This window comes from Panthera tigris, chromosome D3, assembly GCF_018350195.1.
Source record: "Panthera tigris isolate Pti1 chromosome D3, P.tigris_Pti1_mat1.1, whole genome shotgun sequence".
Classification (NCBI taxonomy): domain Eukaryota; kingdom Metazoa; phylum Chordata; class Mammalia; order Carnivora; family Felidae; genus Panthera; species Panthera tigris.
Window position 1 is genome coordinate 27,545,482 of NC_056671.1, and position 72,089 is coordinate 27,617,570.

Below are 72,089 nucleotides of genomic sequence, written 5' to 3' on the forward strand. Positions count from 1 at the left end.
CTTCTTTTTCTGGTAAGTGGGACTCTTGTTAGCTGGGAACTTCCCTCTTGGCACTGAGCAGTGCCAACTTGAAGGATGAGATGATGCAGGCAAGATGAAGTGTTCTTTTCTTTTTGTGTAGTTATTCTCAATTTGTTTTTGTTTTTGTTTTTGTTTTGTTTTGCCCCACTGTGTCGCTGAAGTTTCTTAGGAGGACTCTTGGGCTCTTCCAGAGCCATTTTTTTTTGTTTTTTCATGGATAGCTGTCTGTTGATCGTTGTGATGGGATGGAGGTCTCCTACGTTGTTATTTTGGCGACATCACTCCCAAGTTTCCCAGATCTTAAATTCACTCCAAAATTTGTGAATGATTATGCTAGATAGGAAGGAAGGGAGAAGGTAAGAACCATGTTTTGTTGATCCTGAGTTAGCATAATTCACCATATTGACACTCATTACAAACTGTTACATTATTTAGTTATCATCACTGTCACCGTTACAAATTAATTTTGAAAATGAAAGCTGAAATGCTTTTTATTATTTCCTTTATGAAGCACTAGAAGGCCAAACCACAGTCTGGGGAATCATCAAGATGATTGTCAGTCAAGATGGATGATCAGCTCCTCTCATCACCAGACCATCTCAGAGGCAGCAGGGAAGGCTCCTATAGAGCATCTGTTTGACTCCTGTTGAGCCATTAAGAGTGCAGCACATCGAGGCTCATTGGAATGTCTGCTGGAGACCTCACTGAATTGGACACCCTGCTTGGCAAACACCACTGGAAGAAACAAGCCATAGGGGGCTCCTGGTCTGAAGCTTGGATCAGTGAAAGGCAACAGTGGCCACACTGAAATCTTCAGTGGGAATAGCAGGCCTCATTAAGTTACTTCTGATGATGTCCATCAAAAGATTCTTCCATCTTTGCACTATTGAGACAGCGTAAACAGCATAAGTGGTTGGATCTGCCCATTCTAGGAAGCCTGGAGACTTGGGAAGAATCCCAAGAATTTGGCAGAGGAGCTTGGGTTTGCAGTTTTGAATCTGGGGTAGCCAACATGCATGTTGTCATCAGGCAGTTGAAACAGCAATCTCACAATCTTAGGAGGCTGTATGAAACATTTTCATAGTCTGCAGCTTTAAGGAAATCCCTCCAGCTCCCAGTGGAAGACATGGCTCATCATCTGGGCCCAAATCACTGCAAAATCTGGCCTATACAGCATCCTGTAGAAGGAGCCACACAAGCTACCTGTACCGGAAAGCATTTGTAATAGCTTCCTCAGAACATCTAAGGCAACAGCTAGAATCGGCAGCCACAGAGGGAACAGTTAAAAGTTGGGGTCCCCCCCAACTAATATTCATATTCTGTGGAAATGGACTCCACCGTTTGAAAACCTATTGACATAAGTGACTATTTCATTTCACCTTTCACAATGTAATATATTGAAGAAGATAATATTACGAAGCCAAAAGTGAAGCTTGGACTTATGTCCATGTTGTGTTTAAAGCAGGCAACCCAAACCCTAAAGCCCTTAATGCAGTGGCTGGCACACAGTAGGTCCTAAATATATGGTTCTAAGATATGGGGGGGGGGTGGCTACCAAGCAACCATTTCACAACTCTGGGCTCCCCGGGGACTCTCACTGGAGATAGTGGGGCGGTGGGTTGTGATTGAGACTCCCCTTCCCCAGCAAAAAGCAGACATAAGTCTCAGGACAGGCCAGTAGGATGCTCCCTCCTTGGAACAGGAACCTCCAACAGCTGGAGCTCCTTCCACCTGAGTGGTGGCACCCTAACCACTCTGTCCTTGCCAGGCAACTATTCCCAAGGGTCTCTCTTTCTGGAGCTACCTTGCTTTCAACCCAGTCCTCCAGGCCCCCCTTGGACTCTGGGAGTGCCCATTATCGTTCCAGCTTAATTTTTTTTCCCCTAAGCTAGTCAAAATCATCTTCTCTGGCTTATGGCACTGACAAATGGAGAAAAGGGGACTCTAAATCCCCTCAGCAAGAGGGCATTCTCTGTGCTGTGACAGGAGGGCTGAAACCCAGGGGGCACTTGAGGGCAGGATGCAAGTCATTTAGGTGGACTCCAAGGCCTTAACAGGACCTTGGAAGACTGCCAACCCTTCTTGTTCATGCCACTCCAGCCCCACTGGCCTCCTAGCTATTTGTCATACCCAGTGGCACACTCCTACCTCAGGGCCTTTGCACTTGATGTTCACTTTGCCTGGAATTCTCTTCCTCCAGAAATCCCCCAATATACTCTTCTCTTCTTTGCTCAGATGGCATCTCCTCATGCGGCCTCCCTCAAGCACCCTACTTCAAAACTACAAACCCCACCTGTCTCCTTTGCCTACTTCATTTTTCTCCAGAAACTTCCAGCATACCACATCATCTGCTTATTTATTTTTCTGTCTACGTCCTATGCCCTGTGAGGGCAGGCTTTTGCCCATCTTGCTCACTTCCGTATCCTCAGTACAGTAACCTGGCATGTAGTAGGTGCTTGATAAACGTTTGTAAACCCATGTTGCAGTCTGGGTGGACGTGGTCAGGAACTTGGTGGAATAAGCGTTGGTCCCAAAGAGTGTTGGAGATCCTGGCTGACAAGTGCCCTATTGGGGTCCTGGAAGGATCCCACTCTGCCACTCTCCCAGTGACCTGTGTGTGGGGGAGGGAGTAACATAAGGCCAGGCCAATCTGGGTGGAGAGCCACTGTATCTTAGAAGACTCAATGATAATAATAATAATAATAAAAATGGCAGCTTTTATGGTTGCTGGTCTTTTTTCCTATGCCTCTGTTAAGTGCTTTACATTCACTATCTCTTTTTTTTTGTCTTTTTTTTTCAATATATGAAATTTATTGTCAAATTGGTTTCCATACAACACCCCGTGCTCATCCGAAAAGGTGCCCTCCTCAATACCCATCACCCACCCGCCCCTCACTCCCACCCCCCATCAACCCTCAGTTTGTTCTCAGTTTTTAACAGTCTCTTATGCTTTGGCTCTCTCCCACTCTAACCTTTTTTTTTTCCTTCCCCTCCCCCATGGGTTTCTGTTAAGTTTCTCAGGATCCACATAAGAGTGAAACCATATGGTATCTGTCTTTCTCTGTATGGCTTATTTCACTTAGCATCACACTCTCCAGTTCCATCCACGTTGCTACAAAAGGCCATATTTCATTCTTTCTCATTGCCACGTAGTATTCTATTGTGTATATAAACCACAATTTCTTTATCCATTCATCAGTTGATGGACATTTAGGCTCTTTCCATAATTTGGCTATTGTTGAGAGTGCTGCTATAAACATCGGGGTACAAGTGCCCCTATGCATCAGTACTCCTGTATCCCTTGGGTAAATTCTTAGCAGTGCTATTGCTGGGTCATAGGGTAGGTCTATTTTTAATTTTCTGAGGAACCTCCACACTGCTTTCCAGAGCGGCTGCACCAATTTGCATTCCCACCAACAGTGCAAGAGGGTTCCCATTTCTCCACATCCTCTCCAGCATCTATAGTCTCCTGATTTGTTCATTTTGGCCACTCTGACTGGCGTGAGGTGATATCTGAGTGTGGTTTTGATTTGTAGTTCCCTGATAAGGAGTGACGTTGAGCATCTTTTCATGTGCCTGTTGGCCATCCAGATGTCTTCTTTAGAGAAGTGTCTATTCATGTTTTCTGCCCATTTCTTCACTGGGTTATTTGTTTTTCGGGTGTGGAGTTTGGTGAGCTCTTTATAGATTTTGGATACTAGCCCTTTGTCCAATATGTCATTTGCAAATATCTTTTCCCATTCCGTTGGTTGCCTTTAAGTTTTTTTGGTTGTTTCCTTTGCTGTGCAGAAACTTTTTATCTTCATAAGGTCCCAGTAATTCATTTTTGCTTTCAATTCCCTTACCTTTGGGGATGTGTCGAGTAAGAGATTGCTACAGCTGAGGTCAGAGAGGTCTTTTCCTGCTTTCTCCTCTAGGGTTTGAATGGTTTCCTGTCTCACATTCAGGTCCTTTATCCATTTTGAGTTTATTTTTGTGAATAGTGTGAGAAAGTGGTCTAGTTTCAATCTTCTGCATGTTGCTGTCCAGTTCTCCCAGCACCATTTGTTAAAGAGACTGTCGTTTTTCCCTTGGACGTTCTTTCCTGCTTTGTCAAAGATTAGTTGGCCATACGTTTGTGGGTCTAGTTCTGGGGTTTCTATTTTATTCCATTGGTCTATGTGTCTGTTTTTGTGCCAATACCATGCTGTCTTGATGATGACAGCTTTGTAGTAGAGGCTAAAGTCTGGGATTGTGATGCCTTCTGCTTTGGTCTTCTTCTTCAAAATTACTTTGGCTATTCTGGGCCTTTTGTGGTTCCATAAGAATTTTAGGATTGCTTGTTCTAGTTTGGAGAAGAATGCTGGTGCAATTTTGATTGGGATTGCATTGAATGTGTAGATAGCTTTGGGTAGTATTGACATTTTCACAATATTTATTCCTCCAATCCATGAGCAGGAATGTCTTTCCATTTCTTTATATCTTCTTCAATTACCTTCATAAGGTTTCTATAGTTTTCAGCATACAGATCTTTTACATCTTTGGTTAGATTTACTCGTAGGTATTTTATGCTTCTTGGTGCAATTGTGAATGGGATCAGTTTCTTCATTTGTCTTTCTGTTGCTTCATTGTTAGTGTATAAGAATGCAACTGATTTCTGCACATTGATTTTGTATCCTGCAACTTTGCTGAATTCATGTATCAGTTCTAGCAGACTTTTGGTGGAGTCTATCGGATTTTCCATGTATAATATCATGTCATCTGCAAAAAGCGAGAGCTTGACTTCATCTTTGCCAATTTTGATGCCTTTGATTTCCTTTTGTTGTCTGCTGATGCTAGAAATTCCAACACTATGTTAAACAACAGAGGTGAGAGTGGGCATCCCTGTCGTGTTCCTGCTCTCAGAGAAAAAGATCTCAGTTTTTCCCCATTGAGGATGATGTTAGCTGTGGGCTTTTCATAAATGGCTTTTATGATGTGTAAGTATGTTCCTTCTATCCCGAATTTTTCAAGGGTTTTTATTAAGAAAGGACGCTGGATTTTGTCAAAGGCCTTTTCTGCATCGATTGACAGGATCATATGGTTCTTCTCTTTTTTTAATTTTTTTCTTCTCTTTTTTTTTATTAATGTGATGTATCACGTTGATTGATTTGCGAATGTTGAACCAGCCCTGCATCCCAGGAATGAATCCCACTTGATCATGGTGAATAATTCTTTTTATATGCTGTTGAATTCTATTTGCTAGTATCTTATTGAGAATTTTTGCATCCATATTCATCAGGGATATTGGCCTGTAGTTCTCTTTTTTTACTGGGTCTCTGTCTGGTTTACGAATCAAAGTAATACTGGCTTCATAGAATGAGTCTGGAAGTTTTCCTTCCCTTTCTATTTCTTGGAATAGCTTGAGAAAGATAGGTATTATCCCTCCTTTAAACGTCTGGCAGAACTCCCCTGGGAAGCCATCTGGTCCTGGACTCTTATTTGTTGGGAGATTTTTGATAACCGATTCAATTTCTTCGCTGGTTATGGGTCTGTTCAAGCTTTCTCTTTTCTCCTGATTGAGTTTTGGAAGAGTGTGGGTGTTTAGGAATTTGTCCATTTCTTCCAGGTTGTCCAATTTGTTGGCATATAATTTTTCATAGTATTGCCTGATAATTGTTTGTATCTCTGAGGGATTGGTTGTAATAATTCCATTTTCATTCATGATTTTATCTATTTGGGTCATCTCCCTTTTCTTTTTGAGAAGCCTGGCTAGAGGTTTGTCAATTTTGTGTATTTTTTCAAAAAACCAACTCTTGGTTTCGTTGATCTGCTCTACCGTTTTTTTAGATTCTATATTGTTTATTTCTGCTCTGGTCTTTACTATTTCTCTTCTTCTGCTGGGTTTAGGCTGCCTTTGCTGTTCTGATTCTATTTCCTTTAGGTGTGCTGTTAGATTTTGTATTTGGGATTTTTCTTGTTTCTTGAGATAGGCCTGGATTGCGATGTATTTTCCTCTCAGGACTGCCTTCGCAGCATCCCAAAGCGTCTGCATTGTTGTATTTTCATTTTCCTTTGTTTCCATATATTTTTTAATTTCTTCTCTAATTGCCTGGTTGACCCACTCATTCTTTAGTAAGGTGTTCTTTAACCTCCATGCTTTTTGAGGTTTTCCAGACTTTTTCCTGTAGTTGATTTCAAGCTTCATAGCATTGTGGTCTGAAAGTATGCATGGTATCATTTCAATTCTTGTAAACTTATGAAGGGCTGTTTTGTGACCCAGTATATGATCTATCATGGAGAATGTTCCATGTGCACTCGAGAAGAAAGTATATTCTGTTGCTTTGGGATGCAGAGTTCTAAATATATCTGTCAAGTCCATCTGATCCAATGTATCATTCAGGGCCCTTGTTTCTTTATTGACCGTGTGTCTAGAGGATCTATCCATTTCTGTAAGTGGAGTGTTAAAGTCCCCTGCAATTACCACATTCTTATCAATAAGGTTGCGTATGTTTATGAGTAATTGTTTTATATATTTGGGGGCTCCGGTATTCGGCGCATAGACATTTATAATTGTTAGCTCTTCCTGATGGATAGACCCTGTAATTATTATATAATGCCCTTCTTCATCTCTTGTTACAGCCTTTAATTTAAAGTCTAGTTTGTCTGATATAAGTATGGCTACTCCAGCTTTCTTTTGGCTTCCAGTAGCATGATAAATAGTTCTCCATCCCCTCACTCTCAATCTAAAGGTGTCCTCAGATCTAAAATGAGTCTCTTGTAGACAGAAAATAGATGGATTTTGTTTTTTTTATCCATTCTGATACCCTATGTCTTTTGGTTGGCGCATTGAATCCATTTACATTCAGTGTTATTATAGAAAGATACGGGTTTAGAGTCATTGTGATGTCTGTATGTTTTATGCTTGTAGCGATGTCTCTGGTACTTTGTCTCACAGGATCCCCCTTAGGATCTCTTGTAGGGCTGGTTTCGTGGTGACAAATTCCTTCAGTTTTTGTTTGTTTGGGAAGACCTTTATCTCTCCTTCTATTCTAAATGACAGACTTGCTGGATAAAGGATTCTCGGCTGCATATTTTTTCTGTTTAGCACACTGAAGATCTCGTGCCAATCCTTTCTGGCCTGCCAAGTTTCAGAAGAGAGATTAGTCACGAGACTTATAGGTCTCCCTTTATATGTTAGGGCACGTTTATCCCTCGCTGCTTTCAGAATTTTCTCTTTATCCTTGTATTTTGCCAGTTTCACTATGATATGTCGTGCAGAAGATCGATTCAAGTTACGTCTGAAGGGAGTTCTCTGTGCCTCCTGGATTTCAATGCCTTTTTCCTTCCCCAGTTCAGGGAAGTTCTCAGCTATTATTTCTTCAAGTACCCCTTCAGCACCTTTCCCTCTCTCTTCCTCCTCTGGGATACCAATTATGCGTATATTATTTCTTTTTAGTGTATCACTTAGTTCTCTAATTTTCCCCTCATACTCCTGGATTTTTTTGTCTCTCTTTTTCTCAGCTTCCTCTTTTTCCATAACTTTATCTTCTAGTTCACCTATTCTCTCCTCTGCCTCTTCAATCCGAGCCGTCGTCGTTTCCATTTTGTTTTGCATTTCGTTTAAAGCGTTTTTCAGCTCCTCGTGACTGTTCCTTAGTCCCTTGATCTCTGTAGCAAGAGATTCTCTGCTGTCCTCTATACTGTTTTCAAGCCCAGCGATTAATTTTATGACTATTATTCTAAATTCACTTTCTGTTATATTATTTAAATCGTTTTTGATCAGTTCATTAGCTGTTGTTATTTCCTGGAGATTCTTCTGAGGGGAATTCTTCCGTTTGGTCATTTTGGATAGTCCCTGGAGTGGTGAGGACCTGCAGGGCACTTCCCCTGTGCTGTGGTGTATAACTGGAGCTGGTGGGTGGAGCCACAGTCAGACCTGATGTCTGCCCCCAGCCCACTGCTGGGGCCACAGTCAGACTGGTGTGTGCCTTCTCTTCCCCTCTCCTAGGGGCGGGATTCACTGTGGGGTGGCGTGGCCTGTCTAGGCTACTTGCACACTGCCAGGCTTGTGGTGCCGGGGATCTGGTGTATTAGCTGGGGTGGGTAGGCAAGGTGCACGGGGGCAGGAGGGGAAGGCTTAGCTCGCTTCTCCTTAGGGGATCCACTTCAGGATGGGCCCTGTGGCAGTGGGAGGGAGTCAGATCTGCTGCCGGAGGTTTGGCTCCGCAGAAGCACAGAGTTGGGTGTTTGCATGGAGCGAGCAAGTTCCCTGGCAGGAACTGTTTCCCTTTGGGATTTTGGCTGGGGGTTGGGAGAGGGAGATGGCGCTGGCGAGTGCCTTTGTTCCCCAACAAACTGAGCTCTGTCGTCCGGGAGCTCAGCAGCTCTCCCTCCCTTTGTCCTCCAGCCTTCCCGCTTTCTCAGCAGAGCTGTTAACTTATGACCTCCCAGACGCTAAGTCGCGCTTGCTGTCGGAACACAGTCCGTCCGGCCCCTCCGCTTTTGCCAGCCAGACTCGGGGGCCCTGCTAGGCCGGCAGGCCGCCCCTCAGCCCCGGCTCCCTCCCGCCAGTCCATAGAGCGTGCACCGCCTCTCCGCCCTTCCTACCCTCTTCCATGGGCCTCTCATCTGCACTCGGCTCCAGAGACTCCATTCTGCTAATGCGCTGGAGGTTTTCTGGGTTATTTAGGCAGGTGTAGGTGGAATCTAAGTGATCAGCAGGACGCGCGGTGAGCCCAGTGTCCTCCTATGCCGCCATCTTCCAACCCTCACTATCTCTTTTATGTCTCGTATCATTCTGATGAGGTGGCCCTATTACATCCCTTTTATACATATACATATATTTTAATGTTTATTTATTTTAGAGACAGAGCACAAGCAGAGTCGGGGCAGAGACAGAGGGAGACAGAATCGGAAACAGGCTCCAGGCTCTGAGCAGTCAGCACAGAACCCGATGCAAGGCTCGAACCCATGAACCATGAGATCATGACCTGAGCCGAAGTCGGACACTCAACCGACTGAGCCACCCAGGCGCCCCTATTACATCCATTTTAAAGATGAGAACCCTGAGGCTTGCAGCGTGTAACAGGCCCCACCGCCTCAGGCCACTTCCCTGCAGCCTGGCAAGGAGCGTATCTGGGAATGAACGATACATTTCCGCCCTGCCCAATAGGGGGGGCGTGGGACCTGGGGCGCCAGGCGTGGGAGGCGGGGCTTCCCACGGAGGCAGGGCTGCTGGTAGTAGGGGCCCAGAGCATGTATAGGCCCTGAGAACCTTCCTGCCAGGGGCCAGGCTGCGCGGTGGCGACAGTGGCGGCGTGCGGTGGCTGCTGGCCGGAGGTGCTGGGCGGCTGTGCGCGGCGGGGCCTGACATCTCCGGGCGCTAGGCCCGGCCCCCACGGCTGCAGCTGCAGAGCTAGAGAGCCCATGCAGTCTGGGCTGAGAACACAGCGCATGCGGCCATGGCCTCTAGCACCTCGGCTAAGCCGGCGCAGCCGCGGGAGCGGCGGGAGGGCAGCCCCGGGCCCCCGCCCCCAGTGCTTGGCTGACCGGCTGCCCCCTCGTGTCTTCCCACAGAGGCAGACACTCGAAAGAGGCTGCTGCGCACCGTCCAGAAGGAGGTGGGTGCTGGAGGTGGGGGCGGGGTCACGATCCTGTGGGAGGGGGCTTTCAAGCACCCGGGGAAGGGTCTCCAAAGGAGAGGTGGCCGGTGGCGGCGGCGGGGACGGCCATTTCCAGTTTGGGGCTCACCTAGCTTGGTATTTACCTCCCGTGGAACTGGAGGCGGGTGAGTTTGGGGGTTGGAGTATAGGGGGACTCTGGATTTTTTTATGCTGTGTGAGGGGCGGGTGCAGCGGGAGGGCCCCCTGGGTGTGGGGCACCCCTGGATATGTCTGGGTAGGACCTCCTCTTGTGGAGGAGCCGGTGGTTGCATCTCAGGAAGGTGAGGCAAGCGCCTGGGGGTGCTGACTGGGTGTATTGGGTGGTGGAGGGCTGAATGGAGCTGCAGAAGGAAGACCAGACTTCGGAAGGGGGGAAAGGTTCACTGTGGAAAAATGCCCCTCGTCCCAGATCTCCCCTTTCCCGCAAATTCTCAGTGCTTGGAGCCACCCCCAGGAGCCAAGAGACTCCCCCCGCCCCCCATCCCTGAAAGCCCCTGGCAAGTGGGTGACTCCATTTGTGGGCTTGTCCCCTGCTGTTCTGGCAGGTGGGTTTCCCTTACCCCCTACCCTGCCCCCACATGCAGTAGAGTGAGGAGCAAGCAAGGTTCAACTGTCCCTCTGCCCCTTCCCTCTCCTTGGGGCCAACTGGGAACCCAGTCCAGCCTTTCTAGCCCTGGACTGCCCGCAGAGGGGAGAATCCATAGTGGTTGGTTCCCGGGGAGCGTTTAGATGCTTGGAATGTGTGTGTGCATGTGTGTAAAGCATGCACACGCCTATGTGGGCGAGGACATGTGGCTGTGAGTGCCTCTGAGCATGTCTGTGCATCGGTCTGGAGATATCCAAGTATATCTTCTTATTGCGTGTACATGGGTCTGTGTGTTTATGTGTTTTCGTGAGTATGAGGTGTATCTGTGTGATGCATGAGTCTCTGTGTACATTGGTGAGGCTGTGACCATGTATGTGTGATTGTATGTGTGTCTATCGCCTTCCTTATGTCACTTCACATCCTGGGACCCCGTCACTGCTGAGCTGCCTCACCCCTGTATCTTGAGTCCTCAGCCTGAGACCACAAATGCCCTCAGACCTTGGGGGCTGGCCTCATATCTGTGCCTGTGTATGTGTGTTGAGGGTGTCCACATGTGGTGTCAGCACTGAGCACCAAGAAGCCCCTCCCCGCCTGGTGGCAGACAGCCACCAAAGGACAGGCTTGAAGCCTGGACCTGTTGCTGCCCCTGCCTGCTCAGAAAGCTCGGGCATATGTCTACGTATAGGTCTCTAGGTGTGGCATGTCTCACGTTGTTGAAAGAATCAGCTCCAGGGCTGACTGTACATTCTAGCATTTCTTTTTTTTTTTGTTTTAACGTTTATTTAGTTTTGAGACAGAGAGGGACAGAGCACGAATGGGGGAGGGTCGGAGAGAGAGGCAGACATAGAATCTGAAGCAGGGTCCAGGCACTGAGACGTCAGCACAGAGCCCAACGCGAGGCTGGAACTCACAGACCGTGAGATCATGACCTGAGCTACAGTCGGACGCTTAACCGACTGAGCCACCCAGGCACCCCTCATTCTAGCATTTCTCAATAAGGTGGGATGTGTGGAATTCCTCAGAAAGGCCCAGATGTTTTCAGTTTAGCCCTCTTAGAGGCCCTGTGGGGACCTGAAGAAAGCTCTATGTAGATAGACCACCTTCCAACAAAACATACAGACCTACAGTATTCTGATGACTGTGTTAGGGGAGGGTGTCTCTAGCACCTCCCCCAAATGCCTTCAGGTTAAAAACCTGCAGACTCTTTGTTCATTGTTTAACCAACCTAGCTGTAATATGTGCTCTGCAGATGTTTGCAACTGGAATGGCTGTGTTTTCAAGGAAATGGTTGGCTGTTCAACTGGGAGTGGGGGGCCACAGGCAGAAGAATGTGTGAACAAGGCATCTGCCTCTGGGCAGGGCTCCAGCTGGGACCCTGGTCCCAGCTCTGCCAGCAGCTCCCTCGATACCCTGTACAAGTCCTTTCCCCTCTCGAGGACTCAGTTTCCACATGTGGAGAAGGAGAGTCCTTGGAGATCCCACCCATATCAGTCTAGTTTGGATTATTGGCTGCGGGGTGGGGGACTGGGGTGGTGGGGTGGGTATACTTTGCCCCTGGTGACCAGAGGTGTGGGCCTGCATCCTCTCTCCTGGGAGCAGCCGAGTTTGGGGCATCGAATGAGCTTTCTGCCAGACATGAGGCCAAGGCCATCGCCTGATCAGAGGGACCTGTGTGGCATCCCACTTGGTGCCTCAGGGGGGCAGGGACAGAACCTTGCAAATTTGGGCAAAAGGCCTCTAGCGCCCATTGACTCTGGATCTGCAGTCAGAAGGCACAGCTTACAGTAGTGAGTTGGTGGCTGATTCTGAATTCTGTATTTCGTGGGGCACATCGTTTCAGGAATCAGAACTTCCATTTCCTGGGGGCTACTCTGTGCCGTACCCTGTGTGTACAGGTAACTTTCTGAGGAGAGTGCGATGGTCCCACTTTACACACAGAGAACCCGAGCTTGGAGGGGAGGCGTGAGTTGCTCAAGAGCACACAGCCAACGGGTGTGGAGCCAGGGTCTTCACCCCCAGGTCTGTATGACATCAGAGCCAGGCTTTTACCTGTCATAACCCAAATGTGTCCATCCACATCTACACAGCACTGCAATGTCAGCACGTGTGGTGCCATGATTTCCATCACACGGATGTGAAAACTGGCCCAGAGAGAATAAATGATGTCCCAAGGGCACAGAACCAGTAAAGGACAAGTTCAGGTCTTCTGTCTGTGAGCCCTTTGTTCAGCACGGGTGACCCCTGAGGGCATGGCGACAAGCCCCTGTCCCACTAAAGCCGACTTCCTCTCTCCTTCCCTTTCTCTGCCCACCTCTTTGGGGAGCATCTCCCCCCAGTATCAGAGAGCCAGGCTCCAGTGGAGTGGCATAGGGAAGCTCTTTGCCTAGAAATCCAGGAGTCAAGTCAACTCTTCCTTCTCCCCATTTTCTGGGTTCAGAGGAGCCACATCCCTGCCTGTCACAGCCTTGCCCAGAGACACCTCCCACCCTTCTTTCTGGAACTGTTGGCTTGTCAGTGGTTTTTATTTTTTCTATTTAAAAAATATTTTTAATGTTTTTCTTTATTTTTGAAGGAGAAAGAGAGACAGAGCATGAGCGAGGGAGGAGCAGAGAGAGAGACCCAGAATTCGAAGCAGGCTCCAGGCACTAAGCTGTCAGCACAGAGCCCGATGTGGGGCTCAAACCCACAAACTGTGAGATGATGACCTGAGCCAAAGCCAGACACTAGTGCACTGTACAATCTGAAAAGTAGGAAGAAAGCTTTAACTTGGTAGACTGTTACCAAAGACCTTCTGTAGGTTAGTTTTGGAAGTTACAGGAAAGGCAAAGATCGAGCAGACAGCGTTTGGATCATGAAGGTGCTCGTAACAGAATAGAGCTGTCCCTGCGGTTTTTGAAACAGAAAAGTTTCTGTGGTTTTTAAAAATAATTTTCAAAGGAAGCATTTTTATTCACGCCCATTTGTTCACTTCACAAGTCACTCTTAAGTGCCTTTTAGCTACTAAGTGTTATCCTGTTGTTGTAGAATACAAACATTCAAAAACCAGTCTCTGTGCCCCAGGAGTTTGTTGTTATCCCTGTCATTTGTATTACTCCCTTTCGTGCTTACTAGGTGCCAGAGTCTCGTGGAGCTTATAATTATCATTGTTACTTTGTACTGGCATTTGTTCCAGTTACAGTAAGTTCATGGTGAAGAATCAGAGTTTTCAAAGACTGGGTAGAATCTACAGTAAGCATGCAGGGTGAGTGGTTCAGTTTGCCAGGTAGAGAGGCAGAATGACAATGTTTGGCAGGACCAACATTTGTATGTTTGACAATGTTTGTAAACTATCACGATTACGTGTTTGGCTGAATACACAGCAGTGCAGAGGCGAAGGTGTATGAGTGAACTTAGCAGGATTTATGAGCAGTTGGGTTTTGCTGGTAGAAAACGTGTGCTATGGGAATGGTTGGGAATGAGGTGAATACCTACGTAAGACAAGCTTATGGAAGTTTGTCAGTGCTATAGAGAGGAGTAGATCTTACCCGATAGGCCTTGGGAAGTTTCTTCGGTAGAATGCTTTTGGCGGCAAATAATAGGTGACTTCTAACAGTGACGAAAACAGTAGGAACCAGAAAAATTTTGATGGTTTGGTGATGTCATCAGGATCCCAGTCGTCTCTTGTTCAGTTTTGGAGTTGGTGGTGTTTTTATTTCTCCTTTCCGGGGTGGCTAATTAGCAACTGCTCCAGGTATCATATTCTCACATGGCAACATCCAGTGGGTGGGAAGGACTGCTTTTCTTTAGGTGTTTCTTTTCACTAGGAAGAGTCTTGCAGTAGACTTCCTCTAGCATTTTAAAGACTAGGTTACATCATATACTCACTCCTAAACTGGTCCCTGGGAAATCAGGTACTGTGATTAGCTTAGAATAATCCTTTCTCTTTTTGAAGCCAGGGTGAGGCCACCTTCTTTGTGTATGGAGACAGTAATGTCCAAATAAAGTTGTGATTCTCTAGCAAGAATGAAGAATATGGAATGGCTCTTAGGGAGGGAGGCAGCAGTATTTAATGCAGGGATTTTGGAGAATTTGAAGCAGAAGACTAAGAAGATTAGATTTGAGTTAGGACACTCTGGTTATGGCATAAAATACAGATCACCAAGCCTTTTTCCTAAAGAGCCAGTGAATATTTTAGGTGATGTGGTCTCTCAGCTCTGCCCTTGTAGTGTGAAAGCAGCCATAGCAATATGTAAGTGAAGACATGGGACTAGGCCCCAATAAAACATTACTTACAGAACCAGATGGCAGGTTGGATTTGGCCTGTGGCTGTAGTTTGCTGAACCCTCATATGGAGGATAGGTTATAGGAAACCACATAAAGAGACTGGGAGGCAAAGGAAGCTCTTGTTTTCTTAGCCTGGTATTAGTCCATTGTGAAACTTTCAGCTGTGTAGATTGAAAACGTCAGGGGGTTCAAATTATTCCATTAATTTTTTTTCTGGGCCTTGTGTCTTTCTCATTTGTTTTGCTGAAATTTTTTTCTATTCACTTAAGAAATAACATTAATATTTGGTGTTTTTTTTTCCCTGCGAAAATCATCAGTTAAGAACTTGTGTTTGACTAGGGCAGTGGCAGGGGAAAGATAAAGCAGAGACAGAAACAGTATAGTTAATACGAATTTGTGATTCCTGAATATAAAAAGTTAGGGGGTGAGAGAGAACTCTCAGAAGATTCAGAGGTTTCCAGGTTGTGTGCCGGCATTTAAATTGGACATGAAGAATGAGTAGGACTTTATCAGATGAACAGAGGAGAGCAGCAGGAATGAAGACACAGTAATTATGACTTTTTGATTATTTTGGCAGTAAGTGCCTTTAACAGGTGAACTATATTTTTAATTTTCTAAGAAATTAAGGAAAAGAAACAAACAAAAAAAAACCTGTAATCAGTAGTATGTTTTTATACTGGGTCTGATAGTTCTGTTTTTTCTAGAACAATCCCTGTTACTTCTTGATTCCTATTGGCCAGAAAAATGAACTAAGTCCTAGTGAGTTGGAGAAAATTAACAGATTTTTCATATTTGAGAGGAACTTTTATATGGTAGAACATAGTGGCAGTCACCAGGATTCTCTTTTTTTTTCTGGTAAAATAGGATTGTTGCTTGTTTCACACTTTCTGACATCATGATTTCATCTATTGCTTTCAAACCTTTCTTCAAATGGATATATAGGAATGTAGGAATTTTCCAGCCAAATACCAAGAAAAAGAGTTTCCAGGAAAGGTATTCTGTGACATAACCTTCTGACTGTAACCACGTGTAAGATATCAACACAAATAATAACAATTTCATATAACGTAGTTGTGTTAGAGGCACCCCAACGACACCCAGATTTGATTATTCACTAGAAGAGCTCACAGGACTCAGCATATAGTTGCACTCATGCCTGTGGTTTGGTATGGGGACAGGCTAGAAAGGCTAATCAGCACAGAGAAAAGGTGCATGGGGTGAAGTCCAGAGGAGACCAAGCGCAGGCTTCCAGGAATTCTTTCTCTATGGAGTTAGCAGGATGTGCTTAATTCCTCCAGCACGAAATTAGGACAGCGCAAGTGAAATGTTGTCTGCCAGTACGAGGCTTATGGATACTCCGTGCCCAAGGTTTTCATCAAATGCTAATCACATAGGCATCTTCTCCTTAGCATGTTCCAAAGTTCCAGGTTTCCAGAAGGAAATCAAGTGTACGGCCTTAAGCACATTGATTTTACCAGCACTTAGGCACAGTGAGCCACTCTTGACCAGGTAGGGAATGGTGGGAACCCTCCTTAAATCCACGATCCCAGGGAACAACCAAGGGCCAGTCATTCAAGTAGGATGTTCTGAGGGTAGCCATCTTTGGCCTGCTGGATGAAACCTGTTCTGCATAGGAATTATAGCCCTGACTTAATATTTGGTGGTGTCTTAAAATTTTATTTTACTAGCAAGTAATATGACGGTTATGATGGTACTGGTTTCAGTTTCATCATGCATATGAAGTAGGTATTTGTACAAAAAAGACTAGGGCAATATTAGGTCATTATAATCTTCTTTGATGGGATTAAGTTTTCCTTATGATTCTTAGATACAATCAACATAATGATTTTTGATTTAAAATTAGAATAAAATCTCTTAATTATATGGAAAACCCAGGTTTGATTCCTATAGTGCTGAGTCCCTGTTTAGAAGATATTTGATCCTATTCACCAATTGTTTTCTTTCCTAAGTATACAAATAACTGTTGTATTTTTGTATTTTGCTTTATGTTTTTCATATGCTTCCATATGGGAGACAGTACCCCTATTGTGTTACTTTGATCTCTATCTTAATTTTCAAGGTGACTGTATCATGCGTTAATATATGGCAAGAGTAACTTCAAGGGATACCGTGTTTTGTTGTTGTTGTTTTTTACATTTAATGAGCCTTATTGTTACAGCAGTGTTAAGTTCACAGGAAAATATAATAGAAAGTACAGAGAGTCTCCATATGCCATACCATGCTCCCGTACACACCTAGCCTCCCCTGTTGTCAACATCTTGCATGACAGTGGTCCATTTTTAGTAGTATATATTTTTCAGTTCCTTTAGTTTTGAGCGACAGAGCATGCACGTGTGTGAGCAGCAAAGGGGAAGAGAGAGAGGGGAGAAAGAATCCTGTGCTGTCAGCACAGAGCCTGATGCAGGACTTGATCCCATGAACTGTGAGATCATGACCTGAGCTCAGATCCAGACTTGGACGCTGAACCAACTGAGCCACCCAGGCACCCTGACAACAGTGGTGCATTTTATACGGACACTAACTCATCATTTTCAGGCAAAGTCTCTAATTTGCATTAGTGTTCAGCCTTGGTGTTATACATCCTATGAGTTTTAACAAATGTGTAATGATGTGAATCCACCTTTGTGGTATCGTGTCAAAGAGTTCACTGCCTTAAAAGTCCTCTGTGCTGTGCCCCTTTATCCCTACATTCACCCCAACGCTTACCTCCATAGTCTTGCTCTCTCCAGAGTGTCATATAGTTAGAATTATACAGTGGATATCTTTGAATGTTTAGAAAATTAAAAATCCCCGTAATTGAATGTAGGCATTCAAGATATTCTTTGCCCTTTATTTTGTTTTGTTGCTCATCAGTAGAGGATCTGATGATATATGCCTTCCATGAAAAAAAGCATAATTTCTCTAGATATGTGTCACCTAATGGGGAGGGTTGAGAAAAATGACATCATGAACCACTACATAGCACTCACATTGGGATCGTCCTCCTCTGTGATGTCTGGTGGGTCTAGATAGACTCTCTAGCAATGGAAGGAGACAGTCTCAAGAGGTTAGAACTTTATCAAACTGGAATGCCAAATCCTTCTTCCTTAACTTCCCATTGGAAATAAGGCCAGGGAGAGTCTATTTGACACGGTTTGGCCATGCTGCAAAGTACAACAGCTATAGAGCACACTTTGTGAGGGGGTGTTTCGTCCTAAAACTGAACAGTCTGTACTAAAGAACTGGGGAAGTTCTGTCGTGTTACAGCAAAAATAAACATACTCTCTTTTAACTCCTCTAGTAGTGGAAGTCCAGAAAAATCATGCTAGTTTCAGTTTCACATTGTCAGCTTAGGATAATCATTCTCCTAACGATACCATTTTCCTCCAGCGTCATAGAGTCGGTCAGTGATGGTCATTGTAAACATCAGTTCACCTGTAGGTGTCAAATTCCGATAAAACCTATTCTTGCTTTTGGTCAATATAGAGGAGAGGGTAAGATTTCTTAGTGTTTTAAGCCTACCAATGGCATAGTTACCATTCAGTGTAGTGTGGTTTCCAGGTGTGGTCCCAAAGGAATACTTTTTAACAAATCATTAGCCGTACACTTGTAATTTCCTATATATTTCGATTGTTGATTTAACATGTATTTTGCTTTCTTCTTTAGGAGCAGATAAGAATGCTGAAGAAGACTCTATAACCAGATAGGATTTTTATGGATTTGTAAAAATGACATTTGTTGGGGCACCTGGGTGGCTCAGTCGGTTAAGGGTGTGACACTTGATTTCAACTCAGGTTTGTGAGTTCAAGCCCAACGTCGGGTTATGCACTGACAGCCTCCTCGGGGTATCTTTCCCTCTTTCTGTGTGTACTCACTCTCAAAATATAAAGGAATGAAATGAAAGGAAACGGAAAATGAAAGGAAAGGGAATGAAATGAATGAACTGAAAATTATGTGTTTCCTCAGGGAACGCAGACAACAAAAGCATTTGTTGAGTGTTCTACCCTGGACGAGACACTATATCCTATGCAGAACATCTGTTTAGTTATACAGTCATTGCATAGCTTGCAAAGTAGCTATGTTATTATAGCCTACTTTTTATTACTTTGGCAGCTGTGTTTCAGGGAGGTTGATTACTCGACCCATGATTCCACAGTTAATGAGTAGCTGACCCGGGGGTTTGCCCATCAGCCTGTGTAGCTTCCACATCCATTCTCTGGTTCCTCAGCAGCACTGAGATGAAGACACAGATCCTAGGGCAGATCAACTCAGAATGTCAAAGGTAATGATGTCGGAACTCTAATTTAGGGTTTTCTTAAGAAACCAGGTTAGTCCAAGCATTTGCCCTTATATGTTTGAACACTAGTGCTAACAAAAGTAATTAGTGCAGTGGTAACTAGTTCCTTGTTTTTACCATCAGAGATTTTAGGGTGGATGTCAGCTATGGCCATGGTGTCACGGCTTTTACATAATAAGTTCTAGCCAGGCATCTCCTTAGATGTGGTGATATCCCTCTTCTTGAGACAAATCAGTTTTCTGTAAGGGAAGGATATCTAGTTGTAGACCATGTTTCGTTAATTAAATTCAGCCTTTATTTGGAGGATATTGCTCTTTGATTCTCTGTTGCCTAAGTTCCCAGTCTGGTTTCCCTTTGGGCCAGTACCCTTGACTTGTTCTAGGAAGCTTTTTCCCTTTTTGGAGATGTTTTTTCCCATGACTTTTCTGTACTGTGTTTTTGCCTTTTTACTTTCTTCTCTGGTTTTCTTGGTATTTCTTTTTTTACCATTAATTTTTCCACTTATGCCATCTAAGTACTCTCCATTTTTCCAGAGGCCAAATCAAAAGCACTTAGAATCTCAAGATTGAGGGAACCTCAGAGATTAATTCATCAAAATACCCTCTGGTACTTCAAACTATGTTTAACCTCCTTGCCCAATGGTTGTTTACATGGAGAATTTGAAACTCAAAAGAGATTGAAGTGACCTATTTGGATATGATAAGTGACAGAAATGTGATTTAAATTCGGGTTCTTCTCTTTCTTTCTTTCCTTCCTTCCTTCCTTCCTTCCTTCCTTTCTTTCCCTCCCTCCCTCCCTCCCTCCCTCCCTCCTATCTTTCTTTCTTTCTTTCTTTCTTTCTTTCTTTCTTTCTTTCTTTCCTTTCTTTGTATTTTGTCTTCACATTGCAGGCAAATGTTTTAATAGTAGAAAGCTGGGGAGCGGGTCTAATGAATACAATGAAGGAGGGTAAGAATCGAATTAGCAGAGGAGACCAGGTTTCAAGAAGAACAACACTGAGCTGGATAGGAATAAGAGTTTTAGAAAAGATGTCAGAATATGGGGGTTTATGCCAAGTGAGATAAAGGTGAATGACAGGAATGAAGGACCCAGGATTAGGGGAGTTGTTTAGAAAGGCATATTCAAATAGGGAGTTCAAGAGGGTCCTGACCAGGTTTCTGCTTTTGTGTCTGTTGGTTTCATTGAAGGTGTGAGCATACTTCAGATTTTCTGTTGAGAGAGATTGAAAATCATTTGAGCAGCTGGGAAGAGTCTGTTTACAGCAAAGAGAAATAGGATATCATCTACTTCCGCCCCCACTTAGGGAGGATGGCTTAGATCCTCTCAAGGAATTGGGGGTGGGGGGTGAAGATTCTGAACTACAGAGATGTATGGCCCAAGGCAAGCTGTCTCCTCACTCCACCTCTGTTCCTAAATCTGTGATGCCCTTCCCATGTACCTGTAGGGCTGGGCAGGGGGAGGACTGACTTGTCAAATCAGTAAGGGAGCTTCATCTGGATAGGTGATAACATGCCTAAGTTGAGGTGACTGTGTGGATGACTGAGACTCCCAATTAACTTGTTCTCCAGGAGCAGGACATGTCTCCTACCCTCGGTCATTTGAGCCCATCCTTGTTGTAGGAGTCTGTGCCTTCCTAGGCTAAAGAATTGAAAGGTTGGAGAATGGCACTGAACCGTGCCGAAGAGTGATGTAGGAGTGGGAGCTCATGGGGAAGAAAATATTCAGGCCGTGTATAGAGAAATAGAGGCACAACTACCAGGACCATTTTGATCGCAGTCTCTCTCCTTGGGTAGCTGAATGCCCCTGAAGGCTTGGAAGGTCTTGCTAGTTATTATGGACCTAAATAAAGCAAGACCAGTGTAGGAACAAAGTTGACCTTGGGAACTTTTAATCTTTTAATCTCTAGTTGGTACTTCCACTCATAACATAGAAACCTTCACTTTGGTATATTTACTTAAACGGAGGTCTACCGGACACATAATGTAATAGGTGATGCAACAACTCTGGATTTTCCACCATGCTCGCCTTAAGGGTAGCTTCCATCTGTTAATGTATAATGCTATTACGATATCACTGACTAGATTCCCTATGCTATACCTTTGAGCCTTGTGATTTATTCATTCTGTGACTGGAACCCTGAACTTCCCTCTCCGCTTCACCCATTTTGTCCATCCACCCAACTCCCCTCCCTTCGGGCAACAGTCAATTCTCTGCATTTATGGGTCTGTTTCTGCTTTTTCTCTGTTTGTTCATTTGTTCCCTTGTTTTGATTCTACATAGAAGTGAAATCACATAGGATTTGTGTTTCTCTGACTTATCTCACTTAGCCTCATACCGTCTAGGTATATCCATGATATTGCAGATGGCAAGTTCTCATTCTGGTTTATAGCTGCGTAATATTCCATCGTGTGTGTGTGTGTGCGCGCGCGTGTGTGTGTGTGTGTGTGTGTGTGTGGTGTGTTCATGTATTGGTGGACACTTGGGTTGCTTCCATATCTTGTCTATTGTCAATAATGCTATAATAAAGATAGGGTTGCATATATCTTTTCAAATTAGTATTTCCATTTCCCTTGGGTAAATAAATACCCAGTAGTGGAATTACTGGATCCTATGGTATTTGTATTTTTTTTATTTGTTGAGGCCCGTCTATACTGGCTTTCGCTGTGGCGATACCAATTTACATCCCATGAACAGTGCACAAGGGTTGTTTTTCTCCACACCCTGAGCAACCCTTGTTGTTTCCTGTGTGTTGAAACTGAGCCATTCTGACAGATGTGAGGTGAGAAGTCATTGTGGTAACTTTTATACATTTAATTTTCAACCATTTCAGAGAATTCCCTGCCTGTCACACTTGGTTACGGAAACTCAGACTGGGTCTTTCCTGGAGATTTCACAGGTTAGGAGAGGTGGAGGCAAAATAGCGAACTGAAAGCTGTTTTAAAACAGGGTCCAAATTTTGAAAGACTTGTACTCTGGAAACCGTAAAACACTGATCAAAGAAATGGAAGGTGACGGAAAGAGAAAGACTTCCGATGCTCATAGATGGGAAGAATATGTATTTTTAAAGTGTGTACACTGCCCAAAGGAATCTACCGATGTAATGCAATCCCTGTCAACATACCAATAGCATTTGTCACAGAGCTATACAAACAATCCTAACCGTTGTATAGAACCACAAAAGACCTTGAATGGCCAAAGCAATATTGCAAAAGAGGAAAACTGGAGGGATCACAATCTCAGATTTCAAGTTTTATTCCAAAGCTGTAGTAATCCCATCAGTATGGTGGGTACTGGCGTGAAAAATAGCCACATAGCTCAATGGAATAGAACCAAAAACCCAGAAAGAAATCCACAACTGTATGGGCAGTTAATCTTCCACAAACAGGAAAGACTATCCAGTGGGGAAAAGGCAGTCTCTTCACCAAATGGTGTTGGGAAAACTGGACAAGCCACATGCCAAAGAATGAACCTGGACCAATTTCTTTACCATAGACAGAAATAAACTCAAAATGATTTAAGACCTAAGTGTGAGACCTGAAACCATAAAAAAAAATCCATGAAGAGAGCACAGGCCGTCATTTCTCTGACTTTGGCTGTAGCAACATTTTACTAGTTATGTCTCCTGAGCCAAGGGAAATGAAGCAAGAATAAACTATGGGGACTACATCAAACTACAAAGCTTTTGCACAGTGAAGGAAACCGTCAAAACTAAAAGGCAACCTCTGGGATGGGAGAACACATTTGCAAATGTTTTGCAAATCCAGTAAAGGGTTAGTATCCACAATGTGTAAAATATGGATACAAGTCAGCATCCCTCCCCCTCCATAAAAGCCCAGTTTAAAAATGAGCAGAAGACATAACCAGACATTTTTCCACAAACAAAATATAGATGGTCAAGAGACACCTGAAAAGATCCTCCCCAAAACTACAACGAGATACCACATCACACCTGTCAGAATGGCTAAACTCCAAGACACAAGAAGCAAGTGTTTGCGAGGATGTGGAGACAGAGGAAACCTCTTGCACTGTTGGTGGAAATGGAAATGGGTGCGGACCCTGTGGAAAACAGTATGGAGGTTCCTCAAAAAATTACAAACAGAACTCTCCTATGATCCAGTAATTGCACTCCTGGATACTACCCAAAAGAATTACAAAAACACGAATTCCATGGGACACACACACCCCTGTGTTTATTGCAGCATTATTTCCAATAGCCAGCACAAGCGTCCATGGACAAATAGTGAACGAAGAAGTCCTATATGTATGTATGTATGTGTGTGTGTGTGTGTGTATGTATATCGATACACAAACACACACACACACACACACACACACACTGGAATATTACTCAACCATAAAACAATGAAATCTTGCCATTTGCAATGACCTGGATGGAGCCTTAGAGTAGTATGTTAAGGAAAGTCAGGGAAAGACAAATACCATATGATTTTACTCATGTAGCACTTAAGAAATAATGAATGAGCAAAGGGAGAAAAAAAAGGGAGAGACAAACCAAGAAACAGGCTCTTAACTGCAGAGAACAGATGGTTCCCAGAGAGGAGGTGAGTGGTGGGAGGGTTGAAAGAGGTGATGGGGATCAAAGAGTGCCCTTGTCGTGATGAGCACGGGGTGAACATGGAGTTGGTGAATCACTATATTGTACAACTTAAACTAATATAACACTGGATGTTGCTATTACTGGAATTAAAATAAAACTTAATGAAAAAACCAGAGGCCAATTTTTAATTATACCAAGAAACTTCGTTGAATAAACAGATAGCTGACCTTTCCCTTAATTTTTTCCTTAAAGCACTTTTTCGACTCAAAGGTAAGTCACCTAAAACAGAGTAAATTAAAACACAAAAACTTAAAAAAATTAAAAATAAAAATAAAAACTTTAACATGAAGCAAATTTTGCCCATGTAATCAAATTATATGAAATTAGTGTAACTAATTTCTACAAGATCTAACCGATGCTTACATTTCAATTAGTTCTATTTATGCAGGCAATTAAGTACCATCATATGGCCTCACCACAGCAGAAAAAGAAACTTTATGCCTTTTTCTTTCAAACACCGCTACGTAGCAAACAAAAAACCTGTTCAGTATATTCTTACAATTGTGTGTGTGTGTATTTATTTTTATGTCAGAAATAATTACCTTGGGTTATACCTTTGTATCTGTTGCCTCATTCTATTTCTTCTTCTAAGATTCAAATACACATATGCTGAATCTCCTTTTCTGCTTTCCACATCATTTTCTCTAATGTGTTTTAAGATTTGTATTCACTTTGATAAATGCCACCCACTTTTTCCATTTCTAGCTTCCCTGTCCTTTATTTTGTTTTCCAGTCTCTACTGTCCCTTGTGATCCTTCTAATTTCACCTTCATTGCAGCGATGGTTTTATTTTCTTACCTTATTTTTCTTTCTGCTCAATCAGCTTACATTGAATTTTCTCATGTGGCTACACTATCTCCTCCCTGACCTCTTCTATCACTGCTTTGTGCTCTCAGTGCTAAATACTTCCAAAAAGTGTTCTAAATTAACAAAATGGTTGGACATGATTTTCAACTCCCTTACAGAAGTATTTTTTCTGTTGAGTATGTTTTATCCGTCCTTGGTTTTTCTGCTACTTTCTTCCTTTTTGATTCTGGAAAGGTAGGAGTGGCCTTCAGCTGAAATCCTTTTGTTCATTCATCTTTAAAGGAGGTTGGGGGTTTTTTGGATAAGCTATTGGTAAGAGGTTCATGAAGAAGGCCATAGTGACTCCAGTTCCTGACCAGAAAAACTTTGTCTTGATTCAGGGTTTTCCATGAGAATCTTTTTTTTTTTTTTTTAATTCTCAACAGCCACTGGAGACAAGCAGCCCTGAGGTTTTCAGGATGCAAAGACATCTCTTCCCCACTGCTACAGAGACAGAAAAATGCCAAAAAAAACCCAAAAAACAAAAAAACACCTGTTTGGCTTCATCTCCCCAACTTCTTAGAATCAAACCAGGTACAGGGAAACTCCTGCCATCAGCTTTAAAAGCCCATGTTGCTTTTGCAAACAAGGGATTTTGGTTTTGCATCTCAGGGTGGGCCTCTCGGTTTCGTGAAGCATCTCTTGCTGGTTCCGAGCTCTATAGCTGTGGTATCCTCGCTCCACTTCCCACATGCAGCCTGCTTATTCTCGCTGCTTTTGGCAGACATTCCGCCTATTTTGTGGCCTAGGGTTTTTAGCTCTCTTCTAGTTTAGTGGAATACAGCGTATGTGTTTTAGTTTTTCCCTCTCTTTGTTGTTACTCTGGCCGACTGCCAGAAAGGAAAAAAAGAAAACGCCAACTTTATTGTACCATCCTCAGACTCAAAATCTAACAAATATGTTAAAAGGATATTTTATACAAGACAAAAACTTGAATGTCTCACCACGTTACTGAAAGATAAAAGTATGCTTTCCTTACTATTTTATTGGTAAGATACTAATTTTCCACAATGCACTAATTTTTACCAGGTCATTATAGCAAATGGGCTAATTGCTTTTATTTTAAAAACTCATGTGTATGTTAGTTATAACCTAAGGCAGAAAATAATCTGATACCTAAATGTAAAAGATACTTTTCAAGACCTAGGGCCCATCTGGGGAACAAATTATGTATATACTCATCAGTATGCCACAATCTCAGTATTTGTTTTTAAAACAGAAAAAGTCTTTTTAATAGGAAGGACAACTTCAGCTGAAATCCTTTTGTTCATTCATCTTTAAAGGAGGTTGGGGGTTTTTTGGATAAGCTATTGGTAAGAGGTTCATGAAGAAGGCCATAGTGACTCCAGTTCCTGACCAGAAAAACTTTGGTTTTGGTCTGATAATTTATCAGACTCCCCAGATTCCAATTGCGTTTGAAATGAGGACAGATGGCTTTATATTATATATGGATCATTCCCTTAGTAAAATTTTAACTCTAGGCAAATTTATTTTCCTGCCAGTTACTACCCTTCTCCTCACTATCCATTGTTAGGCATGTTCTGAGTGAAATGAAGTTTTACTACCAATTTTTTAAAGGAACAAGTAATATATAAAAGCCAAATTAAAATGGATTTTAAGTTACTAGTGTTTTAAATTTTTTTTTAATGTTTTTATTTTATTTTTGAGAGAGAGTGAGAGACAGAGCGTGAGCCAGGGAGGGGCACAGAGAGAGGGAGACACAGAATCTGAAGCAGGCTCCAGGCTCTGAGCTGTCAGCACAGAGCCTGACGCGGGGCTCGAACTCACGAACCATGAGGTCATGACCTGAGCCAAGGCTCGATGCTTAACCGACTAAGCCACCCAGGTGTCCCTAAATTACTAGTGTTTTAAATGACTCCTTTTCACACACATAAAAGTAAATCGGTAAATGTTAATATGCCACACAAAAGCTAAGTAATGCTTGGTATAACTGACTAAACATTTAGAGGCACCGTGAGTACATATTGGTAGAAAGAAACATAAAAGAGACCTCCTCCTTACAGAATTGTAAATAAGAAATGTAGATGGAATGATGGGATTTGAAAAATCACTGTTTGATAACCACCATATTTAGAATGACAGAATGACACTTCATAGTAGAGAAATTTGGCATATGCCACTTTAAGTAACCTAAAACCCATCACAGGATTGGTACACATATCCACCACGCTCTGAGAAACACTTTGAAGAATTCCTGTCAAAAAGGCATAACCTGAATCTAACCATGAGGATACTCTAGACAAATGCAATTGAAGGATGTTCTACAATGTAACTGACTTGTAAGAACTCCAAAAATGTAAAAGCCATGAAAGACAAAGAAAGACTGGAGAGAATGACTGGAGAGAAATTGTGTGTGTTCCTGGACTGGATCCTGGACCAGAAACAAAACATAGTTTTTTCTTTTTTTTTTCCTAAATAAGACATTAGGGAGACAATTAATGAAATCTGTCCACATAGAGTAGAATTGTATCCATCTTCATTTAGGAAATACACACCAAAGTATTTAGAGGTTAATCATGTCTCCAGTTTTAGTCTCAATTAAAAAAACAAAAAAAAAAACGAAACAAAAAAAACCCAAGAATACTGGTATGTGTATGTAAAGGAAGAATGATACAGCATACGTTTAAAGCATAAATATTAATGTTTGGGGTATGCAAAAATTCTTGTACTATTTTTATAAGCTTTCTCTAAGTATGAAATTATTTAACATTTGAAAAAAAAGGAAACAAAAATAAATCTACACACACAATAAATGAAAACAAATAAAGCCAGTTAAGAGAAACTCATTTTTCCTAAAAATAAGGCTAGGATCGTATTTACTACATTCTGCTCAGCAGATCATGAAATTTTAGAGCTGTAAGAAAAATGTATTATCGCTCTGAAAACAGTGAAGTTAAAGGACTTTCTCAACATCTAGACAACTGGTTCAAGGCAGAGCCAAGACTACTATCCTGCTCTGACTCAGCTCTTTCACATCCTGCACGCTGTCTCTTGATACTTTTCTATTGTCATCTACTCTCTAAACATGTGACACACCAAAATATTTAGCTCTCTTTTCTCATGCATTCTAGTAAGCTAGTGTAGCAAACCACTTTCAGGCAATCTAAATTTCATTTTAAAAAGCCACTTAGGTATTAGTGCTTCTAACAATCTTTAACAACTAATATCAATAAACCTGTTGAGTTCAGAACATATGCAGGATACTGTAGCAAACCAGGAGATCATGACCTGAGCCAAAACCAAGAGTTGGATGCTTAACCGACTGAGCCAGCCAGACACCCCTAGAAAATGATTTATATTTATTGTCTTTGAAGACTTTATGTTTATGTAACCAGCATATGAAACATATAGGACTCATGAGGTATAAACATAATGCAACTTTATTTTTGTCTCCCTTTGTTCCCTTTAAGTTTGTGGGTAAGAGTAAGATCTTCCTCTGCCCCATGAAAACTCAGACAGGCTATGTGACTTTTGTGGTCATTAGCAGGTAGGACCAAATCCTCCAGTCAGAGTTAAAATGTCCATGTCCAGGTCCATGTAATAAACAAAATTGGTAACTTGATTTAAAGTTAAGGTGGGCTCCAGCACCCTTTGCTAGAGCATGCTGCATGGGATAGCCCTTAATGGGGAGAAAGGAGCTTACCAGTTCTCTTCTTCTTTTTTTTTTCCTGAATATAATTTATTGTCAAGTTAGCTGACATACAGAGGACACAGTGTGCTCTTGGTTTCAGGGTAGATTCCCATGATTCTTCGCTGACATATAACACCCAGTGCTCATCCCAACAAGTGCCCTCCTCAATGCCCATTACCAATTTTCCCCTCACCTCACCCCCCCAAATCAAGCCTCAGTTTTCTGTATTTAAGAGTCTCTTATGGTTTGCCTCCCTCTCTGTTTGAAATGATTTTTTACCCTTCCCTTCCCTCATGGACTTCTGTTAAGTTTCTCAGATTCGACATATGAGTGAAAACATATGATACCTGTCTTTCTCTGACTGACTTATTTCACTTAGCATAATACCCTCCAGTTCTATCCACGTTGTTGCAAATGGCAAGATTTCATTCTTTCTCATTGCCAAGTAGTATTCCATTGTATATATAAACCACATCTTCTTTTTTAAATTTTTAAAATTTAATTTATTTTTTAAAATTTACATCCAAGTTAGTTAGCATATAGTGCAACAATGATTTCAGAAGTAGATTCTTTAATGCCCTTACCCATTTAGCCCATCCCCCTCCCACAACTCCTCCTACAACAGTAACCCTCTGTTTGCTCTCCATATTTAAGAGTCTCTTATGTTTTGTCCCTCTCCCTGTTTTTGTATTATTTTTGTTTCCCTTCCCTTATGTTCATCTGTTTTGTATATTAAAGTCCTCATATGAGTGAAGTCACATGATATTTGTCTTTCTCTGACTAATTTTGCTTAGCATAACACCCTCTAGTTCCATCCACGTAGTTGCAAATGGCAATATTTCATTCTTTCTCATTTCCAAGTAGTGTTCCATTGTATATATAAACCACATCTTTTTTTGGTAATTTTTAACGTTTATTTATTTATTTTTGAGACAGAGAGAGACAGAGCATGAACGGGGGAGGGTCAGAGAGAGGGAGACACAGAATCTGAAACAGGCTGCAGGCTCTGAGCTGTCAGCACAGAGCCCAACGCAGGGCTCCAACTCACGGACTGGGAGATCATGACCTGAGCTGAAGTCGGTCGCTTAACCGACTGAGCCACCCAGGAGCCCCATAAACCACATCTTCTTTATCCATTCATCAGTTGATGGACATTTGGGCTCTTTCTGTATTTTGGCTATTGTTGGTAGCACTGCTATAAACATGGGGGTTCGTGTGCCCCCATGAATCAGCACTCCTGTATCCTTTGGATACATTGTTTTCCAGAGCAGCTGCACCAACTGTGCATTCCCACCCACAGTGCAAGAGGGTTTGCATTCCCACCACAGTGCAAGAGTGTTCCCATTTCTCCACATCCTTGCCAACATCTGTTGTTTCCTGAGTTGTTAATTTTAGCCACTCTGGTGTGAGGTGGTATCTCACTGTGGTTTTAATTTGTATTTCCCTGATGTTGAGTGACGTTGAGTATCTTTTCATGTGTCTGTTGGCCATCTGGATGCCTTCTTTGGTCTAATCGTGTCTTCTGGCTATTTCTTCACTGGATTATTTCAGGTGTTGATTTTGGTAAGTTCTTCATAGATTTTGGATAATAAGCCTTTATGTTATATGTCATTTGCAAATATCTTCCCCCATTCTGTTGGTTCGCTAGCCCTCTTCTATCCCTTCTCTTCCCGTTTCCCATCTTGCTTAGTTGGAGCATGTCCAAGGAGAAAAAGAAAGGGAGGAGGGAAATCCTTAAGGCACAGCTGCTGCCACGATGCTTCAATACATGCCTTTTCTAGGCTTTAAAATAAAACCAAATCTCCTTTGAGTGTGTTTGTAAATTCCTAGAACATCTCCCACTCCTATCTCTCTGTTATCACTGAGAATCTCTTATCTCTGGTCTGGACAACAGCCTCCTAGACAGTCCCTAAGACATTGCCCATCCTGCCTGACTCATTTACACTTACATATGAAGGTTATCCTTGCACATATGCATTTACCTCACACAGAACCCTTATTTGCACCTATTTTAGGGTTCCGTATTTCTTGTCTGATTGTGAAGTCATATGAACAAACTTTTTCAAGTATATGCTCTAGCCTGAACCTCATTCTACAGCAAGTAGTGGTATATTGATCTTCTTGTCTCCTTCAAAATTGTCTCACATTTTGGACATGACAACATTTACACCAAATATTAGATCCGTTTCTGAAACAAGCTTGAAAATCTTTCCCTTCTCAAATACACTGTAAACTGTTGTTTACTTATGAGAAACATCATTACCTTTGAAGGAAGATGTGGATCTCTTACCAAACATATAGATTGTTGTCTAAGAACAATAAGTTCTAATTTAGCCCTTCCCTGTCAGGTAAATAAAAAATTCAGAAGGTTGGCCATCTTGCTGCCTGCACTGGAGTCATATGGGGAAGGTTTTAGACATAAAGATTCTGCAGCTTCCCTACCAACCTACTGAATCAGGATCTGCATAGCCAGGTTCCAGGAGATCTAAAGTTCTAAGACTTCCCTAGGTCATTCTGATAAACTGCTTAAAACAAAATCCTTCTCAGGGGTGCCTGGGTGGCTCTGTCAGCTAAGCGTCTTGGCTCTAGGCTTCAGCTCAGGTCATGATCTCGTGGTTCATGGGTTTTAGCCCCACTTCGTGTTCTGCGCTGACAGTGTGGAGCCTGCTTGCCATTCTCTCTCTCTGTCTCTCTCTGTCAGCCTCTCTCTCTCAAGAGAAATGAATTTAAAAAAAAAAAAAAACTTTCTTGGAGACCAGAATATCTGCAAGTGTATTCACCAAACTCCTACAGTGTTCCATCTTAAAATCTTTCCTTCCATTGTCTATTGCACATTAAAGTAAAGATCATTTAGACAAAGTCAACTCAGCACGTAGTCAAGATAAAGTCACTATAGGCAATAATATACTTCACTCCCTCCTTTACATCATCTGAAAATTTTATACCAAAAAATTCAGAAACTTTTAAGAGGGAATGTCATATGTAACTCATTCATCTTTCTGATTTCAAAGTTCATCTTTGTTACTTTCTTATTTCAAACTGCTATAAACCAACATTGTTGTTTTAAGAAAGTACTCATTATAATCAAATTTTATTCTAACAAGGAATTTTACTTTTGCTCTGGAATTTTGCACATGTGGTTGGTTTGGGGCCCTGAGTTTAACTCATAGCACTGGTATGTTGAAAAAAATAAATAAATAAAACCATGGTGTAGAAATTTTTTTGCAGAATAAGAAAGTTTAGCTATTTTACTGTTGTCTTGCCTAAAGGTCATGGTCATGTTGCTGTGTTAGAATCAGTGCTTCTATTTCCATAGTTGACTCTCCTAGTCTTCCATCCAAACTTAGTTTCTCTCTCCTCCTAAAAATATCTAGAGACAAGTATCAGTCATTTGTTTTGAAGCAGTTAACAAAAAAGCAAAATATAAAACCAGAGGTGGTTGTCAATATTTTCAAATTTAATATTGTGGTTATTGGGTAGGTAAAGTGCTGAATCCATACTTTAAAATGCTGCCTATATATTCCCATTTTTGTTGGTCCAGCAAAGAAAAAGGCACAGGCTGTGTTATTAAAAATGGACTAGAGGGGCGCCTGGGTGGCTCAGATGGTTAACTGTCTGACTTTGGCTCAGGTCATGATCTCATTGTTTGTGGGTTCAAGCCCCACATCAGGCTCTGCACTGGTAGTGTGGAGCCTGCTTGGTAGTCTCTCTCTCTCTCTCTCTCTCTCTCTGCCTCTCCCCCACTTGTGCTCTCTCTCAAAAATAAATAAGTAAACTTAACATTTTTTAAATATTTATTTATTTTTGAGAGAGAGAGAAAGAGAGAGAGAGAGAGAGAGAGAGAGAATGAATGGGTGGGGGCAGAGAGAGGGGAGACAACAAGTCCAAAGCAGGCTCCCAGCTCCAAACCATCAGCACAGAGCTGAACATGGGGCTCAAACCCACAAACCATGAGATTATGACCTGAGCCAAAGTCAGTTGTTTGACTGAGCCACCCAGGCACCCCATAAATAAACTTTTTTTTTAATGGACTACATTTCTAGTTATTTTGTAATTAGTAGCAACTTTCCTAGAGCCCTCTTCACCAGTAGACAAGAATCCTGAAAACGTTTTAGGAGGAGACTTTCATACATTTTCTTAATCACAATACATATTGAACTGGTTTTGAAATTCAAGAGCTGTTTAGAATTGCATCTATGGCTACTTGGAGTCAAGGGTGGGTGAAAAGAGCGCTGAATATGGATACTTTCCCTGGTAGAGCTTGCCCTCCCTTTGCTGTTGTATTCCATTGACACCCTTTGAAGATCAGGGTGTAATTAACCATCTGAAGTTTTTGGCATATCTTTATGGCTCTGAACTGGTGGTGAGTGAATTTGTGCTTGCCCAGCTGCAGAAGAATTGCTCAGGAAGTTTGGTAAAAGTACTGATTCACAGCTTTTCTGTTCCCTCCACCCTTTTTCCCACTTGGTCTGGGACAGTGCCTGGGAATTAAAGGTCTTCAGCAGACAGGTATGGGAATTATTGCCCAAGAGCTTTCTGAACAGATGTCCAAGTAGAGAATGTTATAAACTGATGGAATTTCAGTGTGGAAGCTACCACCACAAATTCCATGATTTTTCCCTCCAAATGTACAGGTGTGACTGTGTACGAAACAAAATGTGGGCTGCAACCTTGGGAGTGATTTCTGCTGCCTTGGCAGTGGTGAGCGGCTTTGGCCTGATGTTGTACATTGGGGTGCCATTTGTGATTAGTTGCAAATTCACCATTTCTTATTCTAGGTGAGTAAAACCAAATGTGAAGCTACACATTGTGTATGTGGGGGCATGGGGTAGATAAGGGAAAGAATTTATGTTAGATTAAGCAAAATAATTATATTCAGGTGGCTCCACAGATCCAAAATGAGGTGACAGGAGAGAAGAAAATCAAATTGAAGTGTGTGTGTTTGGAGGCAGAAAAATCTAGTACCCCAAGTGGAAAAACACAGACAAGAGACATGAACAGGCAGTTCACACATACACACAAACACACACACACACACGTCCCTCACTGGAAGTAGAGGGAAAAAATAATTTGACTTCTCAATTAATGAATGGATGCAAATTAAACCAAAAGTGAGATACCTTGTCTTCTTATTAAATTAATAAATATTAGCAAGATTGAAGATATGAGGAAGGTTGTATATAAATGAATACTCATTCTGCTGGGAGAAAATTATAAATTGTTACACACTTTTTTAAATCCAATTTTGCAGCAAATCAAAAGAGTTAAACATCACACAGCAAATATCTTTGGCTTAGCAATTCCATTTTTAGAAATTTGTCTTAACAATTAGACAAGTACTCAAAGAGCAGAACGAGTATGTTCACTTCAGCATTATTTAGAACGGAAGAGTTTTGAAAACCTAATTCCATATCAACATGGGATTGGTCAACTCAAACACAGCATATTAATACTTTTGAATCATATCCAGTCTTCAAAAGGAGGTAGATATATAATGTTAAATGAAAAATACTGGTATTGAAACCAGGTGTTTGAAATCGAGAGATACAGTTATATGTGCATCTTTGTATAGAGCAAATTCTGGATGGATATACATAAAAATGCAGGGTGGAATTACTGTTGTTTACACTTTTTCTCTGCATTTTCTTGTACTTCCAGAATTTATTTGACAATAAGCATGAAAAACAAAGGTGTTTATATGATATTTTATTTTTTTAATTTAAAGAGACACCAATTATTTATTTTTTGTTAAATATAATTTATTGTCAAATTGGTTTCCATACAACACCCCGTGCTCATTCCAACAGGTGCTCTCCTCAATGCCCATCACCCGCTTTCCTCTCTGCCCACCCCCCATCAACCTTCAGTTTGTTCTCAGTATTTAAGAGTCTCTTATGGTTTGCCTCCCTCCCTCTCTGTAACTTTTTTCCCCCTCCCCCCTCCCCCGTGGTCTTCTGTGAAGTTACTCAGGATCCACATATGAGTGAAAACGTATGGTATCTGTCCTTCTCTCCCTGATTTACTTCACTTCGCATAATACCCTCTAGTTCCATCCACGTTGCTGCAAATGGCCAGATTTCATCTGTTCTCCTTGCCAAGTAGTATTCCACTGTATATATAAACCACATCTTCTTTATCCATTCTACATTTTAGAAAGTAAGGAACTTGGAAGGAATAGTATTTGGTTTCCATGGGGAGACAGTGGAAAAGCTGTTTGCTGGATGTCAACTTATTTACTCTAACTCTTCAGGACACACCTACCTAGTACACACCCGCGCTTAGCCACTCAGTATTCCCCACAGCCATAAACAACTATAGCTAAAGTGTATATAATTGATTCAATATAAACCAGCACTGAATAGTCCGTGTGTACATAGTGTACATAGGAGTGTGTGTGTGTGTGTGTGTGTGTGTGTGAGAGAGAGAGAGAGAGATTTAAGCAACTCAAGCAAGAAATGTTCAAGGAAAATTTCTGAATAAGTTTCTATAAATCATAAAACTAGTTTTTCAATACCTAATACATATCAAGAGTTCATTCTTGGTCCCTAGTACTTCTGATTCTTCCCTTTTGTGCTGCTGAGCCCAAGTGAAATCCTCAAAGCTGGTAAGCCATGGGATGTCAGGATGCAGTTTATGACAGAATGTTTAGACTTGTGTCAATACAGATTCTTCTATCTTCTTGATCATACCTATAAAACATCAGAGGCAAAGTTGCAATTCCCAGTACCCTCCCATGTAACCCATGCACAAGATCCCCCCAAATTGAAATTAGATCAGCATTTTATTGCAGTTTATTTCCTTACTTATTTTTTGAGTTTGCATCAATATACAGGGGAACAAAGGTATACATGAGTGAAAGTAGAGTCAACTCTAGTAGAAATCTTGAGAGAGGTGCAAACACTGCTGGTTAGATGCCAACTGTAGAATAGATAAGTCCAGTTTATATTTTAAGCAACAGAATGTTGGCTTCCTGTGTTTGTGCATTCATTAAGATGGTTTATGAGAGAAAATGGTCTTTCAAGTCATCCAGTAGTCAAAGATACAATGCTAATCCTGCTTCGACTAACACCTACAACATGTTTCCTGACTCACCATTACAACACCCTAAATGAAGAGTAGGAGTAGAGTATCCTGTGCTATGTACAAATAATAAGAGTATGAATAAAGCACAGAGTTATTACAGAGGAAGGGGTGGATTCTGTTGTGGATTCAGAAGCAACCAGAGAAAGTGACAAAGTGGTAGTATCAAAGCACAGATCAGGCAAGATAAATAAGATCTAAGAGATGGAAAAAGAAGATGGTTCGAGTTTACGTGTTTAATTTTTCATCGATATTAATATGTATGCAAATTATTTCTTTGTTTTTTTAACAGGTGTTGGGGTTGATGACATGTTTATAATGATTTCTGCCTGGCAGAAGACCAGCCTCATGGATAACATCAAACAGCGGCTGTCCAGTGTCTATTCCAAAGTGGCAGTGTCCATTATAATCACCACTATCACCAACGTCCTGGCCTTCTATACAGGGATTATGACCTTTTTTGGGTCCGTACAATACTTTTGCACTTATACAGGAACAACCCTGCTCTTTCGTTATTTTTATAACATCACCTGTTTTGGAGCATTTATGGCCCTGGATGGTAAAAGAGAAGTAGTCTGTCTACGTTGGTTGAAAAAGCCAGAAACTCCTGACCAAAAGTGTTCTTCATTTAAAAAGTCCTACTGTGTCCCATGTGATTCTCTCCCAGATGAACAAGAAACTGATGTCCATCCAATGAATTTGTTCTTCAGAGACTATTTAGGCCCTTTTCTCACAAGCACTGAGTCCAAGTTTTTTGTAGTGCTTCTATACATTTTGTACATCATTAGTAGTATATATGGGTGTTTCCAAGTGCAGGAAGGGTTAGACCTTCGAAATTTGGCAAGTGACGATTCCTACATCACACCATTTTTTAATGTAGAAGAAGACTATTTTTCGGATTATGGCCCCAGGGTTATGGTTATTGTTACTGAAACTCTTGACTACTGGGATAAAGATGCTAGGCAAAAACTGGAAAAATGTCTGGCAGATTTGGAAAACAGTGACTATGTAGATAAAAATGTTACAGAGTTTTGGTTACGAGAGTATGTGCAATATATGGAAAATAGCGGGCAAGATGTAAATGATAAGAATACTTTTATAAAGAGTTTGCCCAGTTTTTTAACAAATTTTCCACTTTTTATGTGTGATATTAATATTTCATCTTCACATGAAATCATTGCTTCCCGGGGCTTCATTCAGACCATCAGCGTTTCTTCTTCAACCAATAAGAAGATGATGTTATTCCAGTTATGAAGCATAGCCGAAAAGTGTGAAATTCCCCTAATGGTGTACAACCCGGCATTCATATATTTTGATCAGTACGCCGCAATATTAGAAAACACTGTTCGAAATGTCATTGTTGCATCCTAAGCTATGTTCATTGTTTCCTTATTGTTCATTCCTCATCCACTGTGTTCCTTGTGGGTAACTTTTGCTATTGTTTCTGTGATTGTGGGAGTAACAGGGTTCATGGCATTCTGGAATGTCAATCTTGATTCCATATCCATGATTAATCTTGTCATTTGTATAGGGTTTTCTTTCGATTTTTCTGCACACATTTCTTACGCATTTTTTTCCCGTTCTAAGCCCTCAGTAAACCAAAAAATAATTGAGGCATTGTATCTGCTAGGCTACCCAGTGTTACAAAGTACAGTTTCAACAGTAATAGGGGTGTGTGTTTTATCTGCAGCTAAAGCATACATCTTCAGGACATTTTTTAAGATTATGTTTCTTGTTATGGTATTTGGGGCTGCTCATGGCCTAATTTTTATTCCAGTATTCTTAACCTTTTTTTGAAGGTTTGTTTGAACATCCACTAACAAATCAAAGACCAATTATAGAATTCCTGCTTGCCACAATCCAATCTGGTAAAAACACACTATTTGAAATAGTCAATAAACTAAAAACAAAGGCATGTTTCCTTGGCTTGGAAATCCCATTAAAAAATGGTACTTAAAACTGAGGGTTGATGGGGGGTGGGAGGGCAGGGAGGGTGGGTGATGGGTATTGAGGAGGGCACCTTTTTGGATGAGCACTGGGTGTTGTATGGAAACCAATTTAACAATAAACTCCATATATTGAAAAAAATAAAAATAAATAAAAATGTTACTTAAAATATCCTGAGAAAAATTAATTAGTCTTACATTAAAATATCTTTACTAGGGGCGCCTGGGTGGCTCATTCGATTAAGCATCCCACTTTGGCTCAGGTCATGATCTCGCGGTCCATGAGTTCGAGCCCTGCGTTGGGCTCTGTGCTGACAGCCCAGAGCCTGGAGCCTGTTTCAGATTCTGTGTCTCCCTCGCTCTCTGCCCCTCCCCTGCTCATGCTCTGTCTCTGCTGTGTGTCTCTCTCTCTCTCAAAAATGAATAAACGTTAAAAAATAAATAAAATATCTTCACTAAATTAGGAAGTGTTATCATCTTTATTGTAGTCTATACAATCAAGCATAAGGTATAACTCTCCAGTTATTTTTTCCTTTTGTTTCATTATTAGAAGTTTATGCCTGGAATTCAAGTATTTTATATAATATAAATGGAATATTAATTTCATTATACTTCCTATATCATTATTATGTAAAAGTACAACTTGTTATTAATCCTCCCAGTGTTGGGCTTTGTATGCCTTTTCTTAATGGTGTATTTTGACAAACTGAAGTTTTTGAAGTTTTGAAATCAAATTTCTCTTTTTTTGGGGCTGGTGTTTTCTGTGTCCTCCCCAAGAAGTCTTTGCCTATTCTAAGATCACAAAAAAATCCATCCATGTTTTCTTCTCAAGGCTAATAGTTTAATTTTACATTTGGGTCTATGGTCCATAGATCTATATTTGTTGAGAAGTGTGGATAAAATTCATTATGTTCCCATAATAATTATCCATCCAGTTGTCCCAGCGTCATTAGTAAAAAGACTACATTTTCAGCACAGGATTAATTTGGGACCTCTGTCAAAGAATCAATTGACAATTTGTGTGTGGCTCTGTTTCTGTGCATTGATCTGTTTCTCTGTTCTAAAGCCAATGCCACAGTGCCTTGATTACTGAAGCTTTATATTAATTCTTGAAGTCAGGTTGTATAATTTATCCAGCATTTTTCTTCTTTTCCAAATTGCTTTGGCTATTCTAGGTTCTTCCCGTTTAGATACTCATTTTAGAATCACTTGTCAATTTACCAGAAAGCCTTCTGGGTTCATGATTGGGTTATGGTGAATCTACAGATCAATTTGGGGAAAATAGATATCTTAGCCATTTGGACTATTCTAATCTGTGAACATGGTTTATCTCTCCATTTATTTATGTCTTCCTTAATTTCTATCAGGAATATCTTACAGATTTAGGTAGATTTACTTCCAAATATTTTTATCTTTATGGCATTGTAAATAAATTCCTTTTCCATTTTGCTTTTACTACTACATAAAAATACAATGGATTTTGGTATACCTACCTTATCTGTGTAACCTCATTAGGTTCATTTATTAGTTTGTGTGGATCTTTGTAGTTTCTGTAGTAGTTTTTATCTGTACGATTATGTAAAGGTCACAGAAAGGCCATTTTATTTCTTCCAATATAATCTTTCTCTCTTACTTGGCTTACTGCTTAAAACATCCAGTAAAAGGTGGGAAAACATTCTAAAGGCCACATCTCACTGCCTTGTTCCCAACTCTACGGGAAATGTTCAACATTTCATCATTAAATATGATGATTACCTGGAGGTATTTCATAGTTATTTCTATCAGTTTGAGGAAGGTCCTTTCTAGTCCTAGTTTGCTGAGATGTTTTACCATGAATGGGTATTGAATTTTGTCAAATAATTTTTGTGCATCTGGGAAGATTATCATGTCATTTTTTAATTTAAATCTGTGAATGTGGCAATTTATGTTGAATGACTTTTTAATATTACACCATTTTGCATTCCTAAGTTGACTTACATTTGGTCATGGCATATTATTATTTTCATATGTTGCTGTCTTTGTGTTGTTCATATGTTGTCAATGATATTTGTTCCTATGATCATGAGGGATATTGGTCTACAATTCCCTTTTCTTGTAATGTCTTCCTCAGGTTTTGATATGAGAGTTATGCTGCCTTCAGGAAATGAGCTGGAAAATTTTCCTCTTCTATTTTCTGAAATATATGACATATGGTTGATACAATTTCTTACTTAAATGTTTGGTAGAATTCACCAGTGAAATCATCTGGGCACAGAGTTTTCCTAGAAAAGTTTCTTATTTAAAATTTACTTTTTTGGGGGTGGTTGGGTGGGTCGGTCGGTTAAGGGTCTGACTTCAGCTCAGGTCATGATCTCATGGTTTGTGAGTTCGAGCCCCATGTGGGACTCTGTGTTGACAGCTAGGAGCCTGAAGCCTGCTTCAGATGCTGTGCCTCCCTCTCTCCCTGCCCACCCCCCACTCACACTCTGTCTGTCTCTCTCTCTTTCTCTCTCTCAAAAATAAATAAAACATTAAAAAAATTTTAACAAATAAAATAAAATAAAATTTACTTTCTTTAACAAATATAAGGGCATTCAGATGTTTTCTTCTTGGATCAGTTTTGGTATGTTTTAATGACCATTTTTTATTAAGTGGCCAAGTGATTATTTTCTTATTATCATTTTAATGTCTCTAGTGATGTCCCCTGTGTAACTCTTGATACTGCTAATTTGTATTATATCCCTTCTATTTCTTTTTTTTTTAATTATTTTTATTTTGAGAGAGAGAGAGAGCAGGGGAGAGGGGCAGAGGGAAAGAGAGAGAGAATCCCAAGCAGGCCCCACACTCCGCATTCAACATGGAACCCAAAGTAGGGCTCCATCCCACGACCCCAGGATCATGACCTGAGCCAAAATCAGGATGCTCAACCAACTAAGCCACCCAGGGCGCCCCCCACCTTCTGTTTCTTGATAGAGGGATTCTCAATTTTATTAAATTTTTCCAAGAACCATCTTTTGGCTTTATTGATTTCCTCTATTATCTTTCTGTTTGCTACTTCACTGGCTTCTTCTTTTTGTTCTCCTCTGGTTTCCTTATTTATTTATTTATTTTAAAGTAAGCTCCTTGCCCTATGCTGCACTTGAATTCTTGATCCCAAGATCAAAAGTTGCATGCTCTACCAACTGAGCCAGCCAGGAGCCCCATGTTCCTCCTTGTTTTCTACTTTAAGTTTAATTTTCTCTTAATTTTCCAGCTCTTAAAGGTAGTAAGTTAAATCACTGATTTGAAATATTTAAGAAAACATTTAATACTATAAATTTCTTTGTAACTACCATTTTAACTGTATGCACAAATTTTTATAGGATAGGTGTTTTTCAACATTTCTTTTCAAGATAAGTTTCCATTTCTTTTGTGATTTCTTCTTTGGTCATGGAACAAACAATGCCTTTGCTTTCTCTTTAGTTTTGTTTTTTTTTTTTTAAAGAATTCTTTAACTGGATATAGAATTTCAGGGTTTCTTCAGCACTTTAAAAATGTCATTGTAGAGGCACCTGGGTGGCTCAGTCGGTTAAGCGTCCGACTTCGGCTCAGGTCATGATCTCGCGGTCCGTGAGTTCGAGCCCCGAGTCGGGCTCTGTGCTGACAGCTCAGAGCCCAGAGCCCGTTTCAGATTCTGTGTGTGTCTCTCTCTCTCTGACCCTCCCCTGTTCATGCTCTGTCTCTCTCTGTCTCAAAAATAAATAAATGTTAAAAAAAATTTTTTTAAAAATGTCATTGTATTGTCTTCTTGATTAGAATTCAGCTTCCATTGTTACATTGTTCATATGGAATATGTCTTTTTTCACTAGCTGTTTTTAAGATTTTTCCTTTATTGTTGTTTTTCAGCAATTTTACTATGATGTGGTTGTGTGTAATGTTTTTCCTATTCAGCCTTCTTGGGTATCTTGAGTTTTTAAGACCTGTAGCTTGATGTTTTCCATCATATTTGGAAATACTTTAGCCTTTATTTCTTCAAATATTTCTCTGTCGCATTGTCTGTCCCTTCTCCTTCTGGGACTCTAATTACAAATACATTCTTGTTATTTTTTAGTTGGTACATAATAATGTAATGTTCTTCAAGTTTGCATTTCATCACTAATAAATTTGTTGACACCTTCAATAGACTTTTCTCTGTAGCCCATATTGTATTGAAAAAATAGTCTTGGGGCGCCTGGGTGGCTCAGTCGGTTGAGCGTCCGACTTCAGCTCAGGTCATGATCTCACGGTTCGTGAGTTCGAGCCCCACGTCAGGCTCTGGGCTGATGGCTCAGAGCCTGGAGCCTGCTTCCGATTCTGCGTCTCCCTCTCTCTCTGCCCCTCCCCCATTCATGCTCTGTCTCTCTCTGTCTCAAAAATAAATAAACATTAAAAAAAATTTAAAAAAAAGAAAAAATAGTCTTTGTACATATGGTGAGATTCCTGGTTAAGTTCAGAAAAATTCTGCTTTGTGAACGTTATTGATTATGCCTTTGTGTATGGAAATATTGGAATATTTCAGTCAATATATGTTCATCGTTACTGTCCTTTTTTATTTCATTGAGATTGTCATTCTTTGACAAATGTTTTATTACAAAACATTCATCAAATAAGATGTCTCTATTTCTGATTATCTTGAATGTTTGGCAAACCAGTTGGAGATGTTGCAAAATAATAAGTCTTTTCCATTTAATTCCATTCATTACAGAATGTAAATTTTTCCCCAAAATTGAAGATCATCAAAAATTCTTTTCCCAACTTAAGAAATTACAAAGCACAATTATAAAATTGCAAAATTAAATCAGGTACACTGTCTGAGCTCTCCTTGTTTGATTTGTTCCTTTCCTTCCTTACTTTTGTAGTGATAAATTCAATGGCTTCCTATTCACACACTTCGTTTCCAATAATTCCAGTTTGCTAAAGGCTTCAAAACGTTCTTTGGTGTTCCCTTCATTGAACATTTAATTAAAGATTCACAACGAATTTTGAACAAATTGCAACAAGAACAAATGGTGGACTCACTCACAAACTAGTTCAACACCGTTGTAGGGTGCTAGATTGATTTTCAAAGTAGTTTTTCAAAGAATCAGACATTTGTAACATCTGGCTGATGGTGGACAGCTGAGAGGAAAAAGTACATACTGTCATGCTTGAATATTTTTAAATTCAACCTCAGCTTAATCACGAAATATTTGTCGTTCGTTTACTATACGTATTTTATCAGCTCATCTTGTTCCTTCTGCATGTATTCCTCAGATGTAATCTTTGGTTATCCATTCACATTTACAAATGAAGCCTATTTTGCTGAGTATAGGTCATTATTAATTTGCCTGTGTGATTGTTAACTCTATCTCCAGCAGCCAAAAACTGGTTTTCCACTGTTGTCTTGGTATGCCACCTAATTTAAATTTGGATATCTTATTTTAAATGAAGTATTAACACTAACAGTTCAATTAAAATAAGCCTGGATTGGTTTGATATACCTCTGCTTTTTGCTTTCAGATTCTGCCACGTATGGTCTAGTGATGTGGATGACCCAGGAGCAATAAATAGAATTCTCACTTTAACATGTGGTTAACTCTGAAAGTTAAACTACCTCCCTTCCAGAGCCTTTACAAATGCTGTGTAACTAACACTTCCCTTTCACTGGAAGTTGGCAGAGTACTCACTGAATAAAACGAAGTGCGCTCAGACATGAGCGGTCAGGGTCAGCTATCTCTTCATTGGATGCCTTATTGGTAAAGCCACACTAGCCACTTTAATAATAGGTTCCAACACTTTAGTGGCTTATCCCAGTGGAAGTATATTTGTCACTCATGTACCAGTCACAGTGGATGTTCCTCATCAGTGAGTAGCTATCCTGATCATGGTGGTTCAGGGACCCAGATTCCTGCCAACATATGGTGTCACAATTTAAATAGACTCCTCTGTTGTGTGTCTAGATGGCAGATGGAACAGAGAGCCTCTTAAAGGTCTTGACCTGTAGGTGACACACATCACCTCCACTTATATTCTGTAGTTGATTACAGACTACATGTCTACACATGTAGGTCAAAGGGACTAGAAAATGCAGTCGTTAAATTGGGCAGCCATGTTTCAACTGCCATTCCTTATCGTAGAAAGATAGGACAATTTTTGGTTGACAGCAAGCACTCAATGTCATTGATTCCTAACCTCTTATATTATACTAAAACAAATTCCAGATGGTTATTTACATTTTTTAAGTAGATAATTATAATCAAAGAAAGGGAAAAGTCTTTGTATTATGATGCAAAATGTAGAGCTCGTGAAACCAAAACATTAATTATTTCACCTAGAAACATACACCAAGGTCACCAGCAAGTTGGCAGGGGTAAGCAGGTGGAGGGAAGAGTTCATGACTCAAACCACAGGTAAAAGTGATCACTTCTTTAATATATGAATGGTTCCCATAAATGAAGAAGAAAACCCTACAGCCCCAAAGGTAAACCAGAAAAACACATAAAGTGATAGTTCACCCAGGAGCACCTAGGTGGGTCGGTCAGTTAACCTTACAACTCTTGGTTTCAACTCAGGTCATGATCTCACAGTTTGTGAGCTCCAGTGCGCTCATGGCCTGGAACCTGCTTGGGATTCTCTGTCTCCGTCTCTCTCTGCCCCTCCCCTGCCTTCTCTCTATCCCTCTCTCTCAAACTAAATAAACTTAAGAAAATAAATAACAAAGCCTATGCTTTTTTAAAAAATAAAAGATGATAGTTCACCCAAAGAGGAAATATGATAATTCTAAGCAATAATTTAAAAATAAAACCAGCAGGGTAGCCTGGGTGGCTCAGTTGTTTAAGCTTCCAACCCTTGATTTCTGCTCAGGTGATGATCTCACCATTGTGGGATCTAGCCCTGTGCTGGGCTCCATGTGAAGCCTGCTCAGGATTCTCTCTCACCCTCTCTCTCTCTGTCTCTGCCCCTCCCCTGCTCACTCTCTCTCAAAATAAGCATTTAAAAATAAATAAATAAATAAATAAATAAATAAATAAATAAATAATTTTAAAAAGCTGTTAAAATTACTAGGATAAACCATTTAAAAAATTTCCAGGCCTCTCCAACCACATATCCTTCTCCTCTCCACCTTGCTAAGCTGGCTCCTGGCCTGGAGCACAATGTAGGAGGGGTTACACAGCTTCTCAAGGTTCTCTGATTAGGTGTCCTAGTGATGTGGGACTGGGCTATAATCTGCAGTACACAGTCTTTGAATTAACTTCCTTGCCTGGGTGTAGTGGTAGAACAGGCTCTCCAAGACTGGTATGACTGGCTGGATGGGTACTGGAATCAGGAAGCACTCCCCACCAAGTTCCCTGACCCGACAGACAAGTGACTCAGCTCTGTAGGTTGGCAAAACCACTGGCTGGGCTCTCTGTGCAACTCCTACTATGTATATATGGGGCTGTAGGATTGTCTGTGCAGCTTCCCCGGTAATCTGGTTAGGCTTCCTGTTCTGGCAGGTGGGAATATTAGGCAGGGCTTTGAGCCGGATTCCCTGCCAAGGCATGAGTATTGAACAGGCTCCAAGATGTGTATGGCTTATTTGCTGTGGACCTAAATCCCCAACCAGACTGGGCCACCAGCTCATCTCAGCAGATGGTCAGAGACCCTGGCTACCATCTCTACTTGGTTGCTCCTCCAGGGAAGAATGCTGTCAGCCAAGCTCTGAACACTGGTTGCTGTAAACCCCACCCCCACTCCTCCATCTCAATATGATCCCCAGGGATCAAGGAGAGAGGTGGGGTTTGTATTTTTGAAGTAGGGTGCTTGAGGGAGGCCGCATGAGGAGATGCCATTTGAGCAAAGAAGAGAAGACTATATTGGGGGATTTCTGGAGGAAGAGCATTCCAGGCAAAGTGAACAGCAAGTGCAAAGGCCCTAAGGTAGGAGTGTGCCACTGGGTATGACAAATAGCTAGGAGGCCAGTGGGGCTGGAGTGGCATGAACAAGAAGGGTTGGCAGTCTTCCAAGGTCCTGGTTAGGCCTTGAAGTCCACTTAAAGGACTTGCATCCTGCCCTCAAGAGCCCCCTGGGTTTCAGCCCTCCTGTCACAGCTCAGAGCACGCCCTCTTGCTGAGGGGATTCAGAGTCCCCTTTTCTCCATTTGTCAGTGCCATAAGCCAGAGAAGATGATTTTGACTAGCTTAGGGAAAAGAAAATAAGCTGGAAGGATAATGGGCATTCCCAGAGTCCAAGGGGGGCCTGGAGGACTGGGTTGAAAGCAAGGTAGCTCCAGAAAGAGAACCCATGGGAATAGTCGCCTGGCAAGGACAGAGTGGTTAGGGTGCCACCACTCAGGTGGAAGGAGCTCCAGCTGTTGGAGGTTCCTGTTCCAAGGAGGGAGCATCCTACTGGCCTGTCCTGAGACTTATGCCTGCTTCTTGCTGGGGAAGGGGAGTCTCAATCACAACCCACCGCCCCACTATCTCCAGTGAGAGTCCCCGGGGAGCCCAGAGTTGTGAAATGGTTGCTTGGTAGCCACCCCCCCCCCATATCTTAGAACCATATATTGAGGACCTACTGTGTGCCAGCCACTGCATTAAGGGCTTTAGGGTTTGGGTTACCTGCTTTAAACACAAAACGGACATAAGTCCAAGCTTCACTTTTGGCTTCTTAATATTATCTTCTTCAATATATTACATTGTGAAAGGTGAAATGAAATAGTCACTTATGTCAACAGGTCTTCAAATGGAGCCAGAGGCCAGTAAGGAGATGAGCCTTATGCACATCCTCACCGGTAGGAGAACCACAAATGTTGGAACCGGGCCAAACTGCAACTCTTCCAGGGACTCACCCAAACACCTGCAGCTTGCTATACTAAGAGACCCCGCTTAGTGATAGCCTTAGAAACCAGTTACGGTCACCAAGTTTAGTTTCCTGCCACCAACACCAATCTTGGTCATCAGAATTCTTAGTAAACGACATATACAAGCATTCCCTTTTGTCTTCAAAACCTTTTCCTTTTATTCCCTGGATGGGGGTGGGGAGGGTAGAGGCACTACTTTGGTTGCTGCCCAAATGTGTCTTTCCCAAACTGCAATTCTGAGACCCCAAATAAATAACTTTGTTTTTATTTCAGCTCTGCCTCTTCTCTCAGTTGACAGAGTTACATTGTGCATCGCTAAGTAGGAATGCACAAATGCTTTCTTCACAGCTTCTAGGCCTCTTCATTTTGATACAATTTGAAACCTGTGGGGGTGGTGGGCGGAGGAATTCAAGCACAGCACAAAGCATCTTGATATATTGATCAACTCAATTCATCAGTTGTTAACTGAGATTCATCCACTGTTAATATTTGCTGCATTACCTTTACGTTCTCTGTCTCCCTCTTTTTACAACAAATTGCACACATTGATTGTATAAATCTTGATGAATTTTCTCCTATGCACTCACCTGTAACACCATCACTATAATGAAGGTACTAAATATATTCATCACCTCCAGAAATGGATGTGTGTTCTTTCGTGGTTGTTTATTTCTTTGGGTAGGAACGTGTAGCATGTAATCTATCTCCTGGAAGCAGAGGTGTGGGAACAAGGTGTGGGAGGGAAACATGAAGGAAGCAGAGAGGGAGCAATTGATGTGATTTTATGCAAGGTGGTGTAGACAACCATCCCTTTTACCCAGGTTTCTCCATTACTTTGCAGAGGCCTGTAAATTATTCCTCTTCTCATCCTTTCCCTCTCTGTGATCATTTCTTCATTATCTTTGCAAAGATTCTCGGCGCTTTCTTTTTGTCTTCATTAGGCTTCTTGGTGGTTTAGCCGCTTAGCTGCTATCTTGATTTCTTAAAGAACCACCTTAGTTTTTTCACCTTCCATTTTGTCAGCCTCTTCCATTAGGTTTATTTTGGTGTGTGATTGTGTTTTCTCATTTCAGGTGTAAGTAAATACATACATACACAAGTTCATGCAAGAATGTGTGTGTAGGTCCAGTATATGTACAAACTGTATATCCAAATTGCATTTAGTTGTCTACAGCTTTTTGACTGTGTATCCCCAGTTTTCCAACTTAAATACCACTTTCTCTCCCACTGCCCTCCACTCCTTTTTTTTTTTTCCCAGAAAGAACACTGGCAGATTCCTGCATGTCATCAGGAAGGTAATGATACTCAGATCAACTCTGTGGCAATTGGGGTTGTTTATAAGAGTTATAAGTCAGGCGCACCTGGGTGGCTCAGTCATTTGCGTGTCCGACTTCGGCTCAGGTCATGATCCCGCGGTCCGTGAGTTCGAGCCCCACATCAGGCTCTGTGCTGACAGCTCAGAGCCTGGAGCCTGTTTCAGATTCTCTGTCTCCCTCTCTCTGCCCCTCCCCAACTCATGCTCTCTCTCTCTCTCTCTCTATCTGTGTGTGTGTGTGTGTGTCAAAAATAAGTAAACATTAAAGAAAACAAAAGAGTTATAAGTCCGATTTCCCAGGGATTCATCATTAAATGTAATCAATCATTCGTGCATCCATCGATTCTCTCTTAACATATGAATTGAGTGCCTAGTCCTGGTCAGGTACTGTTATCTCTATTGGAGAAAGAGCAGAGAAAGAACAGATCCTTCCCCTGAGGCCCTTCTATTCTGTTGGTGAAAGACCACTCATAAGTAGTGATGTAGACTCTATGGAGCTCAGGAACAAATTCAGTGCATGACCTGTTAATGCCAGTGGGCAGAAAATGGTACAACTTTTCTGAAAGGCATGAGAGAAGACTTACTGGGAAGAGTCCCAAGTGCCATGAAGAGGCAGCTCCTTACTGAAGGATGCATCTCAGGTGTGCTTAATACTAAGAACCTGCTATACCCAAGGACTGGCCTAGACTCAGGGCAGGACACCGAGTCCATAAGTGATGTCTGGGAGTCTCATCCAATTTGCTGTTCCAGAGTTTTCTCCTCTTCTTCTCCCTACACCCTCTCACAGGTTACCCTCCACCAGACAAACCAGAATCTGAAACCAGAACACTCAGTACACTTAGCCTAGTATTAGTCCATTGTGAAATTTTCAGCTGTGTAGATTGAAAACGTCAGGGGGTTCAATTTATTCCATTATTTTTTTTTCTGGGCCTTGTGTCTTTCTCATTTGTTTTGCTGAAAAGTTTTTATTCGTTTGATAAATAACAATAATATTTGCTGGCTTTTTTTTTTTTCCCCTGCGAAAATCATCAGTTAAGAACTCATGTTTGACTAGGGCAGTGGCAGGGGAAAGATAAAGCAGAGACAGAAACAGTACAGTTAATATGAGTTTGTGATTCCTGAATATAAAAAGTTAGGGGGTGAGAGAGAACTCTCAGAAGATTCAGAGGTTTCCAGGTTGTGCGCCAGCGTTTAAATTGGACATGAAGAATGAATAGGACTTTATCAGATGAACAGAGGAGAGCAGCAGGAATGAGGAAGACCAGTAGTTTTCTGTATATGTTGACTTTGATGGAATATCCATGTAGGATATTCTCAGTCATTGGATAATTGAATAATAGGAGTTTCCAGCTGGAGATAGACCTTCAAGATTGGAGGTGCAGATTTGAAATAATCTGCTGAGAATTATTAGGCAGAGTCATAGCTTGGATAAAGATTGAGCTTGTCCATGATGGAGAACATGGAGAATGAGAAGGCCAGTGAACAAACCCTGGGAATACCAATTCAGAGAGAATGGATGGAAGAATGGCAGTTAGTAAAGAAGACTGAGGAGTGCTAGGGAAAAAGTAGGCGAGGAATTAGAGGAAGTGATGTTGAGAAAATTTTTAAAAATTTCAAGCAGGAGTATTTTATCAAATTACTACCAAGAAAGTTGGATTTAACTTTTAAAAGTTCTCTGGTGGTAACCTTTTCAAAAGAACAATTTGTGAGTTGTAAGGCCTTTTATTTACGTGGTTGGTGCTTTCGGTGTCCAAATGTGGAAAAATAACATATCCACCAAGTTCCTATCTAACTTTTTGTAAATGCAACACCTACCCAGGCAGGGTCAAGGGAAAATGGTCTAGCCTGGTGAGTATACTTGCCCAGGATTTTTCCATAACTGTCAAAACCTAGGAGTCAAGTGTGAGGAAAAGTGTTGTCGTTCTTACCTGCTTCTTGTGGGAGTACTTGAGGTTTTCCTCAAGTCCTTGAAGAACTCTTCTGGATGAATACTGAGACAAAAATCTGGCAGCAACAGCTGGAAGCCACTGTCAGGCCCTGTCTCTGGAATGGAATCCCTAGACAGCTGTATTTTTTTTATATGAAATTTATTGTCAAATTTGTTTCCATACAACACCCAGTGCTCATCCCAAAAGGTGCCCTCCTCAATACCCATCACCCACCCGCCCCTCCCTCCCACCCCCCATCAACCCTCAGTTTGTTCTCAGTTTTTAACAGTCTCTTATGCTTTGGCTCTCTCCCCCTCTAACCTCTTTTTTTTTTCCTTCCCCTCCCCCATGGGTTTCTGTTAAGTTTCTCAGGATCCACATAAGGGTGAAACCATATGGTATCTGTCTTTCTCTGTATGGCTTATTTCACTTAGCATCACACTCTTCAGTTCCATCCACGTTGCTACAAAAGGCCATATTTCATTTTTTTCTCATTGCCACGTAGTATTCCATTGTGTATATAAACCACAATTTCTTTATCCATTCATCAGTTGATGGACATTTAGGCTCTTTCCATAATTTGGCTATTGTTGAGAGTGCTGCTATAAACATTGGGGTACAAGTGCCCCTATGCATCAGTACTCCTGTATCCCTTGGGGAAATTCCTAGCAGTGCTATTGCTGGGTCATAGGGTAGGTCTATTTTTAATTTTCTGAGGAACCTCCACACTGCTTTCCAGAGCGGCTGCACCAATTTGCATTCCCACCAACAGTGCAAGAGGGTTCCCATTTCTCCACATCCTCTCCAGCATCTATAGTCTCCTGATTTGTTCATTTTGGCCACTCTGACTGGCGTGAGGTGATATCTGAGTGAGGTTTTGATTTGTATTTCCCTGATGAGGAGCGACGTTGAACATCTTTTCATGTGCCTGTTGGCCATCCGGATGTCTTCTTTAGAGAAGTGTCTATTCATGTTTTCTGCCCATTTCTTCATTGGGTTACTTGTTTTTCGGGTGTGGAGTTTGGTGAGCTCTTTATAGATTTTGGATACTAGCCCTTTGTCCGATATGTCATTTGCAAATATCTTTTCCCATTCCGTTGGTTGCCTTTTAGTTTTGTTGGTTGTTTCCTTTGCTTAGACAGCTGTATTTTTAATAGTTTTAAGTTTTGATCAGAAATAGTTTCCAGAGCAGCAGATTGGAGAAACTGACCTCGTGTCAATATGTTATTGCAGAAAACTAATATCATAACAAGGAGAAAATGTCAGGTGATGCGCTGAATCTACTAGTTCTCAGTAGTTTGGGAATTCTAGTGATGTCAGTAAAAAAGTCAATACAGGATTACTTTTGCTTGTGTCTTTTTTGTTATGTTGGAATACCTGACTGTATTTTGTTAGTGCTGTCTCCCTTTATTTTCTTTTGATTGGCCTTCTACTGATATCTCTCCTTTTAGTCTGCCTTTCTGCATTTGATCCCTAAAGAAAACTCTAAGAAAAATTGTCTTGGAATCTACTACTATTAGAATACATTTCCACCATATGCATGTTGAACGTATATGTATATTTCCTTCTAAGGCATTGGGCTACCTAATCTCAAGGTTGTGTCATCTTTATGAGTTTCTTAGGCAAAACGACTTTCTACCTATACACACAGTGATAGTGATAGTGTCAGTGATGATGTTCTGTCAGGATTGAAAGCATTTTCTGGATTGTCAGGTAGAAATTTTTATAGGGTACAGTTTTAAAGCAAACTGCTTTAATATTTTTTTTTCAGAAATTGGTAAGATGTGACTTAACAAGAATATACGGCCAATTGGAATACCAAGTTTTGAACCAGTTATATATAAGATAACTCACTTTGCCTTCCCCCAAAAGGGTCCTATTGATCTTTAATGCTCAAATCTGTTTTCAGGGTGGAGTGGATAATTCCCCTGATAATTTGGACACAGTAGTTATGACTTTTTGATTATTTTGGCAATAACTGCCTTTAATAGATGAAATATATTTTTAATTCTCTAAGAAACTAAGGAAAAGAAACAAAAAAACTATAATTGGTAGAGTGTTTTTATACTGGGTCTGATAGTTCTGTTTTTTTCTAGAATGATCCCTGTTGCTTCTAGGATTGTTGCTTGCTTCACACTTTCTGACATCATGATTTCATCTATTCCTCTTAAACTTTCTTCAAATGGATATATAGGAATGTAGAAATTTTCCAGGCAAATACCAAGAAAAAGAGTTTCCAGTAAAGGTATTCTGTGACATAACCTTCTGACTATACCCACGTGCAAGACATCAACCCAAATAATAAAAGTTTCATATAACGCAGTTGTGTTAGATGTAACCCAACGACACCCAGATTTGATTATTCACTAGAAGAGCTCACAGGACTCAGCATATAGTTGTACTCATGCCTGTGGTTTGGTATGGGGACAGGCTAGAAAGGCCAATCAGCACAGAGAAAAGGTGAATGGGGTGAAGTCCAGAGGAGACCAAGCGCAGGCTTCCAGGAATCCTTTCTCTATGGAGTTAGCAGGATGTGCTTAACTCCTCCAGCATGAAATTAGGACAGCACAAGTGAAATGTTGTCTGCTGGTACGAAGCTTATGGATACTCAGTGCCCGAGGTTTCATCAAATGCTAATCACATAGGCATCTTCTCCTTAGCATATCCCAAAATTCCAGGTTTCCAGAAGGAAATCAAGTGTGTGGCCTTAAGCACACTGATTGTACTAGCACTTAGGCACAGTGAGCCACTCTTGACCAGGTATGGAATGGTGAGAACCCTCCTTAAATCCAAGATACCAGGGAACAACCAAGGGCCAGTCATTCAAGTAGGATGTTCTGAGGGTAGCCATCTTTGGCCTGCTGGATGAAATCTGTTCTGCATAGGAATTATAGCCCTGACTTAATTTTTGGTGGTGTCTTAAAATTTTATTTTACTAGCAAGTAATATGATGGTTACCATGGTACTGGTTTCAGTTTCATCATCCATATGAAGTAGTTGTTTGTACAAAAAAGACTAGGGCCATATTAGGTCATTATAATCTTTTTTGATGTGATTAAGCTTTCCTTATGATTCTTAGATACGATCAACATAATTATTTTTGATTTAAAATTAGAATAAAATCTCTTAATTATATAGAAAACCCAGGTTTGATTCCTATCGTGCTGAATCCCTGTTTATAGTTATAAGATACTTGATCATATTAACCAATTGTTTTCTTTCCTAAGTATAGAAATAACTTTTGTATTTTTGTATTTTGCTTTATGTATTTTCATATGCTTCCATATGGGAGACAGTACCCCTATTGTGTTACTTTGATCTCTATCTTAATGTTCAAGGTGACTGTATCATGCGTTAATATATGGTAAGAGTAGCTTCAATGGATACAGTGTTTTGTTGTTGTTGTTTTTTACATTTAGCGAGCCTTATTCATTACAGCAGTTTTAAGTTCACAGCAAAATATCATAGAAAGTACAGAGAGTCTCCATATGCCATACCATGCTCCCGTACACGCCTAGCCTCCCCTGTTGTCAACATCTTGCACGACAGTGGTCCATTTTTAGTAGTATATTTTTTTCAGTTCCTTTGTTTAGTTTTGAGCAAGAGCATGCACATGTGTGAGCAGCAAAGGGGCAGAGAGAGAGAAGAGAAAGAATTCTGTGCTGTCAGCACAGAGCCTGATGCAGGACTTGATCCCATGAACTGTGAGGTCATGACCTGAGCTCAGATCCAGACTTGGACGCTGAACCAACTGAGCCACCCAGGCACCCTGACAACAGTGGAGCATTTTATACGGACACTAACTCATCATTTTCAGGCAAAGTCTCTAATTTGCATTAGTGTTCAGCCTTGGTGTTATGCATTCTATGAGTTTTAACAAATGTGTAATGATGTGAATCCACCTTTGTGGTATTGTGTGAAAGAGTTTCACTGCCTTCAAGGTCCTCTGTGCTGTGCCCCTTTATCCCTACATTCACCTCAACCCTTACCTCCATAGTCTTGCTCTTTCCAGAGTGTCATATAGTTAGAATCATACAGTGGATATCTTTGAATGTTTAGAAAGTTAAAATTCCCTGGTAATTGAAGGTAGGCATTCAAGATATTCTTTGCCTTTGTTTTGTTTTTTTGCTCAGCAGTAGAGGATCTGATGACATTTGCCTTCCATGAAAAAAAGCATGATTTCTCTAGATGTGTGTCACCTAATGGGGAGGGTTGAGAAAAATGACATCATGAACCACTACATAGCACTCACACTGGGATCATCCTCCTCTGTGATGTGCGGTGGGACTAGATAGAGTCTCTAGCAATGGAAGGAGACAGGCTCAAGAGGTTAGAACTTTATCAAACTGGAATGCCAAATCCTTCTTCCTTAACTTCCCATTGGAAATAAGGCCAGGGAGAGACTGTTTGCTATGGTTTGGCCATGCTGCAAAGTACAATAGCTATAGAGCACACTTTGTGAGGAGGTGTTTCGTCCTAAAACTGAACAGTGTCTGCTGAAGAGCTGGGGAAGTTCTGCCGTGCGTGTAACAGCAAAATAAAGATACTCTCTTTTAACTCCTCTAGTAGTGGAAGTCCAGAAAAATCATGCTGGTTTCAGTTTGACATTGTCAACTTAGGATAAACATTCACCTAACGATACCATTTTCCTCCAGCGTCATAGAGTCAGTCAGTGATGGTCATTGTAAACGTCAGTTCACCTGTAGGTGTCAAATTCTGATAAAACCCATTCTTGCTTTTGGTCAATATAGAGGAGAAGGTAAGATTTCTTAGTGCTTTAAGCCTACCAATGGTATAATTACCATTCAGTGTAGTGTGGTTTCCAGGTGTGGTCCCAAAGGAAGACTTTTTCACAAATCATTAGCCATACACTTGTAATTTCCTATGTTTTTTGATTGTTGATTTAACATGTATTTTGCTTTCTTCTCTAGGAGCAGATAAGAATGCTGAGGAAGACTCTATAACCAGGTAGGATTTTTATGGATTTGTAAAAAATGACATTTGTTGGGGCACCTGGGTGGCTCAGTGGGTTAAGGGTGTGACTCTTGATTTCAACTCAGGTTTGTGAGTTCAAGCCCCACGTCGGGTTTTGTGCTGACAGCCTCCTCGGGGTATCTTTCCCTCTTTCTGTGTGCACTCACTCTCAAAGTATAAAGGAATGAAATGAAAGGAAACAAAAAATGAAATGAAAGGAAATGAAATGTATGAAATGAAAATTATGTGTTTCCTAAGGGAACACAGAGAACAAAAGCAGTTGTTGAGCGTTCTACCCTGGACGAGACACTATATCCTATGCGTAACATCTGTTAAGTTAGTCATTGCATAGCTTTGCAAAGTAGCTGTGTTATTGTAGCCTACTTTTTATTACTATGGCAACTGTGGTTCAGGGAGGTTGATTACTCGACCCATGATTCCATAGTTAAGAGTAGCTGAGGGGTTTGCCCGTCAGCCTGTGTAGCTTCCACATCCATTCTCTGGTTCCTCAGAAGCACTGAGATGAAGACACAGATCCTAGGGCAGATCAACTCAGAATGTCAAAGGTAATGATGTCGGAACTTTAATTTAGGGTTTTCTTAAGAAACCAGGTTAGTCCAAGCATTTGCCCTTACATATTTCACCACTAGTGCAAACAAAAGTAATTAGTACAGTGGTAACTAGTCCCTTGTTTTTACCATCAGAGATTTTAAGGTGGATGTCAGCTATGGCCATGGTGTCACGGCTTTTACATAATAAGATCTAGTCAGACAGCTCCTTAGATGTGGTGGTATCTCCTCTTCTTGAGACGATTGAGTTTTCTGTAAGGGAAGGATATCTAGTTGTAGACCATGTTACGTTAATTAAATTCAGCCTCTCTTTTGAGGATATTGCTATATGATTCTCTGTTGCCTAAGTTCCCAGTCTGGTTTCCCTTTGGGCTAGTACCCTTGACTAATTCTAGGAAGCATTTTCTTTTTTTATAGATTTTTTCCCCATGACTTTTCTGTACTGTGTTTTTGCCTTACTTTCTTCTCTGGTTTTCTTGGTATTTCTTTTTTTCCATTAACTTTTCCACTTCTGCCATCTAAGGACTCTCCATATTTCCAGAGTCCAAATCAAAAGCACACTTAGAATCTCAAGATTTAGGGAACGTCAGAGATTAATTCATGAAAATAGCCTCTGGTACTTCAACTTGTGTTTAACCTCCTTGCCCAATGGTTGTTTCCATGGAGAATTTGAAACTCAAAAGAGATTGAAGTGACCTATTTGGATATAAGAGACAGAAATGAGATTTAAATTTGGGTTATTTTCTTTCTTTCTTTCTTTCTTTCTTTCTTCTTTCCTTCTTTCTTTCTTTCTTTCTTTTCTTTTTTTCTTTCCTTTCTTTCTTTATTTTTGTCTTCACCGTGCAGGCAAATGTTTTAATAATAGAAAGCTGGGGAGCGGGTCTAATGAATACAATGAAGGAGGGTAAGAATCGAATTAGCAGAGGAGACCAGATTTCAAGAAGAACACTGAGTTGGATAGGAATAAGAGTTTTAGAAAAGATGTCAGAAGATGGGGGTTTATGCCAAGTGAGATAAAGGTGAATGACAGGAATGAAGGACCCAGGATTAGGGGAGTTGCTTAGAAAGGCATATTCAAATAGAGAGTTCAAGAGGGTCCTGACCAGTTTTCTGCTTTTGTGTCTGTTGGTTTCATTGAAGGTGCGAGCATACTTCAGATTTTCTGTTGAGAGAGATTGAAAATCATTTGAGCTGCTGGGAAGAGTCTGTTTACAGCAAAGAGAAATAGGATATCATCTACTTGCACCCCCACTTAGGGAGGATGGCTTAGATCCTCTCAAGGAATTGAGGGTTGGATGTGGAGATTCTGAACTACAGAGATGTATGGCCCAAGGCAAGCTGTCTCCTCACTCCACCTCTATTCCTGAATCTGTGATGCCCTTCCCATGTACCTGTAGGGCTGGGTAGAGGTAAGACTGACTTGTCAAATCAGTAAGGGAGCTTCATCTGGATAGGTGATAACATGCCTATGTTGAGGTGACTGTGTGGATGACTGAGACTCCCAATTAGCTTGTTCTCCAGGAGCAGGACATGGCTCCTACCCTCGGTCATTTGAGCCCATCCTTCTTTTAGGAGTCTGTGCCTTCATAGGCTAAAGATTGAAAGGTTGGAGAATGCCACTGAACCATGCTGAAGAGTGATGGAGGAGTGGGAGCTCATAGGGAAGAAAATATTCAGGCAGCGAATAGAGAAATAGAGGCACAACTACCGGGACCATTTTGATCGCAGTCTCTCTCCTTGGGTAGCTGAATGCCCCTGAAGGTTTTTAAGGACTTGCTAGTTATTATGGACCTCAATACGGCAAGACCAGTGTAGGAAAAGAGTTGGCCTTGGGAACTTTTAATCTTTTAATCTCTAGTTAGTACTTCCACTCATAACATAGAAACCTTCACTTTCGTATATTTACTTAAACGCAGGTCTACCTGAATCACAATGTAATGTGTGATGCGACAATTCTGGATGTTCCTCCATGCTCGCCTTAATGTAGCTCCCATCTGTTAATGTATAATGCTATTACGATATCACTGACTAGATTCTCTATGGTGTACCTTTGATCCTTGTGATTTATTCATTCTATAACTGGAAACCTGAACTTCCCTCTCCCCTTCACCCACTTTGTCCATCCCCCCACCTCCCCTCCCTTCTGGCAACAGTCAATTCTCTGCATTCATGGGTCTGTTTCTGCTTTTTCTCTGTTTGTTCATTTGTTCCCTTGTTTCGATTCTACATAGAAGTGAAATCATATAGGATTTGTCATTCTCTGTCTGACTTATTTCACTTAGCCTCATACCATCTAGGTATATCCATGATGTTGCTGATGACACGATCTCATTCTGTTTTATAGCTGTGTAATATTCCAGTGTGTGTGTGTGTGTGTGTGTGTGTGTATGGGTGTGTGTGTACGTGGTCTGTTCATGTATTTTTGGACACTTGGGTTGCTTCATATCTTGTCTATTGTCAATAATGCTATAATAAAGATAGGGGTGCATATATCTTTTCAAATTAGTATTCCATTTCCCTTGGGTAAATAAATACCCAGTAGTGGAATTACTGGATCCTATGGTACTTGTATTTTTAATTTCTTGAGGCCCCTCCATACTGGCTTTCACTGTGGCGATACCAATTTACATCCCATGACCAGTGCACAAGGGTTGTTTTTCTCCACACCCTGAGCAATGATTGTTGTTTCCTGTGTGTTGAAATTGAGCCATTCTGACAGATGTGAGGTGAGAAGTCATTGTGGTAACGTTTATAGATTTAATTTTCAACCGTTTCAGAGAATTCCCTGCCTCTCACACTTGGTTATGGAAACTCAGACTGGGTCTTTCCTGGAGATTTCACAGGTTAGGAGAGGTGGAGGCAAAATAGCGAACTGAAAGCTTTTTTAAAACAGGGTCCAAAGTATGAAAGACCTGTACTCTGGAAACCGTGAAACACTGATGAAAGAAATTGAAGATGACAGAAAGAATGAGAAAGACATCTGATGCTTATAGATGGGAAGAATACATATTTTTAAAATGTCTACACTACCTACCCAAAGCAATTTACAGATGTAATACAATCCTTGTCAACATACCAACAGCATTTGCCACAGAGCTGGACAAACAATCCTAACCATTGTATAGAACCACAAAAGACCTTGAATGGCAAAAGCAATATTGCAAAAAAGGAAAACTGGAGGTATCGTAATCTCAGATTTCAATTTTATTCCAAAGGTGTAGTGATCCAAACAGTATGGTTGGTACTGGCATAAAAATAGTCACATAACTCAATGGAATAGAACCGAAAACCTAGACATAAATCCACAACTGTATGGTCAGTTAATCTTCCACAAACAGGAAAGTCTGTCCAGTGGGGAAAAGGCAGTCTCTTCACCAAATGGTGTTGGGAAAACTGGACAAGCCACATGCCAAAGAATGAACCTGGACCAATTTCTTTACCATACACAGAAATAAACTCAAAATGAATTAAAGACCTAAGTGTGAGACCTGAAACCATAAAAATTCCTTGAAGAGAGCACAGGCCGTCATTTCTCTGACATTTGGCTGTAGCAAGATTTTACTAGTTATGTCTCCTGAGCCAAGGGAAATAAAGCAAGAATAAACTATGGGGACTACATCAAACTACAAAGCTTTTGCATAGTGGAGGAAACCGTCAAAACTAAAAGGCAACCTCTGGGATGGGAGAACATATTTGCAAATGTTTTGCAAATCCTGTAAAGGGTTAGTATCCACAATGTATAAAAAATTGATACAAGGCAACATCCCCCCTCCAAAAAAAAAGCCCAGTTTAAAAATGAGCAGAAGACATAGCCAGACATTTTTCCAAAGACAACATGCAGATGGTCAACAGACACATGAAAAGATGCTCCCCAAAACTACAACGAGATACCACGTTCACACCTGTCAGAATGGCTAAACTCCAAGACCCGAGAAGCAAGTGTTTGCGAGGATGTGGAGACAAAGGAAACCTCTGGCACTGTTGGTGGAAATGCAAATGGGTGCGGCCCCTGTGGAAAACAATATGGAGGTTCCTCAAAAAATTAAAAACAGAACTCTCCTATGATCCAGTAATTGCACTACTGGATACTACCCAAAAGAATACAGAAACACGAATTCCATGGGACACACCCCCCTCTGTGTTTATTGCAGCATTATTTCCAATAGCCAGCACAAGCGTCCATTGACAAACGAGTGAACGAAGAAGAAGTCCTATATGTATGTATGTGTGTGGATATGTATACACACACACACACACACACACACACACACACACTGGAATATTACTCAACCATAAAACAATGAAATCTTGCCATTTCCAATGACCTTGATGGTGCCCGAGAGTAGTATGGTAAGCAAAGTCAGGGAAAGACAAATACCATAAGATTTTACTCACGTAGTATTTAAGAAACAACAAATGAGCAAAGGAAGAAAGAAAAGGGAGAGACAAACCAAGAAACAGGCTCTTAACTGCAGAGAACAAACAGAGAGGAGGTGAGTGGTGGGAGGGGTGAAAGAGGTGATGGGGATGAAGGAGTGCCCTTGTCATGATGAGCACGGGGTGAGTATGGAGTTGGAAAATCACTGTATTGTACAACTTAAACTAATATAACACTGGATGTTAATATTACTGGAATTAAAATAAAACTTAATGGAAAAAACAGAGGCCAACTTTTAATTATGCCAACAAACTTCGTTGAATAAACAGATAGCTGACCTTTCCCTTAATTTTTTAAATTTTGTTTTTAAAAAAAAATGAACATGGTTTTGTTGTATATTTTTGCTCCAAAGTCTTTCCGACAAACCTGGTCCTGATGATTCATGGCCTACATCAACTAGCCAACACTTCGATTTTGGTACCAAGGTAAAGTACCCTCCTGTGAAACTCACTTTCCTGCTCTGAATTTAGTTTTCTCCCTTATTTACTCTGAAAATTTAACAGTAGCCTGTGTATCATCATTTTATGTGTGTGATGGAAAGTTAGCAAGAACAAACTGGACAGCAACATGCAGAAGAATGAAACTAGAGAATTGTCTTATACCATTCACAAAAATAAACTGAACATGGATAAAGGACCTGAATGTGAGACAGGAAACCATCAAAACCCTAGAGGAGAAAGCAGGAAAAAACCCGCTCTGAACTCAGCTGCAGCAATTTCTTACTTGACACATCTCCAAAGGCAAGGGAATTAAAAGCACAAATGAACTATTGGGACCTCATCAAGATGAAAAGCTTCTGCACTGCAAAGGAAACAATCAACAAAACTAAAAGGCAACCGATGGAATGGAAAAGATATTTGCAAATGACATATCACACAAAGGGCTAGTTTCCAAAATCTATAAAGAACTCACCAATCTCCACACCCAAAAAACCCATCCTCCAGTGAAGAAATGGGCAGAAGACATGAATAGACATTTTTCCAAAGAAGACATCCAGATGGCCAACAGGCACATGACAAGATACTCAATGTCACTCCTCATCAGGGAAATACAAATCAAAACCACACTGAGATACCACCTCACAACAGTCAGAATGGCTAAAGTGAACACATCCAGAGACTATAGATACTGGAGAGGATGCGGGGAAATGGGAATCCTCTTGCACTGTAGGTGGGAATGCAAACTGGTGCAGCCACTCTGGAAAACAGTGTGGAGGTTCCTCAAAAACTTAAAGATAGATCTACCCTATCACCCAGGAATAACACTGCTAGGAACTTATCCAAGGGATACAGGAGTGCTGATGCATACGGGCACTTGTACCCAATGTTTATAGCAGCACTTTCAACAATAGCCAAATTATGGGAAAGAGCCTAAATGTCCATCAACTGATGAATGGATAAAGAAACTGTGGTTTATATACACAATGGAATACTACTTGGCAATGAGAAAGAATGAAATATGACCTTTTGTAGCAACGTGGATGGAACTGGAGAGTGTGATGCTAAGTGAAATAAGCCATAGTGAGAAAGACAGATACCATATGTTTTACTCTTATGTGGATCCTGAGAAACTTAACAGAAGACTATGGGGGAGGGGAAGGAAAGAAAAGTTAGAGAGGGATTGAGTCAAACCATAAGAGACTCTTTAAAACTGAGAATAAACTGAGAGTTGATGGAGGGTGGGAGGGAGGGGAAAGTGGTTGATGGGCTTTGAGGAGGGCACCTTTTCGGATGAGCACTGGGTGTTGTATGGAAACCAATTTGACAATAAAGTTCATATTTAAAAAAAAAAAAGACTCCACCAAACAACTGCTAGAACTGTTACATGAATTCAGCAAAGTCGCAGGATATGAAACCAATGTACAGAAATCAATTGCATTCTGTACACCAATAATGAAGCAGAAGGAAGAGAAATTAAGGAATCTATCCCATTAACAATTGCATCCCAAACTATAAGATACATAGGAATAAACGTATCCAAGGAGGTAAAAGATCTGTACGCTAAAAAGTATCGAGAGCTTATGAAGAAACTGAAGAAGACACAAAGAATTGGAATGACATTCCACGCTCATGGATTGGAAGAAAAAATACTGTTCAAACATTTATACTCCCCAAAGCAATCTACAGCCTCAATGCAATCCCTATCAAATAACATCAGCCTTCTTCACAGAGCTAGAACAAACAATTCTAAAATATGTATGGAACCAGAGAAGACCCTGAATAGTTCAAGTGATGTTGAAAAAGAAAACAAAACATGGAAGCATCACAATTCCAGACCTCAAGCTATGTTACAAAGCTATAATCACTAAGAGAGTATGGTACTGGCACAAACACAGATACATACATCAATGGAACAGAATCGAGAACCCAGAAATGGACTCACAAGTGTATAGCCAAGTCATTTTTGACAAAAGAGGAAAGAATATCCAATGGAAAAAGACAGTCTCTTCAACAAATGGTATTGGGAAAACAGGATAGTGACATGCAGAAGAATGAAATGGGACCACTTACCTACACTATACACAAAAATGAACTCAAAATGGATGAAAGACCTAAATGTGAGACAGAAAACCATCGCAATCCTAGAGGAGAAAACAGGCAACAACCTCTTTGACCTCAGCCGCAGCAATGTCTTAGTAGACATGTTTCTGGAGAGAAAGGAAACAAAAGCAAAAAACAAAAACAAAACAAACAAACAAAAACAAAACTCTTGGGACCTCATCAAGATAAAAAGCTGCTGCACGGCAACGGAAACGATCAACAAAACTGATGGAATCAGAGAAGGTATTTGCAAATGACATATCAGATAAAGGATTGGTTTCCAAAATCTGTAAAGAACTACCAAACTCAACACCCAAAAACCAAAGAATTCAGGGAAGAAATGGTCAAAAGACATGAAGAGACATTTTTCCCAAGAAGACAACCAGATGGCTAACAGACACATGAAAAGAGGCTCAACAGCAGTCATCATCAGGGAAATACAAATCAAAAGCAGAATGAGATACCACCTCACGCCTGTCAGCATGGCTCAAATTAACAATGCAGGTAGCAATAGATGTTGGCGAGGATGCAGAGAAGGGGGAACACTTTTGCACTGTTGGTGGGAATGCAAACTAGTGCAGCCACTCTGGAAAATAGTATGGAGGTCTGCAAAAAAGTTAAAAATAGAGCTATCCTACGTCCTAGTAATTGCATGACTGGATATTTATCCAAAGGATACAGGAGTGCTGATTCAAAGGGGCACATGCACCCCAGTGTGTATAGTGGCACTATCAATAATAGCCAAATTATGGAAGGAGCCAAAGTGTCCAGTGACTGATGAATGGATAAAGAAGATATAGAATAGAATATTATTGCATGAGCCAAAAAAATGAAATCTTGCCTTTTGCAAATATTATTCCATGATCCAAAAGAATGAAATCTTGCCTTTTGCAACAACATGGATGCAAGTAGTGTGTGTTATGGTAGGCAAATTAAGTCAGTCAGAGAAAGACAAGTATCATGTGATTTCACTCATATGTGGAATCTAACAAAATAGATGAATGGAAGGAAAAATAAGATAAAAACAGAGATGAAGACAGTCCATAAGTGACTTGATTAACTCTTCACACACTGAGGACTGTTGGAAGGGTGTTAGGTAGAGGGATGTACTAAATAGGTGATGAGCATTAGGGAGGGCACTTGGTGCGGATGACCACTGGGTGTTATATGGAAGTGATAAATCACTAAATTATATTACTGAAACCATTATTACACTATGTTAACCAACTTGGTTTAACAAAAAAAAAAAAAAACTTTAAAAAGATGGTTACAGACAGAGCACATTCAAAGCCCAGAGTGAGAACACATCTATTCTATTAAAAGACCCTACTATTACATTAAAAGAACAAAACAAGGCTTTGCACATCCTTCCTTTGACTTTCTGATTTCATAACTCCCACTCTAAGTCTACAAAGCATCAGGTATAAGCCAGCTGTTCCCAGGAACCCTCTCCCACTGATTCCTACCTGAGTGCAGTTCCCTATCTGATGACTATTCATCATCAGTTCCAGAGTCAGACAGGCTCTTCAACACCCAATCTTTGGAGACACAAGCATGAGCAAGCAGGTTATTACAGACAGGGGCTCCACCATTCCTGCAACTCCCACTGAGGCCACACTGGCTCAGCCGGCATCACTTGCCCTTCCTCTGGGTCCTCAGAGCTTCCCTGGGCTTGGCAGAGGCAGAGCCCTTCCACAAGGCATTGACCACAGTTGTAAACCTTCAACCAAGAGAAAGGATCCCCCTTCATCTGGTACTTCCCCAGCTGCACTGGATCATGATAGCTCTCACCTGCGCAAGAAAGGGCCACCTGCGCAAGCTGACATTCCAACTGTTACAGACAGACATAGGGTATGGCGGGTTCCACGAGAAGACCCTGTGCCTGGCTCAGAGCAGCTGCCCAGAAGAACCCTCTGTGAGGGTGGAAATGTTCTGCGTTGTAAACATGCATCTGCCGGGCACCTGAAATGTGGCTAGTGTGGCTAATGACTATGTGGCAAGTGGCCGCTGCCCTGGATAGCACAACTTTAGGATGTACACATGAGGAAGACGTGACCTCCCAGTCCTGGAGGTTTCTGCAGAGGAGCTTGCTGGCCTCATCTGACCATTCATTTGTAGGTTCTCCCTGGGCTCATGCATATGTGGCAGCCACTGCGTGAGGCCCTGGGGATACTTAGAGTGGAAGGTCAACACCCAGGTCTTAGGGGAATCCCAGCAGGGGCACATTATAAACAGAGTGAAGAGCATGACACCCCCACACTCATGCTGCATGTAATCCAGAGCAGCGGGGCAGAGGGGGAGCACCTCACTGTCCAGGAGCCCACCCTTCTTGTTCTGATCTGGACTAGTGCCTGGGCAGACAGCTAGCATAGTGTGGGGCCCAACAGGCCTGGGTGAACTGAGGAGGGACCTTTCCACCCCTAAACCAGTTCCCAGCCCAAGGCTGTGAACAGCAGGCATTTATTGGGGCCAAACATGGGCTGCCTAGGGCTGAGCACCTGGGGGATGAGCAGTGACGGAGAGGCTGTCGGTGCCCTTGACCATGCAGAGCTGTGGCTCCTGTGCCCATGAGTGGAAGGAAGGTCAGAGACAGTATTTGGACCTGTCAGTTCCCATACCTTTCAGACAAACTCTCACACTGATGTCCTTGGGCCAGGAAAGAGCACAGCAAGGACTACCTCCATTCTGGGATCAGCCCCCACCACTTTGCTGAGCTCCCTGTGCACTGGAGCCTGTGCCCCTCTCACCTCCTCTGCAACTAGAATGTTCTACAGCTGCCCTGGTCACATGGGATGAGATCCCTTTTGTATGAATGTGTTTCCAGCCAGACAACCCTTGGCCAACAGTGTGTAGACAAGGACTGGCTGTCAGGTGATGGCCGGAAGCAGGTGAAAAGTGAAAAATGGTCCCTGCTGGCCCAGGTGGATCGGGTCTGGGAACGTACTTGTGTCTAGCCTGACCCTGGTTCCATCCCTGCTGGCGTGTCCCAGGTGGGCCAACAGGAGCCCTGACTCCATTGTCTGCTCCTCCCCGGTGTCCACCAATGAAAGAGTCTGGTAGATGGAGAAGAGGCTGGCACAGGAAGGATGCCCCTCTCCCCAGGCTTTTAGGAAGATGTCCGTACGGTGCTCTCACCCGGCATGCTGGCTTGTCCTGCCTCATCCCACCCAGAAGGAGCCCAAATGTCATCCTTGGTGAGGCTAAGGCTGGGCCCAGGTGCTGATGCTACAATGATTCAAATAATCCTGCCACCGTGGTGTCCCCTTCTACCCTCACATAGCCTGGATGTCCTTCGTGTCTTCCCTCTGCAACCCCTCAATATTTCCAGCTTAAGATCTAGTCCAAGACCCTGGATCGTGCTCTCACCCTTTCAAGCTGAAGTATTTGAAGGAGCAAGGACCCTTAGAGCCTGGCTGCTGATTTCATTCCTGCATTTAACCACACACAGCAGGCATTATCTTCCACACCCCTGGGATACTAAGATCTTGAGATAAAGGATTTCTAGAAGCGGGAGGATCCTCTTCTCAGATACCCTCCAGAACTGGGTGTGGCATACGCCTGCACCAGGGGCCACCTGCCCCAGCCCTCCAGCTAGGAGGGGGAGGATTCCTTCTCAGGCTCCTTGAATCTCTTTTTGGGAAAGGATAGGAGGGGCAGGAAGGCAGTAACCCTGGGGGAATTATCCCTTTACTGCTGAAGTATGATGGAGCAAGGACTCTGGGATCACTCTAGTCTCAACTCTGGTGGGTGCCCCACACAAGGAGGATCAGGAGCAAGGACTGAAATTATTACTGATGACAAACTCAGCCTAGAAATTCAGGGTTTGCCTCAGAAAGTAGAGGCGTGAGAGAAAGTACTAGGAATTGGGGGTTAAAAGGCCTCGTCTCCCCGTCCAGCCCCTATCCCCACAGCCTGTGCCAACCCCTCCATAATTCATCACTTCCATAAGCTTCCTGTCCTCAGAGGCCAATTAGATACCATTAGGGCTCCTTCTCCTTCATCAGGATCGGTCCAAGTGTCCTGAAGGCAATGAAACAGCCTCCTCAGAGTTGGTCTACCTTGAACTGAAGTCATGATTCACAGAATCATATGGATTCTGAAAACATATTTCCCTTTCAGAATCCTGTGAATGTTTTCCTGGCTAGTAATAGGATTTTTTTTTTCAGCCTAAACAAGCTATGTTTGGTGTATAATATACTAACTATATTTAAATTGTCCATATTTATATACTTTGACATACAGACACACATCATGAAGCTCGGTGATGGGATTTTTCTTATGAATGGCAAAGTTCACACCAGCAACTGTGCTCTTTAGGGAAATGTTAATCTAGAGGAACGTAAACTTCTCACACAGAGACCACATACAAGCACATACCTGCTCACTTCACACACTTGTCAGTTCACAAAGAGATTCACCCAGTCTCCATGCACACAAACTCACTACCTGAATGCCACATGAGTGCTTGTAAACACATGAACATGGTTTTTACCCTTTGACAATCCGCTTTGTCACTACATCTGTGACCCTCATTTCAGTGGAAACCCAAAATCAGAAGCACTCCCCTGACTAAAGACAGCAAATGATTGATTCCTGAATACCTACCATTCTCCATGGTTCCAGAGACCACAGGAAACTATAGAAAAGAAAATAGCATAAGGGTAAGAAGGTGAGGCACACTGATTGCACCACTCTTTAGATCTTGGTGATATTAGGATCCAATAGGGAACACAGTGGTTGAGTCAAAGGCCACAAAAGCAAATGAATAGGATGGCTGTCAGAAGTTGTATATTCTGGGGGATGTGTCTCTCAAGTTCACTTAGTATGGAGACTATAAAATTCTTCACCCAAGCAGGGAAAATTGCTGCTGATAAAATTAATCCTAACACACTATTTATCACCAGGTTTGGCACTGCCAGTGGTAAATGTCCCCCTGACCAAGGTAACAGTTGGCAAGAGACAACCACTCACCCCTCTCCCCACCAAGGAAAGAAACCATCTCATCTACCATGTATATTGTCACATTTACAACAGAAGTTGATTGGAAAGACACTAAGAAAGTAATTGTGTTCCTCAGGGGAAGACAGGCAAGCTCACCTCACCAGCAGCCAGGTGCCTCCTTACAGGAAAAGCCCATATCTTTTCCTCCACAGGGACACCTAGAAGAACACAGTACACACATCAGTACATTGTTAGTACTGCTCAAGAAAACTCAGGGACTTTTCCTTGATACGAACATGGGCCAGAGCATACGGCAGATTTCCTTACCTTCATGGACTGAATGTGACTGCTGAGCCACGCACAGCAGTTTTCCTTGAAGTGTGCAGTATGAGGAGTTTTTTGAGAATGTAGACATTGGTTATTGTGCAGTGTCAGTGACACATATCCTCTAGGCAAACCCACATCTCTCTCTCTCTCTCTCTCTCTCTCTCTCTCTCTCCCACTCTTTCAATGTGACTGTCTCTTTATGTTATGGCTTTGTCTCTGAATCTCTCAAGAACACACATACACACACATACACACACACGCAGACATACACAGTCACAATCCCGCAACATACACACACATACAGAACAACCCCAAGACTCATGCACACAAAGTCACACCGCACACAAGGAATACGTTATCTTTCTTATACTGTAGAAACATCACCTACTTTTACACCTGGGACATCGGTCTTTCCCCCCCACCCACAAGCACCAGTCCTCCCAGGACTCTGGAATTAGAGTAGCTCTCCAGACTGAAGACAAGAATGCCCCACCTACGTCACCATCTAAACATTTTCCTCAGCAAGAAACAGTTTCCAGGATACATACCTTCTTCCTGTGCTCCTACAGCTTCCTGAATGTTAGGAAAGAAAACACCATCAGGGTGAGATCATGATATACAGTATTTCCACCACTATTCAGTTCTCTTGGTGACTTTAGGATGCAAGATGGGACACAGTTGTTGAGTCAAAGCAAATGCATAGGATGCTTGTTAGAAGTTGATTTTCCTGGGGATGTGTCTCTCAAGACCACTTAGGATGCCGAGTAGAAAATTCTTCACCCAAGCAGGACAAATTGCTGCTGATGAAAAAGATCCTAGGACACTGTTTATTACCAGGTTTTGCACTGCCAGTGATAAATGTCCCCGTGACCAAGGTTACACTTGGCAAGAGGCAGCCACTCACCACTCTCCCCATCAGGGAAAGTAACATTATCATCGAAAATGTATATAGTCATATTTACAACAGAAGCTGATTTGAAAGCCACTAAGACAACACTTGTGTTCCTCGTGGAAAGAAAGGCAAGCTCACCTCAGCCACAGCCTGCTGCCTCCTTTCAGGAAGGGTCCGCTGCTTCTCCTCCTTAGGGACACCTAGAAGGGCACAGAATACACGTCAGTACCTTGTTGGTCCTCCTCAAGAATAACTCAAGGACTGTTGCTTGGTATGAACATGGGCAAGAGCATACGGAGGCTTTGCTTACCTGCATGGAATGAATGTGACTGCTGAGCCACGCTCAGCTGTATTTCTTGCAGTGTGCAGTATGAGGAGTTTTTTGAGCGTGTAGACATTCGTCATGTGCAGTGTCAGTGGCACGTGTCTCCTGGGGAAACACACATCTCTCTCTCTCTCTCTCACCTGTCTCTCTCTCTCTTATGAGTGTGTCTCATTCTCTTTGTGTGTTTCCCTGTCCCTCAGTTTTTGCCTGTCTCAAACACACACGCGTGCGCGTGCACACACACACACACACACACACACACACCACAGTGAATACAGTGTCTTCTCACACTGTAAACATAGACATAGGTTTTCCCCTCGGAAATCTGTCTTTTCTCCACACCCTCAAGCCTCTGTCCTGCATGGAACCTGGGTTCAGGGTAGCTTTCCACACTGATGCCAGCAGTAATGCCCGATCTTCCTGACCATAACGATTATTTCATCATTTGGTTAAGTGTCGTACTCTTGATTTTGGCCCAGGTCATGATCTCAAGGTGTCTGGGATCAAATCCCTGACTGGGATTCCACCCCGCTCCCTCAATCAATCAATCAATCAATGACCTTTTAAAAGTTACCCAACAGACTATGTAAACTGATGCAGTCACCATGAAAAAACAATATGGAAGTGTTTCAAGACATTTAGAAAAGAAGTGCCATTTGATCCAGCAATCCCACTTTGGGATAACACATCCAAAAGTATTGAAATCTGTTCTCCCGAATGTTCTCTGCACTCCCTTGTTCTGCATTCACAAAAGCTAAGATAGCGAAACAGCTGAAGGTCCATTGATGAACAAATGCACAGAGACAATGTGGTCTGTCCATACAATGGGAGACTACTCAGCCTTAAAAAGGAAGTAAATCCTGTCATTTGTGACAACACGGATGGCCCTGGGGGACTGGTGTTAAGTGAAATAAGCCAGAAACAGAAAGATGAATACTGCAGGATGTCACTTACATGTGGAACCTAAAATAGTCATATGCATAGAAACAGAGAATAGAATAGGGGCTGGAGGGAGGGGAAAGGGAGGCAGTGTTGGTGTTCAGGGCACCAAGTTTCATTTATACAAAAGAAGTCAGTTCTGGAAACCTGCCTTGCAACATAGGGCCTGTGATGAACTGCTTGAAAGTCAGTAAGAATGTGTTTGTAGGTTGAGTACCCTTACCACGAAAGAAAAAGAAGACAAGCTCCAACAGACATGGTGTGGGCAAATACCTTTATCTGGGTGAGACAGTGTAGAAATCAGTGCAATCCAGTCATTGAGAGGATGGGGTTGGTGCCTGTTGGACTGTGCCTAAGTTCCCTATAGTGCACAAAGAAAACTTTCTTAGAGTCTGCTTATTAGTCTTATGGTATGAAGTTGAAAGTGATTAAATGTAGGAAAACCCTTCAGAAAAAAATGACTGATGGTTCAGAAGCAGTGTGTAAGTGTTTAGTCACTAAATGTCTGGAACTTTAATCTAAACACTTGGTAGTGGTTGAGTCTAGAGTGGTGACTTGGATGGCTACAGGACAAAGGAGGATGGAAGCTTCCTTTTCATCCTGTCCATGGCTAGGATGCTTTACAGCTCATGGGGAAGGCCTGTTACCATCTCCTGGGATCCCCATATCAACCCCATGGGGCAGAGAGGGCAGGGTCTGTGACCCATATTTTCTGTGAGAGATTAAGTGACTCACCAAGATTCACTATTCTGAAGAGTGGGAGGTCCAGGATGGGAATGTAGATGTTCAGGGACAGAGATCCCTGAAAATCTGGGACCTTCCCAGGGCACCTGAGATCATGCCTTGAACCCCTGAGCCAGGGGGTCCCCCAGTCTCTTTATCAAACCTTCCTCCCCAAGGTCTATGTGGAAGACAGTTGATGCCCTGGAGGAGGTGCCTAAGCTAAGAGAAAAGTGCAAATCCTAACTCAGCCTCCCACCTCTAGGTTTCAACCCCTGACCCAAGGCACAATGCAGTTACCACCAAGTGAAGCCCTTCTGAAGGAGCAGGGGAAGCCCAACAGTGGCCATCCTCCCCCCACGTCCACACTACCGGGGTTGAAAGGGCCGGCCGACTCCATCTTGTTCTGTGTCCTTCACCTTGACCACACCTCCTCCCCTTGAGCAACCCCCTCCCCCACCTGCCTCACAGAACTCGGACCCTTCCCCACCCAATCGGCTGAGGCCACAGCCATTACCTCACCAACTGCCCCTAGACCCCTATCAAACCTGTGTGCTTTTGAAACTCACTCTCTCTCCCCAGTATCTCACCGCTGCGTCAGTGCAGGTAGGGGATTGAGCTCGAGCTAGCTTGAATAAAGGCTCTTTTGCTTTTACATGGGACTCGGCTCCCTGGCGGTATTTGGGGACCACAAATTCTGGGCATAACAGGGTCTCACAAGGAGCCTTCCCCAATGGCCACTTGGCCACCTTCAGTGGCCAACGGTCTGCTCAGCTCCCAACTGACTCTGAAGCCACCACATTCCAAACCAACTGTCACGTAACAGCTCTGCCAAGAGTTAGCTTCCCTTCAGTTGACTAAGCCTGGCTGAGCAGCTACTGTGAATTAACTGCGAAATTGGCCCATCGGGCTGGTGCTTTGATGGTTTATTGAATGTAGGCTGGGACACTTAACGTGGCACTGACTATTGGTCTGTGGAACCATCTGAGCAGCCAGGACTGAGGCCTGGCTGGTGGAGGGCAGGGGCTGTACTGGCTCTGAGTGGGCCCCTTCCCAATTCCTCCTTCTTCCCCCAAATCTGATCTCTACACACTCCTCATCCTTCTTTAGACCCTGCAGTGGCAGGGGCCCATGTCCCATCTCCTTTTAGATGGGCCCCTCCATACCCACGGCCTGGAGAAGCCTCCTCCTCCTCTACTGCCATGACTCTCCCTAAGGATCACCCGGACCTGCATTGATCTTTCATCTGCTGTTTACTGTTTTGCAAGTGATTATAAACAACCCTTTACTGAGAGACTAGATTCAAATCTAGGCACAGCAGTCTGTTATTTAATCATAAATCCTTTGTTATGAAGCTCATCAGTTATTAACAAATTGTACATAAGGAAAGCCCACCATTTAAAACCAAACAGTATTATTAACTATGTGCTATTTTTCTACTAGTCTCGCCTTGAGATGCTACCCGGATATATATTCATTAAGCATGTCAGCTATTGGCTTTCATTTACTAGCAAGCAATGGGATAGTTCATTAAGGAGCAAAGGCCCCACTGGAGCATGGGTGAGAGTGTCAAAACGAGGAGGATGGACACCGGGCTAGTAATCAAATGTTTGAGTTCTTATTGGTCATGATCCCTGCAGTGTGTAGTTCATGGGAATCAAACTGTTTTTAGGGCTCATGCTGATAATGTTACCAAATATACTACATGATGTCCCTGAATCTTTTTTCCGTAATGAGTCTTCACACACCACATGCAACGGGGCCTGAACTCATCACCCAGGGAGCAGGAGATGCATGCTCCAGCAGCTGAGTAAGGCACCAGCCCGTTATGTTCCCGATTCTTATGAGATTTGTGCCGTGTCCTGAAGAATGACCACACCGTGAAACTGATTGACCAGGCACTGACCAGCTCTCTAACTCACCTGTACAAGGGAGCAGCAATGAGGGTGATGGCACAAGGTTCATTGTGAATTGGTAGTTTGAGGCTTCATTTTCAGTGTCTCACGGGTAGGCTCACAGAACTTCAGCATTACTAGGGCTCACTCGTATTGACAATGCCATCCAACACCTCTAAAGGACCTCCTCAGTCCTTACTGGACTCAGGCCAAGTGCTGAAGAGTAGCTCAGCACTGGCAGAATTTGACCAGGTCTTCCTAACTCGTGCCTCCAAACTTTCAGAATCTTTGAACTGACCAGAACCATGTAAGATTTCTAGACCCTTTTCATATTAGTGACCATGGCAAGTTCTATAATAATCTGGCTGGAGAGTTTCCCTGGGCTATGGGACCACAGAGACTACCTCATAATCACAGACAGCATTTGGGATTTTCCTTGGTCCAGGTGATTCCTGACATACACGCAAATGTTGGAACTCCTTTGCACAGCCAGTGATCCCATGGCTAAGTAGAAATGCAGTTCAGTAGTTAAAGCA

General features: G+C 41.9%; 1 protein-coding gene and 1 long non-coding RNA gene across 4 annotated transcripts in view; both read left to right on the forward strand.

Moving 5' to 3' along the window:
* The first annotated feature begins 9,435 nt into the window (after window positions 1-9,435).
* Window positions 9,436-36,783, forward strand: LOC122232374 (patched domain-containing protein 3-like). Its single transcript, XM_042961554.1, is given in 6 exon segments — window positions 9,436-9,769; window positions 11,480-11,642; window positions 13,342-13,407; window positions 32,541-32,654; window positions 32,656-32,684; window positions 35,279-36,783. Coding segments are annotated over 6 exon segments (2,211 nt in total).
* A 17,139-nt stretch (window positions 36,784-53,922) lies between these two features.
* LOC122232454 overlaps window positions 53,923-72,089 on the forward strand; it is a 24,127-nt gene continuing 5,960 nt past the window's right edge. The window contains exons 1-2 of one of the 3 annotated variants that reach the window (XR_006209794.1): window positions 53,923-53,961; window positions 59,327-59,399. This is a non-coding gene — a long non-coding RNA (uncharacterized LOC122232454). Of the gene's footprint in view, window positions 53,962-59,326; window positions 59,400-70,236; window positions 70,265-72,089 lie in introns of those variants that run through there. The other 2 variants (XR_006209796.1, XR_006209795.1) reach the window with 2 other exon arrangements.